The 69,922-nt window shown below is 47.5% G+C and overlaps 3 protein-coding genes and 1 long non-coding RNA gene across 8 annotated transcripts; all 4 read right to left on the reverse strand.

Annotated features, from left to right (window-relative positions):
- Nucleotides 1–19,069: 19,069 nt before the first annotated feature.
- On the reverse strand, nucleotides 19,070–30,167 carry CCNL2 (cyclin L2). 3 transcript variants are annotated; one of them, XM_037881498.2, is made up of 11 exons: nucleotides 29,665–30,167; nucleotides 28,137–28,211; nucleotides 27,742–27,851; nucleotides 27,261–27,381; nucleotides 25,870–25,934; nucleotides 22,953–23,052; nucleotides 22,756–22,860; nucleotides 22,417–22,558; nucleotides 21,717–21,834; nucleotides 21,540–21,632; nucleotides 19,070–20,355 (listed from the first exon to the last, which is right to left on the reverse strand). In XM_037881498.2, exons 1-11 carry the CDS (start codon nucleotides 30,163–30,165, stop codon nucleotides 20,004–20,006), a joined length of 1,782 nt encoding a protein of 593 aa, XP_037737426.2. In that variant the 5' UTR covers nucleotides 30,166–30,167; the 3' UTR covers nucleotides 19,070–20,003. The 3 variants fall into 3 exon arrangements, with proteins under 3 accessions (XP_037737426.2, XP_027688107.2, XP_037737427.1); XM_027832306.3 differs by lacking the exon at nucleotides 29,665–30,167 and having other exon boundaries at nucleotides 27,742–27,916; nucleotides 28,137–28,198; XM_037881499.2 differs by lacking the exons at nucleotides 25,870–25,934; nucleotides 27,261–27,381; nucleotides 27,742–27,851; nucleotides 28,137–28,211; nucleotides 29,665–30,167 and adding an exon at nucleotides 25,030–25,155.
- Nucleotides 30,168–31,800: 1,633 nt separating this feature from the next.
- MRPL20 (mitochondrial ribosomal protein L20) lies at nucleotides 31,801–37,219 on the reverse strand. The gene is made up of 4 exons (XM_037881500.2): nucleotides 37,035–37,219; nucleotides 34,629–34,739; nucleotides 34,220–34,297; nucleotides 31,801–32,302 (listed from the first exon to the last, which is right to left on the reverse strand). The coding sequence occupies exons 1-4, from the start codon at nucleotides 37,119–37,121 to the stop codon at nucleotides 32,129–32,131; spliced, it is 450 nt and encodes a 149-aa protein (XP_037737428.1). The 5' UTR covers nucleotides 37,122–37,219; the 3' UTR covers nucleotides 31,801–32,128.
- LOC122463243 lies at nucleotides 36,393–37,024 on the reverse strand. The gene is made up of 3 exons (XR_006286412.1): nucleotides 36,787–37,024; nucleotides 36,743–36,748; nucleotides 36,393–36,557 (listed from the first exon to the last, which is right to left on the reverse strand). It is a non-coding gene; the product is annotated as an uncharacterized LOC122463243 (long non-coding RNA).
- Nucleotides 37,220–42,028: 4,809 nt separating the features above from the next.
- ANKRD65 (ankyrin repeat domain 65) lies at nucleotides 42,029–47,404 on the reverse strand. 3 transcript variants are annotated; one of them, XM_043531580.1, is made up of 5 exons: nucleotides 47,226–47,403; nucleotides 46,898–47,130; nucleotides 45,747–45,978; nucleotides 45,089–45,638; nucleotides 42,029–43,571 (listed from the first exon to the last, which is right to left on the reverse strand). In XM_043531580.1, exons 2-5 carry the CDS (start codon nucleotides 46,902–46,904, stop codon nucleotides 43,119–43,121), a joined length of 1,242 nt encoding a protein of 413 aa, XP_043387515.1. In that variant the 5' UTR covers nucleotides 46,905–47,130; nucleotides 47,226–47,403; the 3' UTR covers nucleotides 42,029–43,118. The 3 variants fall into 3 exon arrangements, with proteins under 3 accessions (XP_043387515.1, XP_027688187.2, XP_027688186.2); XM_027832386.3 differs by having other exon boundaries at nucleotides 45,747–46,012; nucleotides 46,898–47,404; XM_027832385.3 differs by having other exon boundaries at nucleotides 45,747–46,015; nucleotides 46,898–47,404.
- Nucleotides 47,405–69,922: the final 22,518 nt, after the last annotated feature.

The following is a 69,922-nucleotide window of genomic DNA, read 5'->3' on the forward strand; positions in this document are numbered from 1 at the left end:
CACTTGAGTAGCCCCATTGACTTCCAGGAAAATTAGGGCTTAATTGACACTCATTTAAGCTAATGGCATAACTCCCCTTTACTTCCATGGGGCAAGATCAGGCTCTTACTCCCATGGTTTAAGGTAAGCTCATGTTTAAGTACTTTGCTGAATTGGGGCCAGACTGCTCAGCACCTGGCAGGAGCATGTTTGTACTCCACTTTTCATGTAGACGTCTCCAAGCACTCTGCTAAAACGAGGATCATTGGCCCCCATTTTATAGATGGGGAAACTGATGCCCTGTATTGCTTCCCCTGTACATCACAGCACCCATGGGAAAGGGCGTCTTGGCTCTTGTCTTGTGGAGAGTCAGAGCATTAGGGACCAGAAGCCAATCAGAAAACCAACGCCATTCATCAAGAGCACATTTCACTAGTGAGTCGATACAAAACCCAAACGCAACGTTCACGTGTCACAGAGTCCGAGGCCAGGAAGGACCATTGTGATCGTCTAGTCTCACCTCCTGCAGAGCACAAGCCATAGGACCTCCCTGAATTAATTCCTGTTTGAACCAGAGCAGATCTTTGAGAATAACATCCGCTCTCCATTCAAAATACCAAGCCTGCAAAAGTCAGGAAAGTGAAAAAAATAAAAAGGCAGGTTGCTCCTACCAGGGCTGTCCCTGGGGCGGTGCAGGGCCCTCCCCACTAGTCTCCTCACCATCCACACGGCGCGCCCGCCCTCCCACCCGCCTCCTCACCCCCCTCCTACCTGCCCACCTCTCCCGCGCCTCCCTGTTCACCTCCTCACCTTGCTTGCCTGCCCGCCTCCTCACCTGAATATCGGGACAAATGGCATCCCGATCAGACATCGGTTGGGATGCGGGACAAAGGGCTAAATATCGGGACAGTCCTGATTTTATCAAAGCATGGGGCCCCCCAAAGCAGAGGGCCCAGGGCAGTCGCCCCGATTCGCCCTACCCAAGGGATGGCTCTGGCTCCTACCTTAGCAAGGAGCCACGTTCCACAGACTTGGTGCTGCATCCAAGTTTACATTTAAGCGAAACAAGCGAAACCAGGAACAGAACATCCCACATCCATGCAATGGGACCAAGTTAACATTGTAGGAGCCTGAACTTTTGGAACTTCCTGACTTTTCAGTGCTTGGAATTATTTTAAGTGCAGCCAGCAAAATCAGTGGGGAGCGAGGGGAGGAGCCTTATGTGAGATTTTTCTGGCTTTGTGAAGCAACGAATCCGACAGGAGAGTGGGAGAACAGAAGGGAAGAGAGCAGGAAAAGCTGGAAGCTTGCACATTCCTTCAGCTCTGTGAGCAACTTGATCTGGCCCTGTTCAGCTTATTGAATGTCCAGGTTCAGAGCAGAGGCGTCCTTGATTCTGGGACTATGCAAAAGACTCCCAAACCTGACAGCTCTCTTCTCCATGGGGTTCATAAATACTGCCTGCCCTCAGCTCTGGGACTGTCCTTTGACCAGCATTGCCGTCAACATCTCCCGCACACCCCACTTTCTGTGCTGACCAAGCAAAAGTGGACAACTGGGAAAACTGTGGATGCTGTGATGAGGTGTGTACCCCACTCCAGCCCTGATAGGGTTAACGGGGGCCTGATAGGCCAGTTAATGAACCCTGGCCAGGTAACCTAAGAGTGATAGGTTGGCCCCAAGTTCACCTCATTCCAACCTCCCCTCCTTCCCCTTAACGGGACAGGAGGGATGGAAAAACCTGCATTCCGTCCTCCGGCAGAACAGCCACTGAAGACCACGAGAGCGGCCCCCCCGTGAGCAGGAGATGTCAAGGGAGCTAGTGTCAGCATCTCCTATCTCCCAGGGGCACTGGGACACTAAAAAGGTGAGCACCTTCTGAAGCAAATGCAAATGGGATTCCCCAGCTGCTCAGAAATGTTTCTGAACAGCAAACAACAGCCCATTCCAAGGGCAAAGTCATGGCCTGCAATACCTGTTATCATGAGAACACTGTTAATGGGGCCGAAGTGCCTGCCCCAAATCTCTCCCCTTGTGCCCACAGAAAAGCAGGTGTAGCAAGGCGGGAGGGGAGGGAAGCACATCTTGTTCTAGCCCAGCAGCATGGGATGCAGCAGTGGGGGACCGTACCTGCAGAGGCTGCTGCTTGAACCCCTTACAGGCAAGGACGGGAGCTCATGAGAGATGGGCCCAGGCCACAAAGTATGGATTTCATAAGCACCGGGATCGGGGCTCTGGGCTTTTGGACTGGGCCCAGCCTCTATTCTTTGGATGGATCAAGCAGTGAATCAGTGCCCCTCCCTCCCTGCACCTGCAAGGGCATTTCCTGTCAGAAACCGTTGAGGAGGAACTGACACCATGCAGTCCTTGTTTGTTTGTTTGTCCTGTTTGGTTTGTGGCTAATACTAAGGGAGGGACCCTCATGGCTCAGCAAAACTCGTACAGCTGAGATATGGATCTGTCTAGCCACCTACCACGCCCTCCTCCATCACTGCCATAGTAGCTTTCACACTTTGATCCCCAGCTTGATCCCAATGCAGGGCAGGAGCGAAGGAAGGCCACTGCCGCTTGACACATCTGTAGTGTCCCACACGTCATGGGCTGGAGGGACTCAGCCAATCCCCTAGTCCTCATCATATCACGGGCAGCAGCACGAACCAAGTCCCATTGTTGGGACAGGGACCCAAGACACATTGGGCCAGGGAGACAGTGAACGCCCTTCACAGCCCAGAGCAGGACTCCTGCAGACAGAACTGAAGCCCAAGGGGGAAAGTGCATAGGGCCACTGCCCAGCTCGCTGCCTGCACTCGCTTTGCCAAAGCCCTTCAGAGGAGGACAGGAATACACAAAGGCAAACAAGTGAATTTGTCTGAGCCCAAGCTCCTCTCCCACGGGTCTCCCCACGGCCGGTTGAGCGCTGCACACGGGGGCTGCAGTCTGAGCCTGCCAGGACATACATTCATATGCTGAGCTCAGAGTTCTTTTCTGTGGCATCAGCGCATAGTGTTCCTTTGAAAAGGTTTCAGGTGAAGCTGGTGCTTATGAAAGGTAACAGGCCTTGGCCAGGTCAGGGCTGTACGCAGCTCTGCCAAGGCGCCTCTGTCCCAGACTCCCTACCCCTGCTCTTCCAGGCCTTGGCTCTCCCCAGAAGCTCTGCAGTTCACTTTGCTCCTTGCTATTCCAGACCGAGCTCTCAGGCAACGGCGGCCAAGGCATGGCAAATTAGAGGTTTGTTTGATGGGCAAAATGTAGAGGGGACTCAGTTCACTTCAGAGCCAGCAGGGGTAAAGAGCTAGGGCATCAGTGCAAAGCTAGTTGGGGCAGAGCGGGTCTTTCTGTTCTGTGTTCGTACAGCTCCTAGCACATTGGGGCCCTGGCCCACGAACAGGGCTCCTAGGTGATACAGGAATACCAATAATCAATCATCACAGATTGTCATGTGGCTCCTCTTTTTTGAGGGATACCTAAGGCAGAGGTGAAAGGTCCCACGGAGGGAGCTGGCAGCGGTCCCGTGTGCATGCTTTTATCTGCAGCATACAGCATGCCTGTTGTTACTCTACCCAGGGAAGTGAATGCAGTGGAGGAGGGAGTGGGAATTGGCTTGCATGGCTACAAAACAACCCAGCGTCTTATTGTCAAGTCTTAATATTTTGTGCCAAATAATATGAGAAAGTGACGCAAAAGACCTGGCTTGTTCTTTAAGAAAAAGGGAAACCGTGGTGCCGGTGGGGTGGGCTGGCGATCGCACGTCCGAGGTAGGTCCACAACCTGAGCAGATTAAGTTACATTGTTCTCAGCACCCTGTGGAGGAGGAAGCATGGCCCAGTGGTGAAATCTCTGTTCTGAGCAACTGCCTTGTTCCGTGAGTGATGTGTTGTCATGGAGGCTGGGGCAGGGCTGTGTTTCCTGTGTCACTGGCTCTGAATGGCACCCGGGAACCGACTGCTGATTTCTCTTGCCTGGGTGCTTTGCTTTGGCAGTGACAGACGATCTCTTGGCTGCTCACTTCTACACTCGCTCTGCCTCCTACTTCAATTTCCAGAGGGGCTGAGCACGCACAAACCCCACCGCCGGCCAGGGGAGCTCAGCATCTCTGGGAAGCATTGGCCACTGCCGTGTTTGGACAGCATTTTAAAGATTAAAGGTGAAATCCTGGCCCCATTGAACTCAATGGGAGTTTAGCCGCTGACTTCAATGGGTGGAATTTTTCAAAGCTGGCTACAGGATTTGCCCTCCCGGTAGCCATTCCTTTGGAAAATCCCTCCCTACGAGTGCTAAGCACTAGGAAGTGCCAGGTGTCATTCTGCAAGGTACCTTGTTAAGGAAGGGAGCACTTTATTTGGTAAAGCACATTACAGTGCACAGATGAGGGGCGCTATCTCACTATTAAATATTATTATTCCTAACACACCTTTACTTGAAATAACTCAATCTGCTCTATGTACATTAAATTAAACCTCATAGTTCCCCTAGCAACACCATAAAGTGTCATAAACACCCTAGATCAGCGGTGTCCAATACGTTCGCCACTAGCCACATGTGGCTAATAGGCTATTGAATTGTGGCTAATGCATGTGGCTTTTTTATACTGTGGCTAATAAGAAAAATTCAAAACCACCAGTGTGGCTAGCATCGAATTTCCATTGGCCACCGCTGCCCTAGCTCTTAAAGACGTGAGGAAGCAAATGCGGCTGGGCTCTTTGTGGTGGCTGTGTGTGAGAGCTGGTGGAGTTGTTATCCCAAGGCATGACAATAATCAGGGCTTGGAAGCCCAGCACAACTGCTCTGTGGATCGCAGGACTGCTGTCTGTTTGTACATTGCATAGATTCTGACTTTCCTCTTTCCAATGCACTGATATGACCTCAATGGATAGTTTTGAAAGGGTCTTTCTCTAGCTGGTGCCACACCCAGGGCTGCTGCTGAGGTTGCAAAGGGGGCAGTGGGTGAGGTGGGACCAGGGAGTTAATTTGTTTGTTTTACTATTTAAGCAAACCTGCTCTCTCATCCACAAAGAGGGAGGCAACAGTAACTGGCAAACACACCTACCACCTGTAGTGAGAAACGCTGACACTTTGTTCCTGGTAAAAACCACACTGAACAATACTGATAAACTCTCAGACCAGTAGCTGCTCAGCTTGGGTCATCTGAAGTTGGCAGCGGGGAGGGGAAAGAGGTCAGAGGCATCCTTCATGTTTTGTGATGATCTGAGGCATGGTGCATCTGAAAAGAAGGGTTTTAATGAGCATTAGGGATCGGATAAATTACTCCTGTGATCAAGTCCAGGAAGGCAGACTCCTGCCCCCATTGGGCTCCTACCCCAGGAATCTAATTTTTATTTGCATGACAGTAGTGGCCCACCGTGCTAGGCGCTGCACAAACAGTCTCTGACCCCAAGAGCTCACAACCTGAATTGACAAGGCAGAAGGTGGGAGAGAGAAAGCGACTTACCCAAGGTCACAACTAGTTCAGTAGCAGAGCTAAGATTCGAACCTATGCCTTCTAACTCCCAGCCCACCAGACCATGCTGCCTCAGCCCCCAGCTAACAATACCAAGAGAGGAATTCCCATCAGCAGCAGGGAAAAGTACAAGATGCTGCCGGCTGAGGATCTAGCTCTATTTCTTTACACCCAAAAAGGACCTGCATCCAAAATACATTCTCCAAGGCAAAGCACTGTACAAGCATTACAAAGATAGGAAAAATCTCCTGCTGCCACAGAGAAAAACACACAGTTCTCAGGCCCCGTGGGCAGAAGAGGAGAGCAGAGCAGGACAGGGGCTGGAGAATTGGGCAGATCGTAAATATAAAAGGAAGGGTAACCACCTTTCTGTACACAGTGCTATAAAATCCCTCCTGGCCAGAGGCAAAACTCTTTCACCTGTAAAGGGTTAAGAAGCTAAGATAACCTCGCTGGCACCTGACCCATAATGACCAAGGTGGGGATAAGATACTTTCAGATCTGGAGTGGGGGGAACAAAGGGTTCGGTCTGTCTGTGTGATGCTTTTGCTGGGAACAGATCAGGAATGCAGCCTTACAACTCCTGTTAAGCAAGTAAGTAATCTAGCTAGAAATGCGTTAGATTTCCTTTTGTTTAACGGCTGGTAAAATAAGCTGTGCTGGATGGAATGTATATTCCTCTTTTTGTGTCTTTTTGTAACTTAAGGTTTTGCCCAGAGGGATTCTCTATGTTTTGAATCTGATTACCCTGTAAGGTATTTACCATCCTGATTTTACAGAGGTGATTCTTTTACCTTTTCTTTAATTAAAATTCTTCTTTTAAGAACCTGATTGATTTTTCATTGTTCTTAAGATCTAAGGGTTTGGGTCTGTGTTCACCTGTACAAATTGGTGAGGATTCTTATCAAGCCTTCCCGAGGAAAGGGGGTGTAAGGCTTGGGGGGATATTTTGGGGGAAGACATCTCCAAGTGGGCTCTTTCTCTGTTCTTTGTTTAAAACGCTTGGTGGTGGCAACATACGGTTCAAGGACAAAGCAAAGTTCGTACCTTGGGGAAGCTTTTAACCTAAGCTGGTAAGAAGAAGCTTAGGGGGTCTTTTATGCAGGTCCCAACATCTGTACCCTAGAGTTCAGAGTGGGGAAGGAACCTTGACAGGGCAGCTGGGACCAACAGAAACACCTGGGATGAAGTCTGACTATGGAGAGCAGCATGGCCAGCCTCAGCTGTTCAAAAATCAGCCAGCTCCCACCCTCCAGTTATAAGACTGATGTAAAAAAGTATTTTTTTTCAGGTAAATTTTGGGTTCCTTGCCTCCTGTTTGTTGATCCTTTAGGCTCCACTCAGCTCAGGTTTTTCTACACAGCCATGAGGGCTAGAAACTTTATTTTGAGATTCTCACATCATTTCTTGACTCCTGGAAATGGAATTTTAAGTAAAATACCAAACATCCAAAGAGCTGGCAATGCTTGGAATGTTCCATTGATAAGTCGAAGGAGCTCCAGCCACAATGCAAGCCCCGTTCACACTTATGTTGGGAAAACTATGGCCAGGTGGGAACCCAGCTTCACTTACTCTGGGTGTGCCCAGTAGTCACGTGTACATGAACTAACAAGGCCTGTAGGACATTCCCAACCCCCTAACTTGTGTGCTGAACCCAGTACTGACAAAGTCTAGCAACAACTGGCTGAAATAGCTGAACCTACTCTTCAAATGAGCAGCAAAAGAATGCAGGAGCCCTGAGCTGCCTCCAACAGGACTGACTCTGTTTCCGGTTCTGGTTAGAAAAGCTGAAGGACATTCAAAAACTAAAAGCAAGTCAAACCAGTCTCTGACTCAGAACCAATGCCATTTGTTCATGGACAGTTAACTGCTCAGCCGCTGTTTTTAGCTTAGACTCCATGCCCACTTAGTCAGCAGGGGCTGCCCAGAAGCCTACCAGTTTGGAGGTGGGTTTTTCTGGGAGGCGGGCAAGGGATGGGGCTGAGACCTGAATAAGTCTCTTCCCATGCGAGCCACCAAACATCAATGGTTCGTGATCACTCCTGAGCCGGGCTAGATTCACCCCAGCGACCTGAAGGGGAAGGCTGGTTGTTCTTCTTGTTGAACAAAAAGGGAGCTGTGTTCTTTTCAGTTCTATTTGAAAGACCCGGGGAAAACAATCTGGGCTAGCCAGATGGAAAGAGACAAAAACCAGGCTTGTCAGAGAGTACTAGCAACATGGGGGGAGTCAAGAGAATGCTACTAAATATGACTTAACTCTGTGTTTCCTTTAACAGCTTTTTGAAATCCCTGGGATGATTTCCCCTCATCCCCCCACTGTTGTGCCCAGTCATGTGCACTCAGCAGTCACTGCTGGAACTGTGCTTAGAAAAGATTAAGTGAACAAATGCTAAACGGTGCCAAGAAAAGAGAAGAAAAGAATCTGTGTAAACTCCATTTGTGGAATTCCTGGCTCACCCATCCTCAGCAGTGTTCACTCCCAGAGCCACCTGGGCAACTCCCCTTGTCTGGTTCACATCAAAAGGGCCCTGATGCTCATCCGCTTTGAAATGTTTTCACATCCTGCGAACTGGCACCTGGCCACTTTCCCTTTCTTTTCTGTGTGTCTAGGGCTAATTCTTTGCCAGGGCTCTTTGGATAAGGGAAAGAAAACAGATTTTGCATGAATTTCACAGAAATTGGCATCTCTGGAGATTTTCTGGCAGCTGGTTACAGTTAAAATTAAGGTTAATTTTCTTTTTTTCTTAAATGGGACTTTCACATCCCCAGTCCAGAGTCCATCCCCAGGTGGGTTCAATGCCAGTGGGAGGTGCTGGATTGAGAGTGACCTGGATACCAAAGCCCTCTGTTTATCCACAGGAATACAGCACACTGACTCGGCCAGAGGATGGCACCCCTGGAAGGAAAGTGTCTCCTTTCACACCATGGCGGGGCCTGGCTTCAACAGACTTGATGGAAGAAGAGCCAGGAATACCGCTCCCTAGAATGTCTGCAGGGTCCTGCATGCAGAGAGCGACCTAGTCTGTGAGATCAGAAGGTTTTCGTGTGGGGACTGTGTCCCATTAATGTGGTAGTGGGTCTCTTTGCTGTGTCTGTTGTCCACATATTATTCCCCAGCTTCTTCCAAACAGTCCTTCGTTTCTCCTGTCTGAGATAACAAACCTGAAAGGAGCTTATGGTATGCCCCTTACCATAAGCAGGCCCCGGTGCTGGACTGGCATCTGGTCAATATTCCCCACTTCCAATGACTTGGCATTATAAAGAGCCTGTGTCTTTCTGCTTCAAAGACAAACATAACAGAGTCTCATAAATCACGGCTCTGTAATTCCTAGATATTAACTGTATCTGTTCCCTGTGGGGTTTATTAATCATCTTGCAAGGGAAGAAGACAAGACCTGACTAGCATTGCCATCCCTGCTAGAGAGCAAAACTAAATGTTGGAATTATTAATTATTAATATTAATATGGGAAACCAGCAGACACTAATTTAACCATATGTTCCTTTATTAAGTCGAAAGGACAAATGGTATTTTATACAATGGCTTTAAACATGCCTAACAGCCAAAAACCAAGCAGTCACTACACCCAAACAGTAAGCATTTGCTCAAGTTACTTACAAACGGGCTAAACCCACAGGTGCTTAGACCCATACTGGTCAGCTCCAGTGTGGTCAGGCAGGTATTAGCAATGAACCCTTTAAGAGTTTACTTTTTATACTCTTCAACAAACAAGTGATGTCATTGCCAGTTACTGACTTTTTGAACTACACATCCTTCCCACAGTGCAAGTGATACACACCTTTTTATTCTCACAGCCTTCTTTTACTTGCTGACTGGGGCCTTTTCCTTACTGGCCACAAACCATAAAGCAGACATTGTGTTCTTTACCAAACTTAAGCTAACTTTAATTCTTTTAATTGCATAACTATCCCTACACTACGTGTAACCACTTACTTGGCTACATTTATGGTTCAGTAAAAATATTTAAGAGACCAAATAGCCAAGCGTAATCAGTTTACCAGTCAAAGACAAAGCAATCTCACAGCATTCACCTTATGTCGAAGGACTGGTTCCAAAGTATGTGCTCAGGGCTACCTGTGGTAATTTACAAGCTGAAAGCTAATCGTCACCCAAGATTCAACCCACCAACCTGTCTTGTCTTTCTGTACCTTCTTTATCTTAGTTTTGAATTCCACATTTCAGGTACCTGGAGGCTGTGCAGGTACCAGGACATACAATTCATTTTTCTTATTTTGGACAGATTTTGTATTTGTGCCAAGAGCAGGCTCAACTATAGCATGAGTGAAGAGCATTCTGGGAAAAGCATAATTCAAGCCACGTTTATACAACTTACCATAGACGAAGGTTAGGTAGCAATGCTGTAATGTGCACAGTGTTAAGGTCATGCATGTAATACATATTAGCGTGGAGGGCCATACGCAGAGCAATGCTGGAGACTCAGCTGGTGTCTTCCGGCTACATATTTAGCGAGTAAATGGAATGCCTATTCTCCCTCACCATGTGTACCATGTAGAGCTGGACAAGATGTTTGCTACACACTGAAGTGAGGCCTGAACCAACTCCCTGGCTCAAATACTGCCTGAGACTTCGAGAACATTCGGATCTGGTTCCAAACTTTGTGACTATATCTTGCGGCTATGGATCCTTATTTAGGATTCATAAAGAAACCGAACCAAAGACCCAGATCCAGTTGCCTCAGAACTTTGCAACAGTTCAGATCCAGCGCCGATCTTTGCAATTCAGTTTTAAAAAAGGCAGAAGGACTTGAGCCAGATTCAGAAAAGTGTTCTTGAAATCTTGCAGCGAAGCTGGGCTAAGGTCTGAGAAGCTGGGCTTGGTTTCAAGCTAGCCTGTATTGATTTCAGATAGCAGGTGGAAGGGTTCCAGGCCCATTCCCAAGCACCACGCCCATCTCTATGATGTCATTAAATCGCTCACGTAGGGTTGTCAAAACACCAGTGTTTGTTTCAGGGAAAAGACACCCCTAGAGCCCCAAAAGAGGCTGAGAGTAAAACTGACTGCTGCTGGGTCACCTACCAGCACAGATATGCCCATGGACCCTTTCTGTGGCTGGATCGATCTTCCTGGTGTCACATGAAAACAAAAGGATTTTCAACTACCTGGAACCCATGCAGCAAAAACCTGTCTTTGAAAGGTTTCAGAGTAACAGCCGTGTTAGTCTGTATTCGTAAAAAGAAAAGGAGTACTTGTGGCACCTTAGAGACTAACCAGTTTATTTGAGCATGAACATAAAAGAGAGTAGGTGCTGGTGGATGTTCAGCTCAGGTGGGAAGTTGAGATTGTTTCAGGGCTGAATGGAATATTAGGGAACTCTAAACCCTCAGTGACCTTCAGAAGAACCCCTTACAACCCCTCTTGAGCAAACAGAGGAGGTGGAGTGTCATTGGAATATAGACAGCCTCGACAGCTTGCCATTAAATACAGGTGGGGCGCTTTACTGGGCTCATTAGGAACTGTGGCTTCTCAGATCTCCACCCAGTGGCAGGCTTTAAAATCCTAAGAGTGAAGACTCCAAAGGGATTGTGTTGAGAGACGGGGTTACTGTCATTAACCTGTAGGCCTGGGAAGCCAGAATTGTTCCCATGTTGATGGCTCGTTCACTCTGCTCTGCAGAAGGAGACGTGCTAAAGGAAGACCCCCCGTTCCCACACTGCTTTAGCCGGTGGTCGTCAGCTACACTGTGCAAAGGATGCAGGTAAGTGCCGGGGTGGTGGATGTTAGGCACAGCCAAATCTTGAGCTCTCATCAGTCAAACCAGGAGATTGCCCTTGATTTTGGCACATTTTTCATTTTCAAGGCACTTCATGAGCATGAGCCAATTAATCCTGGCCACCCATCTGTGAGGAGGGGAAGTAAAAATTATTATTCTCAAATTCCAAGATAGAGAAAGCAGGACAAGAGTGAGAAACAGTGACCAACCCAAGACCTGCTTAGGAAGTCATCCCTGCTGGGATTAGACTTGAGAGATCCTGACTCCCACTTCTGTGCTCAGACCACACCTCTTTGTGCTGCAATGTCGTATTGCACCCAGTGATGGCTCCAGGTAGAGCCAGGCATGATGACATTCGGGTAAAATACAAGTGGTGAGGAAAGCACCCTGGAGCTTCTCTTTTTTTAATTGTACAGCATCTGCCGACGAACTTGAAAACCATCCTGAATGGACAAGAGGCAGAGCGCGGAGGGTCGACTGCACAAATTAGAGAGGCCAGCCGGTATCAATAGCCATCTCCAGCTGACTGAGCCATGGGCAGTGCAGGAGCTTGGGAAGGGACTCTGCTGGCCAACACCTGCAGGGATTGTAGCCATGAAGAGCAATGGGTCTAAAGGGGCCGTGAGCAGCCAGAGGTTCACGGCGAAGCTGTTTGGGGTCCTAATGAAGTCCCTCTTCTAGCTGGTGTTTGTTCACTCGGCCTGGGGTCAAAGCCAGGTAAACAGAAAGAAGAAAGAGTTTTGGGTCCCTGAGGTCACCCCTTCCCCCGGGGCAATCAGAACTACAACTACCTACAAGTGGCTCATACTCACTCCGGCCTATGTGAGTTTGCCAGGGAAGCGTCTCCCCTCCTGCACACGTGCTCATTAGGATAACAGGACGAGCTCAACTTCCTGGGGCCTGACAGGAACCTCACTGCCTTCCTTTATCCCATGAACAGAAGTGGGGCAGTAGCTGTGCCTTGCTATCAACCTGTGACAGGTTCCCTGCCCCCCCGGGGTGCCACTTGGAACTCAGGTACCACTGAGCCCACCAGCCTGGACTCCCTTTACACTGTACTTCTGGCTGTGCAGCCTGCCAAGCCCTCCCCCAGGCTTCACACTGCACTTTTACCAGCACACACACAGGTAGGGACACACCCTGCTGCAGAAACACACAGACACTGAAATCAGCTGTGCATGGGACGACTCAGCTAAGGAACTACCCAGTACTCAAGTGCACACCCCCCTCTAGAGGATAAACCCAAAATGATACCGCCTTGCACTGCACAGAGATCTGTACAGCGTAAGCTCACGAAATTCACCCCCTCCCTCCATGTGGAGGAAGAGATGCAACAGCTTTTGCCCCCCAGTAATGTTTATTAACTACAAAAGATGGTTTTCCCTTATAATCACTTAAAATCTAACAGCTCACAGCAGATTACCTAGCAAATAAAATGAACATGCAACCTAAGCTTAATATAGGAAAGAAATTGGATATGTGTAATAAATTCTCATCCTAAATGTTGTTTTAGGCAGATTACAGAGATTCTTGAAGGCAAACTGCACTTGTTTGCAGCTTAAAACTCCAGTGGTGTTCGGATGGGGAGGGAAGGCACAGCCTGGGGGGTGCTATGGGTACTCAGGGGGGGTGGGGCAGGTTCCCTACCCAGCTCCCGGGAAGCAGCGATCTCCAGTTCCTAGCTCGAGGTGCTGTCTCCCCTCCACCCCAAGCCCTGGTTCTGCAGCTCCCATTGGCTGGGAACCACGGCCAATGGGAGCTGCAGGGGCGGTGCCTGCAGGCAGAGGCAGCACGTGGAGCAGAGTTCCTGTGGCCTTTCTGGGGAGCCCTCTCCAGGTAAGCACTGCCCTGCATCCCAACCCTCAGTCCCCCCCCCTCCCCCTCAAACCCCTGCTGCTAGGGGGACCTGAGGCGACTGCCCCAGGGGCAGCGTGAGCTGCTCAGGCAGCTCCCGGGCCATCTGCATGTGCTGCTGTGGAAGTCATGGAGGTCACAGAAAGTCATGGAGTCCATGACCACCGTGACGCACACGGAGCCATAATCATATCATTACAATATCTCTGAAGGCTACGGGTGTGATGCCACGCCACCTTTGCCATAGCTATTGGGTTGACTGGAACAGAATGGAGTGCAACTGACCCACCATGGTTCTCCCCACAAACCCTCACAGCCTGTTACCAGGGACCAGCTGCGCTCCCAGGCATGAAGAAAAGTGTGTGTGTGGGGGGGAAATATCAGGCCTTGTGAATGTTCTAGCACTAGAATTTTGTTTCCATCAGACCAGACCTTTCCCCTCTGATTCGATGATTCACACAGCTGAGCTTGCTCTGGATTTCCCAGTCATTAGTGGAGCAGCCTTTGAGATCAGGCACTGCTGTGATTATTTGATTCAGTTCAGGCCATTTCATAGGTTATGGGTTGGAAAACACCAAGGAACAAACAGCTCAGGAAATCACTTGGGGATTGCAGGAGCAGAAAGCTGCAAAAATCACCTGAGAAAACACATGCAAGGGGCCAGGAGTTCATTTCACTGTCTGAAATATTCTTGGCCATTCAGGTGAGCAAGCTGCCTTTTCAAAGGGCTAGCCGTGTGTCTTTGGTAACTGATTGAATGCTGAATTGCCAAAATGTTATTTCCCATCAGCCACTGCCAATTACAAGCCAGCCCCAGCCCCCACAAACCCATCCACTGGTGCTTTGGGGTTGCACATTCAGCAGAAATCTTCCCTACGGCACTTGTGCAAACCACTTTGGCACCACTCCTGCAATTGGATCAGAACTCAGACCCTTGTGCCCACCTGAAAACAAACAGGCTTGGAAGCAAGGCCCATTGGCATGACTGATTAGAGGTGCGGCCCTTTGGCCCTTGCTCTGGCACAGCTGGGTGGATAATGAGGGGCGGGGGAAGACATATTCTTTGAATAGTTCACTCTCAAACGAAGATCAGATACTGGAGAAAAAACACTCATCTAAAAAGTTATATGAAATTTGTCAAATAAATTAGACAAATATGAATGGGCTCTAGTCTGCGGCTCTTTCAGCAGAGTCAAAGCCTGTTTCCTTCCATGGCAGACCCAGGCCATAGCTTCAGCTGGTAGAAACGGACACGGCTCGCCTGAAGTCAGTGGAGCTATTCTGATTTACAGCAGCTGAGGACCGGACCTCTGAACTTCAGCTGCTTTGTCAATCTTGTACTCTTGGTCCACCTTGCAGCAGATTCTCTCCGTTCTAGGCCGCTGCCAAGACTCTGTTAGTTATCCATGCCGGGGTGGGGGGGTTCTCAGTAAGAACATATTGTTCTCTTCTAGAACAGGATGTCCCTTTTAATCCCAGAACATAATCCCTTTGGTTTGGGGCCCTATACACACATTTTCTCCTAGGCGCTCAGCTATGTTTTATACAGGGGCTGAGGTTCCAAGATATTTCTCTCTCTGGCTTCAAGCATGTCCGAAAGTGGAGTATTACTGTTTATTCAACGCTGTGCATTTGCGCAGCGGTTGATATAAAACAGCTGCTGCCTGTCACGGCAAATGAGGTAATGTATATCTAGAAACCCCTACCCAGACGGGGGCTGCTGACTACTCTGGAGCCCTCTTCCCCAAATGCACTCGGAGGTTTAACTCCGAGCATTCCAGTTAACGGGCTCCCACTTTAACTCGGAGATCGATGGCAAAACGCGTCAGGTGGACGTTTCAACTGCAGAACTTGCTCCCCTTGTGCAGCCGTCACCCTTTACAGCTACTGATTTTCAGAACCCGGTGCACAATCCAGTTCTTTGAAGGATTGCTTTTCTAAGGGATTGGACAGGAGGCCTCTGGGCCCAGATCTTCAAAGGAATTTAGGCACCTAACTCCCATTGATGCCATTGGGAAATAGGCACCTTTGAGGATAGAAGCCCGCATATTTAAAATGACTAACAGAGCTGAGCTGATAATTAAAGGGGGGAATGGCCTCTTCCTTTTAAGACTGGGATGAGCAAAGAGATGCATTTTACTCTGCTAAATGCACCTGGTTGATCCCTTTGCAGCTACATTAGGCAGTAAGGACAGAGCGTACATGCAGACTCTGGGCAGAACAAGATTACTCCACAAAGGGGTCTTGCAAAACTGGGTGACTGGGCAACAAAAATGGCAGATGAAATTCAATGCTGACAAATACAAAGTAATGCACATTGGAAAACAATCTCAACTATACATACAACACGATGGGGTCTAAATTCGTTGTTACCACTAAAGAAAGATCTTGGAATCATCATGGATCCTTTTCTGAAAACATCTGCTCACTGTGCAGCAGCAGCAGCAAACAGAGCAAACAATCTTAGGGTCTGTTCGGAAAGGGCGTATTTTCCTTATCTATCCCATTCGATAAATCCATGGTACGCCCAAACCTTGAATACTGCATGCAGTTCGGGTCTCCTCGTCTCAAAAAAAAAAAAAAGATAGATTAGAATTGGAAAAAATACAGAGAAGGGGTCCAGAGCATCTTTCATACGAGGAGAGATTAAAAAGACAGGGACTGTTCCGCTTGGAAGAGAGACCACTAAGGGGGGCTATGATAGAGGTCTACAAAATCACAAATGGGGTGGAGAAAGTGAATAAGGAAGTGTTCTTTGGCCTCTCACATTACACAGGAACCAAGGGTCACCCAATGAAATGAATTAGGGAACAGGTTTAAAACAAACTTAAGTATTTCTTCACACAGTGCACAGTCAACTCATTGCCATGGGACATTTTGAAGGCCAAAAGTATAAGCGGGTTAAAAAAAGAATAAATTCATGGAGGACAGGTCCATCAGTGGCTATTAGACAAGATGATCAGGGATGCAATCCCATGCTCTGGCTTTCTTTCAAGCTCCGATTACCAGAAGCTGGAAGTGGATGATAAGGGATGGATAACTCGTTAAGTTGCCTTGTTCCATTCAGTCCCTCTGAAGCAACTGGCACTGGCCACTGTCAGCCAACAGGATAGTGGGCTAGATGGACCATTGGTCTGACCGAGTAGAGCCATTCTTCTGTTCTTTCTAATCCAAACAGAGTGTAACACTTTGGACAGGTCAAGATTACTTTGATGTACTGCTTTGAGCTTGTTACTTTAAGACAGTGTATACGAAATAATCCAAATAGCCATTGAAGTGTGAACTTCAGTTTCCCTCCATGTGTGCAAAATATAGACGAAGGCAGGTAGTTTGCTGGCTTTTGAATAGATGAAAGAAGAGACCAGCTTGACTAAAACCAGTTAGCACAACTCCATGCTAGTATCTTTCCCCTCCTCACACTCTCAAGTTATATTCCTTGACACTGCACAATCCTAACTTAAACTCTACAGAGTTTTCCCATGTCTCAGCCTATAGACAACTGCTTCTACTTGGATACTTGAGAAACAGGTGCTGAAGATACCTAAAGACCAAAGTCCCTCAAGTTTGACCAGTAATGTAAAGTAATAGATCATTAGCAAAAAGCGAGTTACATATAAAAGCCACTGTTATGGAACCATATAGCAGCTACATGCAAAGCTAGGTAACTGTGGGACCTTACCTTGTCCTCACTGACTTCAAACTTCTGTCACCCTTTCCACGTCACGTCCAAAATTAGATCATATGCTGTTTGAGGGCTAGCAGCTCTTTCATGTATGTGGGAGGCGACTATAGCCCCCCTCCAACATTCTGAAATGGCATTCAACTGATGGCTGGTCTCCACAGGGAAGATTACTAGCATAGCCAGAGTGGTAGAATTCCCCATATGGACACTTGTATCCCGAAAAAGGAAGGCTCTTTTCTGATTTTTAATTTGCTTTGAAAGCAGTATAAATATCAGAAAACAAGCACTCTTATTCAGGAAGACAAGCGGGCACATGGGAGTTTTACTGGTATAGCTAGACCAGTCATTTTCTCCACATGAACATCACGTCCTTACAGGTTTCAGAGTAACAGCCGTGTTAGTCTGTATTCGCAAAAAGAAAAGGAGTACTTGTAGCACCTTAGAGACTAAACAATTTATTTGAGCATGAGCTTTCGTGAGCTGTAGCTCACGAAAGCTCATGCTCAAATAAATTGGTTAGTCTCTAAGGTGCCACAAGTACTCCTTTTCTTCATGTCCTTACAGAAGATTAAAGTTCCTTATAACAAATGCTTAAGTTTCTTCTGTCCTAGTATTGCTTTTGGAGGGGCTGTGACTTGCTGGATGGAGGAGTAAAGCCTCTTTAGGGGTTTATGTTCAAGTTTAAAAAAAAAAAAACCAGACCAGAGTGAAGTGTAAGCAGCAGCATTGCCAGAACTCTGAACCAATGGAGAAAAACAAACAAACAAGAAAAAAAAAACCTGAAACACTCGAGGAAAAAGTCTAACATGCCAATAAACTTATCCACGGGGCTTAACTGCACCATCACTGTTTAGTCTCTTCCCATTAGTTTACCTCAGCTGTCAGCTCAATTAGTTTCAAGTGATTTTGCTTTAAAAAAAAAGGATTTTTATTATTTTTTTTTTTAGAAACTCACTGAGGTCAGATGGCAGAGCAAGCAACATTTAACCCTTGGTGCAGTGATAGAAGACAGCAACGTACATGATACATTGTGGCACATGCAGGGCAGCATGTGTGATGAGTTACTCTGGGTGCCTCCACTTTTATCCCAAGCTGAGGCACTTTGGGGAGGCCTGATTGTCACAAGCTTGGGGTGCTCAGCACTTCCTAGGTGGTCCACCGGGAACAGCCCTGCTTCAGGTCCTTGTGGTTGCTCTGCTTCCCCTGCTCCAGAGCAGTACGTGGGAAACGGTGGCAACATGAGGAAGCTGCCATGAGATTCATTAGGGCATGGGAAAGGCCAGGGCAAAAACAGCAGGAAGGGGAGACCACTGCTGTTCAGCTCTAGAAACTACAGCATTTTGTTTATTCTCCCCCCCACACCGTGATTCGTGGGGTGGGACCCAGGAGCACCCTTCTTCCAAGGCAAATTTGCAAGTTATACTGCACTGCTTGCACAATTCTGTTCTGGGATATGGGAACAAGGAACTTCAATGCCATACCAATGGCTGACTCACCCCTCATGCTGTGCACACCTGTTGATGGGACACTGAAAATCTTTGTAAATGCTCATGGGATGAGCCTGCCAGCAGATCCCTCGAAGACATATGAGGGCATTTGCCCCACCCTCACTTTAGTATTTAGGCAACTAAAGCTAATCTATGCTGTATCAGGCTATGTCTATACAGCCCTTGGCTGCGAGCCTCCAAGCCTGGGTCAACAGATTCAGGCTCTCACTACTGCACTAAAAATAATGCTGTGGACTTCAGAGCCCAAGCCATGATGTCTACACAGCTATTTTTAGTGCTGCAGCATGTGAACCGGTCAACCCAGGCTCAGGAGCTCGCTGCTGCGGGCTGTGTCGACATACCCTCAGTGGCTTGAAATTCACAGGAACCACTGTCAACCTATCAGCAGCCACCATTACTTTCTTTCCAAGGGTAGGAAAACACACCACTTCAGGCAGCTAACCCTCTATTACACCTGCACTGAGGAAAACTCTTATGGACCTAGGTTGCACAGCGTTTAACTCCCTCCCGTGGGAAAGGAAGAGACCTGTTTTACCATTACTCGCATCCCCTGTAACCATGTGCTACAAAATTACTCTGAAACAGTATTTATATTTGCAATGGCATACGCCAGTTTAAAAATAAAGACCTTATAACCTATTCATTTACCCCTATTTAAAGTCAGGTTGTTTGTCCCCTTTTTGATTAGCATGGCAGTACAACTTAGAAGTCTCTGAACTACAATAGACAGTAACATCATAGAGTTTAAATACAAAATCAAATACTTTAATGAAATTAGGGAGCACAGGAACAGCTCAGATATACCACTAAAACGGATACCCCTGAGCTGTGTACTTGGGCTGTTTTTTTACACCTTCTGTTTTTAAACAAGCAAGCAGACTGACAAACTACCAATTCTTCAGAGTGTCAAAGATCCTGAGTATAGAGTTATTCAAAACACATAAAAATGTATATATATGAAACTTCTCTATGAGCTGGTGGCCTGCACACAGCATTGCACGGATAAAAATATACTACTTTCAATACACAGAGCTAAATACTTTCACATTTATCAGAATTCTCTACACAAATCTTAAATTGATAGAATTCAAGTTTTGACTTTTCAGTATATAGCTTTCACTTGTATTAAACAAATGCTTATTTACACGGTGAAGAAAGTATAAGGGCTAATAAGGCCATATTCCCATATTGTATTGTTAAACACTGCAAAATATATACACAAGTGTAACCTAATATAGGCATCAGTTCTAGAAATATCACCTTACATTTGTACAACATAATTGAGTCAGTATGAAACGACAGCTTTGTTAGCACCAAGCCACTAATGGTGTTCATGAAACATTTGAGCTTTCTTCTAGTTCCACCAGGAAGGGCTGGTTCAGCAGAATTCTCTAATTGCTGAGCAAGGAAATTGGTGCTCTCAGTACTCCAAGTCCAGAAATATACTAACACCATTGCACTACAGTATGCAAATATACCTATTACCAAAGAGCAGGCATAGGAGCAGCCACTACAACAGAGAGGCTCTTCAGTGTTTCCTAAGAGACACTCCAGCAGCAGAACAACCAAGCCATCTACCAGATCAAGTCTTCCACATCATCATGTCTGTTCAGTGTCTTTGTATTTGGATTCATGCTAACAAGCACAGGGTTAGAAAAGATTACTGATGCTAAGTGGTTTAGACTCAGGCTAACCCTATGCTACAAGGGCAAAATGGGGGAAGCCGGGCTCCACTCTGAATCCCCAAGGACAGGAGAAGCTTTTGTAGCGCTCATCTCCTGTGCCTGCTGTGGCCAGGGTGTTCTCGGTCGTAACGATGACCCGCACGCTCATAGGAGCGGGAACGCTCGTGTCTCTCTCTGTAGTAGTGACTTTTTTTCTTGTACTTCCCAGAATGATCAGAACGCTCCCGCGAGTGGCTTCGGGAACGTGAGGAGCTCCTGCTGCGGGACTTCCTCGGCTTGTGTGTCGAATATTTGTAGTCCTTTGACTTTTTGTAACTCCTCATTTTAGAACCTTTGTAACTAGCACTATGGTTGAACTGTCTTGGGGGAGAATCACTGCGACTCCTGGAGCGGCTGTGGGATTTGGAACCACTCGATGTCGAGTAGCTTTCACTTTTTCTAAGACAGGGAAGCAGGAGGAGACGAGAACAAACAATGAGTGCTTTAAAAATCAATGCCCGATTACTTTACAGCATTAAAAGCAAGACAGATTATAGTAATCTTAGGTGCTACTTGGAACACAAGGAAAAAGGTTTCAGAAGAAAATGATTTGACACTGTCCTTTAAAATGCCACCCCCTTACTTACTTGTCAGCTACAACTGAGGTTGAAAACTGCCCTCAAAACAGATCTTACAAGCAAAAGCCGCTTCTCCAAACACAGAGAGCTACTAATTTGATTAGTTGAACCAGCAAACCTTAGAACCTATTTCAACAACAGATTTTAGCTTTCTGTCTGTGTCACCTGCCTTCAAACAGAATACTTCCCCAGCTCACACCCCATAACGAATTAAAACACAGTGTAAGTAATTTCCTGTAGGACTAAAATAATAGGTAACATTTGTAATCATTATATCTGTTGTTGGATGGGTAAAAAACTGAGATCCTTTGAAATACTGAACAGAATCTTTCACAACACACTTTATTAACAATCCAAAACCTTTTGCTGTAATTATGAAGCTGATTTCTTTCTGTAAGAATTTTAGAAGATGTATGGATTTGGGGGGTTCCATGATTACCTCTCATGGATAGCTATATACTTGTAAATTGAGCCAATTTACCATAGATTTTTCTTCTCTCTAATTTCCTAGCCTGAGCATCACCACCAGTAAGAGGCTTTGCAGCCCAAATTTGGACCTCAGTTCTGCTAGTGCAACCCCAGTGTTTGGTACAGGTGGCACAAGGCGTAATGGAGGGAGAATCCATTTCCCTATCCCCCAAGCTTTGTTGTGTCTATGGCGAGGATAGTAAGAAGCAGCATAAACTTATTGTTGTCATTTAAGTCAGCAGAAAGGACTATGGGCACAACAAGCAGATTTGCTGAGTAAGACGCTGCCATTCATATTCAGTTATTCCTCAAACCGTAAACTTCACTTTAACTTACACTGGCCACCATGTTGCACCTCCATACACTAGTCTCACTTCCAGAGCTCAAACAGGGTTTAAAGTTTTATACAAATCGCTGTAGTTGTTGCTTCAACAGAGCCCACTGACTACCAAAGCACCATTCTCTGGGATGGTAGTTTGCCATTAGCATAGCAGGTTACGAATGGGACTCGGAACTTCCACCCATTTCAGTACATACCTGCGCTTAGGAGATGCTGATCTAGATGGTGATCTTGAATAACTCTGCTCTCGACTTCTGCTTCCACTCCTGCTCTCCCTTCCTTTCTGAATGCTATGAAGGACAGAATCCAAGTAAGATTTAGATTTAAGTGCTAGGAAAAAAAGAGGTAAAAATCTATATAATGTGGAATCTTACCCATTCACTGGGCTGTTGGAATTCATTCTTTTTGTTCCGTCCATTTTTCGTTTAGCATTCTTCATCGCCTGCACAGCAAGTGGGGAAGGTTTATTTCCTTTACCTTCTTTTGGAGACTCTAAAAGAAAAATGTAAAAGTTTACACTTCATCCCCCCCCACATGCATATCAAAGAGATGCCAATCTTTAGCAGGCAACCCAATTGTAAGGAGTGGCAAGCAGTGGTTGAATGGGTCACCTGCCCTGACTAATGAGGGCAAGAATCGACTAAATTACCACATCCCTCTAGATACCCTTTGCAGTACATACAGATAAAGGGTGAAACTTGAACACCTTTAGGTAAGTCACGAGTTATTCAAATCTAAAGTAAATTTCTGAGGCTGTAAACTTAGTACATAAATAGTTTCGTGACATGTCCCAATGCTGCCTTTCTTCTAGCACACATATGAACATGAGGCTAAGAAAAAGAATGGGGAAAAAATTTCATGAGTAGTTTGACTCCTCCTTTCTACAGAGTGATTACGCTGCAAAACAGCAGCATTTGCATCATTTGGAATATAGACAGCTTAACATATGAATCCCTGCAATCTAAAATAGCCCGAGACAGGATTCTTACTCAAGTCAAGCCACTGTAATACCCTCAAAATATGGGTGAAAAGCAATGCAGTCCAAATATGCAAACTAGGTACATTGATACCAACCATTTTTCGGAACAGGAGAAAAGCCTGACGTGTTCTCCAAATTGGGAGTCCTGTCAGGTATCAGACCTTTAGCTAGTGCTTTTGCCTCTTCAATGGCTAGTTTTTTCTTTTCTACTTTGCTTTCCAGATAAGACAAGTCAACCTGCAAATGCACATAAAAAAATTAGTTCTCTGTACTGTTTCAATTGACCATCCATGCTTAGAAGGGATATGACTCACAAGGTCTGGATCCTGCTCCCAGAGAAGTGGGAGCTTTGCAACTGGCTTCAATGGGAGTAAGATGTTTTGCCTTATGTTCTAAGAAATACCGAATACCCATTGTATAAAACAATAGCGAACCTTTTTCCGAGTATATAGCTGCAGGATTTTTATACAAATCCCTTGAATTTCCTCCTCTGTTGCTCCAAACAGTAGAAACCAGTGAGGACGATTAGGAAGTGGGATCTACAATTGAGAAATTCATACATTCAATTTTCTACTTCTACATGAAAACCTTAATGGAAACGGAAACGACAACATATAAATAGATGTTTCACCTCCAGTGTTCTAGCTGCAAGGTAGATACAGGCACAGGCAATACTTTCTGGCTGGAATCTTACGAAGACATCTGTTCGCAGACTGTCATTCATGTAATTCCTGAAAGACACAATAAGGGGACAATTGCAACCCCCTGCACCATGCCTCTCTGTTCTATTCTCTTCCATTCTACAGTAACTACTTCCCTCTGCATTCTATTACTAAGCTCAAATGCTAGACTCCTGTAAATCTGAAGAGAAGTTAGAAAAAATTTCTTCAAGAGGATGGATATGTGGTTGGGAATAAGTTTCTGACTGGCTGTCAGACAAATCAGTTATGAAAGAGAACCAATTTTAACTTTACTTTTCCCTCTAGATCTACTGGCCTGCTCTCATGCAAAAACAAAATGTTTTTGTAGAGACAACATATAATCTGTAAAGAACTCAGTAACAGAAATCTAGGCTCAATCCCGGAGTGCAGAGAAGCATGCAAACTCAAAGCTAGTGTTCAAAGTTGCCGATCCTGCTGGAGTTCTCCGGAGAAATGCAATCCACTTCAGCATGTACCCATTTTCCACTGGAAAGTTTTTGGAACCTGTCCATTTTCCATTAGTGAGACAGCATCCAAGACAGAATCCATTTGTGATGCAAAAGCTAGTCGTGGAAGAAATCCAGATATTTGGGAACATCAGTGCAGAGGACGGTTCAGTATTCAAACAGATCTCCTCTTCTCTGGCATATGACAGTATCGTTTCCAAATGTCCCATTTCAACAAGGTTTCTTAAAATGAATATTCACAGAATGAGACAACTGTAAAATACTGCACATATTCCACAACAGTCAGTACATATTTTAAAAGATTTTGATTTTAAATCCTCAAGGAAGTTTGTATTTTCAAAGTACTTGCATCTGAATTTATCAACAAATAAAATGCTTAAAGGTATAACTTTTAAAGTAATATTTCTTTCAAGCAGCGTGTCAGGTGGGCAAGAGAGAAAACACCACCCAAAACAAAGACCACCATATAGTTATACAAGCTATCTAAGAAGAGAGTTTGAAATTGATCATGCGGGTAATGCAGTACACAAGGATTCACTAACTCAAGGAGGCCCAAACCAGAGCCCACAGCCCATTTAAAACCAGTTACAGAAAGAGGAGGTGCTCATGAATCACATTCCCATCTATGTGCTTTAGTCCTTTACTATACATTTCAGTTCTAACACATGGGGAGCGACTGACCACTGGGAAAAAAGTGGCAAGTTAAAGGCTTAGTCTTGACTCTCCTTCACCTTGCCCATGAGGAAAGCTTAAACTAAGTCATGATCACCTGTTTTGCTATGGAGAAGACACTTTGAAGGAGATCAGAGAAAGCCTTTGTGAAATTAAGTGCAGCGAGAAGTAGTATTCATACCTTGTGAAGGATGAATGGGCTTCCTTTTCCAAACCTCTAAACAAAAACTAACTGGCTAACTGTGCAGCTGGCCTTTGGGTTCGGAGTTTAGGGGGCATGTAGAATTAAACATTTGTCACATTACTTCAGCTTTAAGTTGTTCTCTAAAACCACTGCACTTCAAACATCAGTTATACTGTTGAACCTTCCAGGGACTGGAAGCAATGAATGGTTAGGGTATTGCTCTAATAGTTATTTCTCTGCATCCCAAACAAAAAAGGGAAATTGGTGCCTAATAGTCTTACTTCACATGTGAATTCTGAATGCAATGGTACTGAGTAATCTGAAGTAGGGAAAATGTCCAGTGTCATTGCTGTACTTAATTCCAAACAGCAGACCTTCTACTGAAGTATCTTCAGTGTTGGATTAAATAACATCCACAGATATGATCAAAACTGAAGTCTACCAGTTAGTTAATTTACCCATAAGACTTAAATCCCACCTTAAAATAGTTTTTTTTTTTTTTTTTTTGGCTTTTTAAAAACGTACAGCATCTTTAACATAGTTAAAACATATTAACAATAACAGTTTTCAAAATGTAAACAATCAAGTTCTAAAATATACAATAGAGTCAACGGCACAACAAAAATCAAAAGTATAAGCACAAGAAGCAGTTGGCCAGTTACTATACTATCGTATTTATACCACCTGTCTAGAGTCAGCCTTCTCTTTGTAGAGCCTGCTTTGGTTTGACTGAAGACGGCAGTTATCCCTGCACCATAGCGCTTGGGCAGCAGAGGAGAAGTCTTAGTCACTTACCCTCAGAGGCTACCCTTTGATTAAAAGAGTACAGAAAAGAAAAGTCAAAATAGGTTCTCCACCAAACAGATCACAGTACCAGAGAGTTCAGTCAGCAGAAATATGACCTTTAGATTCATTATTCCAATTTTTAAATTATGTCATTATTTCATGAGTTACAAGTTTGTTACAATCAAGATCTGGAATTTTAACTTCGATACCCATCCCCAAATGAGTCTCTTCACTACAGTGAAGCAACAAGACAGGCAGAAGATGTTTCATGGCAAATGCAAAAACACTGAGTTATCCAGTCTTAGTAGCTGACATCTTGGATTATCCATGTGGATAAAAAGGATTTATGTCGAGGGTTCCTGATGCCCTTGTTGCAAGCAGCTCAAGTGTTGGGAAAGTCTGTCTCCCAGCATCAGCGACGGACAAGAACTGCACGTATGATTTACCCAAAGAAACAACCACTTAACATTTTCACTTTAGAGGGAGGGCAAAGGGTAGGAGAAAAGGGAAGAAAGAGCAAGGGTTGAGGGGTTTAAAAGCTATCTTACCATTTAAGACAGTGCCTGAAACTTAGAGGCCGATCAACATTTGGGTAGTAGGTTGGGGCACTCCAGGAAACACTGGAACTGTCTATTCCATGAACATAGTTGTGGGCTACACCAATGTTGCCCAGAGTGCCTCAAATGACATATTTCTGCCACTGCCCTGCTGGTCTCATAACAAGCAAGATCAACTTACCATGAAGTCTGGACCAGGTGTTGGTTACGTTCACATTCTAATACCTGAAGGTACATAACGATTATCTGGAAGATATGGGTTATTGAGTTATTACCAAGAATCTCTAGAGCCAAATATTTAATTCAGAAGGGATGTCCATGTGGCATCTGATATTCTGTTCTAGATTTTAACATTCTCAAATATCCACAGAAAGAGTGCTTGTAAGATGCCAAGTGTTTACCAGGGTAGTTTCTGCCTTCAATTACAAAGGGGGAAAGAACAGGCTCCAAAAATTTATGTGCACAGCCAAATCTGACCTCCCTCATACTGCTCTTTCTGAGCTCAGTCATCCTATTCATCTAAAAGTCTTGCCTTCCACTCAGTTTTCAAAATAGATATGCTTTTCCTATAGAACTCAACATTCCTCTTCTAGCTGCCACAGGGTAGGAAACACTGCCAACTGGAAAAAGTGGCACCAATCCACCACAAAACATCTCCACTGGGAGGGACTAAACCTAGCCAACATTTCTTCCCTCTTTTGCAAAGTTTAAAAGGTTCACAGCAACATACAAAACAAAGTTTTTGTGAACCACAAAAAAAAAGTGGATAAAACAAAATGATTACATGAAATTCACAAGGATTAGTGGGTGAAGGAGTATGCTCATTCCTGTGATCAGTACCCCAGTAAATAAGGAGGCTCAGAAAGAATTGCAGTGCGCAGAGAAAATCTGAACAGAGCAAGGTACCTACACATTTTTAATCAGAGGGCACTTGATCTCAAATTTAAAGAGCATTTACACTACAGCGAGCTGAAAAGGTCTGAAGTAGTAGCCCATTGCTGCAAGACAGAGAGCAGATACCTGCAGTGCAAGGAAAAGGAGAGCCCTTACACTACTTTAACCTTCTATTAGATTCAAACAGCAGTGCTGACTAGCTCATATGGGGAGCAGAGTCCAGCACACTTTGGGGAAGACCATTCCTCGGACTGAGAATTTCACACATCTCATCAGTAATGACGAATATTATAATCAGAGCTAGATTCTACAAAAGGGATATTCGAGAGCCTTAGTCAAAGAGGAGTTATTCATAATGCTTCAGAATTTAACACCAAAATTACCTGCTCATTCAACAATAAGTTTTCATGCTATGACAAAGTGAAGTATCCAAGTACAGTTAAGTCTAACGAGTTCTTAACATCTGCATCCACCTTCAGTCTTCACTGACCAATGAGATACAAGACCAACTATTAAGACTCTCTTGAATGAGAAACAAGATAGCAAGATCACTGTAAACTAGCTTCACTGGGTTCAGTATTGTGGAACAAGAAGCTTTTATCCAGTTTTACCCAGAACAGGCAGAGTGTAAGAAACACACACCCACTGTTTTATAGGTTAGCTGAACATCGTACAAACCTTATGAGGGTGCTTTACATGAACACAGAACCCCAGCTCCTTTAAAACTCTTCTCTCTGCCTTTATGATTTGGTTCTTCAAATTAACATAATCTTGATCCAGTAGTAGAGGTACAGGTTTTCTGTAAGACATTATTTCAGATTCCATCAAGTAAGAGTGAAATGCCAATATTAAAAGACACCCAACCACCCTACTTGGACACATATGCAGGTTACTATATTTTGATGCAAACTAGTTAGTATTTACAACAGTACAAGCATTCTTCTAGTTAAGAAAATAACCAGATTAATGTTTTGGTTTTCATTCCCCAAACAAGGTTTTACCCCATGTTCCTTGAGTCATGATGCAGCTGAACTCCCCCATAGGCAAAGCAACAACTATGGCTAGCTAGGGTACTAACTCAGGCTCTCATGTTCAGTAGTCCCCACATTTAAACAACTGGCCGTGAAGAAAGCGAACACTTTTCCGATTCTAAACTTACTTTTTCTCTCTTAGATGCCGAAGGCGATGGAATACGTTAATTACATCTCTTATGCGCCTCGGTGCTTCTTCAATTTTGGATGCCAGATGAACACAGGCCATTGACACATGCTGAAATATAAGTATTGCAACATACTGATGTTTTGCTCAAATCTGGAACTGATCGCCTCCAAGAGCTTTAGGAGGGATAACAAGAGAAAGTGGTGGTAAAAACAAGAAATATTCAAAATTTTAAGATAAGTATTTGTTATAATGTAGATGTGTAAAACTGTGTTTAACTAAACAACATATCTATGGCTCGAAAGTTTCCTGTACACATAGTTCAACAGGGCATAAACATGCTCTCAAACATGAGAGAAATCAAATGCATAGTGCATTTTTTAAAAGAATCCTTACCTCCATGGAATGCTTCACAAAAGATTTGGTATAAAAGAAACGTTGAAACAGCACCTGCCCTGTAGCCATTGCCACCTAGAGAGAAAGGAAAAAATGGTGATCCAATATTAACATCCTCATACAGGATTCTAGAGCAAGATGAATTACACTACAACAAATCTGAGTCCCATAAAACCCATTAGAAATGCCTGACTCAGCAACAATCAGCTAAAAAAAGCTACACCACCATAAAGGATTTGTTTTCAACACCTAGAACTATAATGTGCAATCTTAAAACAGATGAGATACTAGAAAAGTACCAAACAAAATATTTTATGGGGACGCTCAAAAGTAATTATGAGGGTGGACACTACAGTCCAAACGGCCCCCAGTGCTTTGCCATCTATGCAAATACTCCTACTTGTTTATTTTTGGTTCTGTGTTCGTTGAGCAATATTAAAAGGCAACCACCAACTCAAAGTGGAATCATTTTAACCATGAGTCAGCACTAAATGTCAAGTAAATCTGCCCCCAAGCTCCCCAGCCAGTCTTTGTGGTTTTACAGTCACATATCCATATTTAAAAAGACTCCCTTGTGCCGTACTAAACACACTCAGATGCAAGAAAAGATGGCTAGAGAAATTAAAACAGCTAAAATAAAGATTACTGGTAGCAGCATTAGGCAAAAAAAATTTTTACTTATTTTTTTTAACTGAAGGTCTCATTAACCTTGTTTCAATCATAGCAGCATTTCTGAACCCCTCCAAGCATCATGGTAACATCTGACTCTGCCCCATTTTCTTTACTGGCAGCGTAAAGGAGGAATTGAAGCTCGCCAGGAAAGTCGACTGGCGACATGTCATACGAGAAAGAATGTAAGAAACCTCATCTGAAGGGCATTGCGAAATCGTGCGCGTTACCAGCCGCAGCAGAGCAAAGGCCTGAGCGGCGGCGGGGGATGGGATCCCCCCCCTTAGAAACGAGCGAGGCTTGGCCGAGCTACCAGGAAGGACCCCGGAGGGCTGAGCCAACCGCGGCCCTGGGCTCACAGGAAGAGATGGTTACATCAGCCGCTTCCGGTCCCAGCGGAGCCGGCCGGGACAAGGGGCGGGACGCTGCCCGTAAAGGACACAACAGGGCCAGTTTCACACGGTGGTTCCTTGGGAAACAAAAGGCCGGGGGGCGCCTCCTGATCCCGAGTCCACCCTCCCCATTGCACACGCGGGTGCGGGGCCCGGGGAGCTGCCCGCCTCCCCCGATTGCTGCCGGGTCGGGTTTTACCTGGTTTCTGGGAGTACGGGGGGGTGGGTGTCGCAGCGGCCCCTGGGCACCAGCAGAGACGGCGGGGCCCTGCCCAGACGGGCGGGGAGAACAAAGCCTCCCCCCCCCCAGCGCGACACTCCCAGGCAACAAAGGCCCAGCGCCCCCGGCGGCCGTGGGCCCCGAGCCGCCCCCGCCGGGGCCTGCCTCCCCGGCCCCGTTCGCCCCCTGAGACCGGAAGCTGCCCCTCCCCCGCCGCCGCGGGGCTGCCCCCCCCCGCCCCGCTCACCTGCGGGAGCCGCAGCAGGATGCCGGCCGCCTGGATGAGCTCGCAGCCGGTGACGCGCAGCTGGGTCTCGGTATCGGGGTCCAGGCCGCTGCCCATGGAGGGGGTGAAGCGCAGCGCGTCGTCGGGCAGCAGGCAGTTCTCCAGCGTGATCAGCACCCCCGAGTACAGCCGGTCCCCGATCAGCACCGCGCCGGGGCCCGGGGCGCCGCCCCCCGCCGGGGCCGGGCCCCCCGCTACCACGGCCGCCGCGCTGCCCGTCCCCGCCGCCATCTTGGGCCGCCGCCTCACCGCTCTCTCGCCTTCCCCTTCCCCAGCGCCGGGCGGCGTCCCGCCCGTTCCCCCGACGCCCGCCTCCCATTGGCGGGTGGCAGCGAGGCGCCGCTCTCGGATTGGCCGGCCTGCCCCCGGCGTGACGCGGCTCCTGCGGCCTCCTGCAAGCGGCGTGACGCAGCGGTTGGGAATTCGAAACAGGGTGGAGTGGGCGGACCGTCCGGCGTGCATCGCGCGCCCCCTCCCCCACCCAGACAAAGCCTAGGTCGCCACCAGCGGCTAGGCCCGAGCCCGCCCTTCTCCCCAGCACACGGCAGGGGAGCCGCCCCCCGCTGGGGGGGATTTGAAAAACGTATTGAAACAGATGCTGGGGGAATTGAGAGGGCCTGGGAGAGAAATCTGGAGCCCTCCTTCTTCATGTTCACTGGGGTCCCCCCTTCCACTTACAGACAGTTGGGGGCCTGGGTACAATTGCCCTCGCACCCCACATACTCATTTGCTTTCTGACAGGAGCCCTAAGGGCCACTCCACTCCCCTGTTCAAGCTTTTCTCTGTCATGTAGGAGGGCAAGAGTTTTAAAAGTTTGTTTCCTAAATAACCCCTTGACTCCAGCAGCTGGGGCTTTAAGTAAAACAAGTCTCCCAAGGCTTCCCCCCCAAATTTTAAATTGGCAACACTGACCAACCTTCCCACAACCGTAGTTTTATCTTGCACGACTATGCCTCATAAGAGCTCAAGCAGGACCTCTCTTCCACAGCAGCAGCACCAGCATCTGCCTTGAACAGACTCCAGCACACAGATTTCACTGGAAGATATATCTGAGTGTAAGCTTCCATTTGCTTCAGCTTTAGCTAGGTCATTTATAGTATGGTGGTGCTCCCCTGAAGACCAGTGCCTTGGAGGGTTCAGGGTTTTAAAGCCTTTACACAGCCAGAGGTCCCAATCGCACTACAGCTTTTAACTGCAAGGCCTGCTCTACACTAAAAAATGATATCAAGCTAGGTATATCACTCAGGGCTGTGAAAAAATTCACACCTTGAGCAATTTACTTAGGTCCACCTAACCTCAAGTGTAGATTACAGCAGGGTTGATGGAAGAATTCCTCCATCCACCTAGTTACCACTCCTGAAGAATGGAATAACTACATAGATGGGGAAAAAACCCTCCCATCAATGTAGGAAGGGTCTATGCTACAGTAGCACAGTTGTAGCGTAGATATGGGCTTAATCTCAGGTTCCCCTGACTCCGATACAAGTGTCGTATAGATTGAACCAGTGAGAAATTAGCAACTCTGTGGATAGGTTTTAGGCAACACATCACATGTAAGCTTTCCTTACTAGACTGGCCTGTTTAATTTTTAAACTAATTTGAAAGACTGACCGCTACACTTGAATATACTTTAGCTGTGCTGCACTCTTTTACATATTCTAGTTTAAAGAAAAGCTAGATACTCCACATTTTGTGGCATGAAGCTAGATGGCACAATACTTGAGAAGGCATGGTTTATACTCGTAACAACTTCTGAATTTCTGGTGATTTCACTAGCTTTTTTTTTTTTTTTATAAAGATGCCTTCACATGCTTATCTCATGGACTGACTACTTATTTTAGTAGAACTCCACTAGCTGAAGCACACGCCTTACGAAGCCTTTAAGATTTTCCTTTTTTCTGCTTTTTGGCAGGTACTTCCAAAGTCATCTTATGCGTCATATATTTAAGCCATAGCTTTGCAATATAACCTAATTAACACTGAGTGCCACATAGATGCAAGTAGAAAAACATCAATGTGGGATAGTTGTCAACATTTCAGGAAGCATTTAAAAATGTATGTTATTGTACTGTGACACCAGAAGTGACTATTCAGATATTTTCATAATACATAAAAAAACCTTTATTAGATTGTTACAGAACAAAAATGTTTACACAACATTTTGACATAGAGTGACTTCTGCACAGTAGGGTTTATCCCTGTTAAGCTTAGATTGCAACTTTAACCAAAACCACTAAGGAAAAAGAACCGTCCTCATGAGTTTACAAGCTAGTTGTCTAAGTCTTCCTTCTCTCTTGCTAGATTGATTTTAGAGGATTTTGTTTCATAGATATGACCTTTTTTGTTCTCTGGGGTGCAAACTTACTTTGAAATACAAGTCTCTGCTTAGAATAGGCAGCTACAATTGCAGATTATGCCTGTCACTTCAATAATGGTGTACAATTCGTGAAAATATTCCTTCTGGTTCTTTTCCATCTCCAAGGGCATCAAGGAAGCCTTCTTGTCTCCTCCTTTGGGCTAAGGCAGCTAGGGACTTGAATGTCTTTGGCTCATAAATAGCCAGATCAGCAAGCATTTTCCTGTTCAGCTCCACCTGGCACTAAATGCAAGAAGGATGGTCAATGAAGAGCATAGTAATTATCCTTTTACAAATGTTCATTGTTAAGTTCTTAAGTGCATTATTATATACATGTTTCATTAAAATGCTACTATTTAATGGATATTTTAGGCAAACGAACATCTGATTTTACTACCTGCGAAAACCTCACAAGATACACATCTAATTTTTGTGAATATCCCAAGGGGAAAGTGTCATACAATTCAACAACAGCAATATGATACAAAACAGATAACCATGGGTTTTCTAAAACCCCTTTTGAACAAATTCCAGAAGCTACAGTGGGGAGTCTCTTCCTTTATGGAAGTCTACATAGTAAGTGCCTGATCTTGGATGCTCTAGGTTTCAAATTCCAGAAAACAAGGTAAATATGTTCCAAAGGGATGTGAATTCTTATTGAAATAATGTTTTGCACTTTTATAGTGACTTCCATCCAAGTTTCTCAGTGCTCCTTTGTAATGTAGTCTATCCATTCTAGAGGTGAGGAAATGGATACACAGAAATTGACTTGGCCAGAGTCACACAAGTAGTCCGTTTCAGAGGTGGCAACAGAACTTGGCTCTCAGTTCCTAGTCCTGTTCCTTAACCATCCCTACACAGTACTTCAGATTATGCAATAACATCCAGAAATATTCTCAGCCCATCCATTTATTTTCACCTTTAAATAAAAAGCCAAGTTTGAGTTTCAGGGCCCAATCCCATGAAGTGCTGCACATCAACAATTCCCATCGACTTCCACAGGAGTGGTGGATGCTGAACTCAGGATCCGGCCCTTAAAAGGGTCTCAAAATGGAAGGACCTCAGGATCGGTCCCTTTATAGACTACATAGGGCAATGACTGGATGATCTAAAATGTCAAAAGATTATAAAAACCAGGTCTGCTTCTTTTGGAAAATGAAACTAAGGACCTCCCTGATGGACAATTCTAAGATGCAAGGGACACTGACTTTCTCTGAAATACCTGTTCCTTTGTCTGAGTTTGATGGACCTTCTGTGCAGAGTACTTTATTCCATTAGTTACCAAGAGTTACAATAGAAAACAATAGAAGCACTTTAACAGTTTGATAACTTTAGAATAAATCTGATTTAATTAATTAGTTGATCAAATAAGCTACTGGTTTAATTTTCCATCCAGCTGTTCTACAGCCTTAATTTGGGGTGGGGGGACGACGGACGGACGACTAACAGTGTTTAAAGCACACTGCCATCTTAAATTTTGCTCAGGTTAAAAGTCTGGAGAAACGAGCTAAATCTAAGACCAACAAATTTTTCCAATTCTAATGTGAAGCTTTGAAACAAATCCCCCTGTATGTTTTAAGAGCACCGAAGTGCTAAGAATGTAGCAGCGAAACTGACTGCATTTATTTTTGTTGTCCAAACTGACTGAAATGCACCAGTTTAATTAGTGAAAAGTAATTTGGATGTTTAAACTCACTTTTAATAATTCAAGGTTTTATTTGTTTTGTATTTTTAAAATATCTTGATATCTAAAAAGGCAGCTATTACTCTGAGGACCTGACAGTAGCATAGGTAACAACATTTACAATAAACAATGTAAATTGACACTGTCCCTTTAAAGAATAAATGAAAACAAGTTCTTCTGATCACATAAATCTATAGTGAAGAGGTAGGAATGTGTTACGAGTCTTATGTTGAGCTCTTATGCTGCCAAGATAAAAGAAGGTCACTTGTAGCACAAATAGATACAAGTATAAAACAGGACTACATTATTGCAGTAAGCAAGAAAAACCATAGACAAGAAATTTCATATTTATCACTCATCAGCAAAGCTGGAAGGTTTTCTGGGTGTTTTATGGAATGACTGATTGAAAGACCAATGAGAATTTTGGACAACATGTCACCATTTCAGTGCAATTCTTCTTCAAGCAACACACCTACCTTAAGCAGATTGCCTATGAAAGCTGGATATTTCAAACCATGTTCAAGAGAAGCTGCTTCAATCCTCGTAATCCAGAGCTTAAAAAACACAACGATTTAAATATAAAAATACAAATATTCTAGTTGATGCTTTCTTTTGGTAAAGAATTAGACATATGGATGTGCTCAGATTCAATAAATACAATGTGTCCTGACCAACATTTCTTCAATGCTAAAATTCTGATGCAACATGAGCTACTACAAAGCCAACAGGAGCTATTGCACTTGCCTTGAACTTGGAAAACTACTCTTTCAACAGCAGTTTGTAAAGCATTTTGGGATACCCCGAGTAGGAAAATAGCTATATAAAAATGACTCTAGTCTCTTCCAATTTCACTGTTTACATCTATCATTTTGGTTTGTTTTTTACCGCTCTCATGAATTTCTTCTTTTCTCTTCTGGCCTTTGTAGACTTCACAAAAGCTCTCCGAACACTTCGTACAGCCAATTTATAGCAGCGGTTCTTCCTTCCACGAAAATGCTAAGGCAAAAAAAGATGTTCCAGTTCAGTTATTAACTTTATAAGGCTGTAAAGCCTTTCAATAATATGAATATAGAAGATATCACTTTGCATTTCTATAGAGCCTTTCATTAAGAGGATCTCAAAGCACTTTACAAACATTAGTTAAGCCTCAGCCAATTATCTCATTTTACAAATGGGGAAATAGTAACTGAAAGATTAAGCAACCTGAGAAAGACTACAGTTTCTCACTGGCTGGACAGAGCACAGAATCAGTTTTAGTTTTCAATCCCAGATTTTAACAGTGGGCCAAACTCACACTAACTTTCTAACTCTTAAAAAACAGAAGGGGCTGCCTGTATGCAAAAAGTGGGAAATCAATTGGGAATCCCTATCCTTAGTAACGTCTCATAGCTTGAGCCACTTCGTGTACCACTGATGATCATATAGTATCTGTGGAAACCACCACAGTTGCACATATGGAAAATTAACACTGGGCAAGTGCACCATGCAATTAGTCTGCTCTCCAACAAGTGTCCCCACTTGATATATGGCTAGACTGGGACCCAAAAGTGTAGGATATGCCCATTTAATTGTAGGCAATGCCCTGCTCAATGCTATAGCAGCTGATTAGATCACCAAAGCTGCTGACAATATGCCCTTACAGAAAATTCCTTTTTAACCCTATATGCAATAGCTTAAGGGAGACTGTCCACTTAAGTCATATTGTAAAGAAGTATCTTCAGCTGTTCTAAGAACACCTGAAGATCTACAAATATACCTTTACTTGTCACTGTGAATGCTCTTTACTTTTTGCATTTTGATCAGTTCAAATTAAGTCAATTCAGCCAGTTTCATTGTTTATACTCAAGGGTCATTTTCAGATTGAAACCCAGACTCTGCAGCAGGAGCAAACACTGAGGGAATGTTTGGTTAAGGCTTTATCAAAACTTGTTTCTACAGTATTTATATTTCTGGGGACCAAATTTAAGTTCACGCTGTCCCTTTAACCTTATATGTGCAAGCAAGGCTCAGGTAACCATCTAATCCCATTTATATGGCAACCATGGACAGCCAATAAGTCAGCTATTTTCTTTTACGCCAGAACATCGTGCCTCTCGTTTGTATAAAAAAAACAAAGGGTGTGAACTTCTGGCTCTATTATGGAGAAGAGCACAGCCTCTGGGGGAGACCAGAGTGAAAGCTTTATCTGTGCTCTCTGCCATTCCCCCCACCATGCACTGGGCAACTCAGAGAGGAACACGAGTGTCACCTTCAGGCCCAGACAAAGGACAAGACTGTAAGTGGATGGGGTGTGGGAGGAAGCAACTAACAAAAAGAAATGGATAGCCCCCCCCTTCTGCTCCTTGGGGGGCACGACACCCCCCCACACACACCCCTTCTGCTCCTTGGGGGACACGACACCCCCCCACACACACACACCCCTTCTGCTCCTTGGGGGAGACGACACCCCCCCCCACACACACACCCCTTCTGCTCCTTGGGGGAGACGACACCCCCTCCCTCCCCCCCCACACCCCTTCTGCTCCTTGGGGGACACGACACCCCCCCCACACACACACACACACCCCTTCTGCTCCTTGGGGGACACGACACCCCCCCACACACACCCCCCTTCTGCTCCTTGGGGGACACAACACCCCCTCCCTCCCCCCGCCCACCCCTTCTGCTCCTTGGGGGACACGACACCCCCCCCGCCCGCGCACACACACACACCCCTTCTGCTCCTTGGGGGACACGACACCCCCCCCCCACACACACCCCTTCTGCTCCTTGGGGGACACGACACCCCCCCCGCCCGCGCACACACACACACCCCTTCTGCTCCTTGGGGGACACGACACCCCCCCCCACACACACATCCCTTCTGCTCCTTGGGGGACACGACACCCCCCCCCACACACACACACACCCCTTCTGCTCCTTGGGGGACACGACACCCCCCCCCCACACACACACACCCCTTCTGCTCCTTGGGGGACACGACACCCCCCCGCACACACACACCCCTTCTGCTCCTTGGGGGACACGACACCCCCCCGCACACACACACCCCTTCTGCTCCTTGGGGGACACCCCCACCCCCTGCGGGTTCGCGGCCGGGCTGGGAGCGGCGGGCTCTGGGTGCGAGGCGGGGACAGGGCAGGAGAAAGCGCCTGGCTCCCGGCAGATGCGCAAAAGGCGGCGAGGCCAGGCCAGGCCAGGCAGGCGCCGAAGCCGCGAGCGGGGCTGGGAGGAAAGAGGCCCGGGCCGGAGGCCTGGCCGGGGCCGGGAACCGGGGCTGGACTCACTCACTCGCGCATGCTTGAGCACCGCCTGCACCCTCCAGAAGCGGTCGGTCAGGCGGCTCCGCAGCCAGCAGGGCGCGCTCAGGAAAACCATCGCCCCTGCGCCCGGCCGGCCAGCAGCGCCCCAGCGAGCAGCGAGCGAGCGGCGGGGCCCGGGGCACGTGCGCAGGGCCGCGGAGCGCCGGGGCGGGCGGGGCCGCGGCGCCGCTGCGGGGGGTGATTGGGACGCGGCGCTGCTGGGCGAAGGGGGCGGGGCCAGCCCCAGCTATAGAAGGGGGGGGGGACTCAGCGGCTCGAGCTGGGCTGGGATTCCCATGCACTGAGTTTTGGGGGGGAAGGGGCATAGATGCTACCCCTGGGGGTGCTGCAGCACCCTTGTCTTGAAGTGGTTTCTATCGTACGTACAGGCTTCATAGTTTGGTTCAATTGCTCTCAGCTCCTCCCCCCCCCCCCGGGGCAGGAGGTCACAGCTGCCCAGATATTTTTTGGAGGGGAAGAGCAACAGTTGCAGAGATTGGGGAGAAACGTGTATCTGGGCACATCAGACTCCCCCCCCACACCGGAAAGCCAGTTATTTGCACTGTCTGAACAGCTGTGCAGATGGCCTGCGGGCTAGACAGACCTAGCAACCAGTGGGGCTGGGAGGGCTGCCTGTTATGGGTACCCAGCCCATCTCACACTGAGACTTTCAGTGTTTATAACTTTGCCAAACTTTAGCTGGTGGAACTGACGCTTTCCCTGCCAGGTGTCTCCTCAAGATGAATTTAAAAAAAAAAAAAAAAAAAAATTGAGCGGAAAGAGTTCAGCCGTTTGTGAGAAGGAGGAAAAAACTTTCCCACAAACTTTTCTTTTGGACGCTCCAGTGTCCTCGTGCTCTGGAGCCGGAACTTGAAATAAGGCCTCTGAGCCAATAATGAGCCATTTGCTGTTCCCCGAATCCGCTCTCCCAGCTGCAGCTGAAATCAATGGGAGCTGTGCTTTGAACACATAAAGTACTGCATAATGCTAAGTATTCTGGAATATCAGGTCCCAGGTGTCTCAAATAGCCAGGCACCCAAAATTAGTAGATACTTTGGACCTTAATCTCTTTGTGCCTTAGTTCTCCATCTGTAAAATGAAGATAACAGCATGCCCTCATCTCACAGGGGTGTTGTGGAAATAAATGTTTGTAAAGCACTCAGATGCTATGGTGATGCTATTGTATTAATTTAGAGGGACTAAATGGACCCAAAGAGTTGAAGGTGTTAAGATGACCCAATCGCTATCCGATGTTAAACAGTCTTAAACAAGGTTTCAGAGTAGCAGCCGTGTTAGTCTGTATTCGCAAAAAGAAAAGGAGTACTTGTGGCACCTTAGAGACTAACCAATGTATCCGATGAAGTGAGCTGTAGCTCACGAAAGCTTATGCTCAAATAAATTGGTTAGTCTCTAAGGTGCCACAAGTCCTCCTTTTCTTTTTAGTCTTAAACAAGATTCAGGGGCACTGGTACTCAGATATCTTTTGCACCTTTTCCCATCAACATTTGTTTTTATAAGTTATTGTGACACTTTCTGAACTTTCATTCACTTCTCACAGTTGAGCTCACAATTAGGGTAAAGTTGTATGCCCAGTTATCACAACAGTACCATAGAAAAGCCCATGAGGAAATTAATAATTCTGCTTCAGGGCAGGGTTTGAGTAGTGTGCAGTAAAGGCCTGGAGTCACCCACTGTAAAATGTGGAGAAAACAAAATATTAAATAGCTGCTCACTAAGTGAGCACCATCCATTCTGTGCACTGAATGAGGCAGTGGTCTTGTGGAAAAAACAGTAAGTGGTAGTGTAATTGAAGACCATAATGCATATGCACAAGGGGGCTGAATTAAGGTTACACCGGCAGCCTTAATTCTGGCATTTCCTAACTTTTGACTGTACAACCTTAATATTATTCTTTTAACTTAGTATTTTTGGGTGATATATGTAGATATAGTTTAATATTATGTATATCTAACCTATATTGATATACAGTATACCATAGATATAAATTGCAGATAAGATGTTTGGTAATATTAAAATAGGGGCTACATCAGATGAGACTTTTGCCCTGGTGTCAGCCAAAATTTCTCCACCTGTCTGCACATACATACACAGTTGTGTAGCGTGTTGTGTGCCATTTCTGCAGTCATTACCCCAAGCGTGGCTGCATTTCAGTGGTGAAGTTATTCCAATTCTGTCATTTGTTCGGATTTCATACGTAGTTGTGCCCCTAAGGGCTCTTTTATGCCAACTGGCAAAGGGTGCACTGTTATGTAACCATAAATCCCAGCAGATCTGACAAACTCACTACGCCCAACACGCTCTTGTCAGAATATTTAGCCAAACAGTTCTTGTGAGGTATCATGAAAAATGGTGACAGGCTGGTCGTGAATATCATTGTGTGATGTGGGTATGGGTTGCGTATAAACAGTTATGTATGTGTGCTGGAAATGTGTTCTTAAAAGATGTTGTGGAGGCAGTTGATAAACAAAGGAACGTGGGTTATGTCTCTGCATGGATCAGGCTAACGGGCAGATGAGAAAATGGCCTGGTTACAAGAAAAGGACAATAAAAGTCCATGTACATCTAAGGTAAACAAAGTGATCAAGGCAAATGAGAAAGCGAATTGACCAGAGGAGGAAGAAGGGGCTTGGCGCCTGCAACCAGAGAAAACACAGGCGCCGACTTTTCAAAGTGCTCCGCCCCAGGCCCCACCCCCACTCCACCCCTTCCCCCAACACCCCACCCTGCCTCTTCCCACTCTACCTCCACCCTTCCCGCCCAGTTCCGCCCCCTCCTCCGAGCGCGCCGCATCCTCGCTCCTTCCCCTTCCCCCCAGCTTCCTGCACGCCGCGAAACAGCTATTCGCGGAAGGCGGAGGCTCTGGTCCATGGGACCCGCCGGCGGGTGGGAGGCACTGGAGGGGGGCTGCTGGTGGGTGCTCAGCACCCAACATTTTTCCCCAGTGGGTACTCCAGCCCCGGAGCACCCACGGAGTCAGCACCTATGAGCAGGGGAGAAGAATTTTGCCTGGGTTTATTTTTCAAAGAATACATTTCAAAGGTTTTCTGACTGTAAAAGGGAGTCAAAGGGACTTCTCGGTTATCTATCACTTAAGGCACAAAAGGGGCCAGCACTCTTGGAATCCGTGAAAGATGGTTCCCCAACCAGGTGGGTTGAGGATGCTGAGAACTGATTGTAGGTGAGAAATTCCCTGAGACTGTTAAGTTTAAGACTCTAGAAAGCGTGTTTTCTTTTGTTTTATTTGTAGCCACTTTCTGTTTCTATTATCTCTGCTCAGTATCACTTAAATCTCTGCTCTTTATTAATAAACTAATTTTAGTTTTACCGTAAAGTCATCTCAGTGCTGTTTTATTAAAGTGTGGCGTGCAGTCTCGGATGAGCCAACAGGCTGGGATGTATTCTGTTTCTTTCAAAACAGTGGACTTGGTATTTCTGTGGGCATCTGGTGACAGGAGGTGAATGCTGCAGAGAAACGGTCTTCCAGGGAGTTCGGGAACTGGGGTTGACTAAATGTTACTTGCAAGGCAAGGTGAAGACTGGCAGAGTCTCGAGGAGTTTGCTGGTGAGGCAGACAGACCGGTGTGGCTGGGAGCTAACACACAGTTTAAGCTCCAGCAAAACTCTCCCTTGCTGAGGCAGATGAGTAACACAGTGGCTTATGATTCTGGGCACAGCGAGACAGTGTCACAGTGGTGAATAAGGTACAAGCAAATGAATGAAAAATCAATCTGGGAGGCACAAATTTTTCATAGCTGAAACCTTTCATGACTGTGCAGACTTCCTACCTGATCATTGGCCAGCAGGGGTTATCGCCAGTTTAGCGTCCCTCTCTCCCTGCAGAGGGGAAGATAATGAGGCAGTATTGGATTCTGTAAATCAGGCGTGTTGCATAGAAGGAAGGCAGGAATCCCTACTCCATGCTTGGGAAGCTACCTTGTCGCAACCCCCAGTCACCTACAGTGCTGACTGTAGTCGCCCAGACTGGGGGACATGCCTCTGTTTGGTTTCTGGCAATGTAAGACCAAGCTCTCTTTGCTGAGATTATTACACTAGAAGAGCCTGTAGGAAGGACGTAGGTGACCCGACAGAATTTTGTTGTGATTGCTGCACCCTGCTAGTTTACACCTTCTAAAGGTGTTCACATGCCAGCAATCTCTCCTCATCTGAACTGTTGGTCCATGCTTTGTCATGTCTATTCTAGGCCCTACAAACTGTGCATGGGACCCCTGCACCAGTGCAGAATCCCACTGACTTTTGGGGGTCCTGCGTGGGTGCAGGGATCTGCCCGTGTGAATCCAGCTAAAGGGACAGAGCCTAAGACTATATACAATCTAATGCTAGGGAATATGTCTTAGTCTGTGCTTGGAAAGAGCTACGTAAATGAATAATAGTAAAAATAACAAAGTGCTTTGAGACCATTGGTTAGAAGGAGCCATAGAAGTGCAAATTATTATTGTAACATGAGTTAATGTCCACAGAGGGGTTTATAGACTGAAAAGAGAGCTGTTCAAATACTGAATAATACGATTCATCAAGTAAAATATTGGCCGGATCATGTATTATTCATCAAATATTGCACTCAACCAGCTGTAAAGTTGAGTAATGCAAAACACGGAATCATGAATAGTGCTATTACTTGACAAATATTATCCATCCAGCTCTAACCAAGATCAAATTCTAATTTTCATTTAACTTCTGTTGACATAGTTTTATTACATGTCTTCAACCGTCCTTCAAAATGTACATGTTTGATTTTGGCTGCAGGCATGGAAGTGACTACTTGGGAGCATTTTGCAGGTTGGAGCTATTTTTCCACTTGGAAACAAATTATACCCTGTATGCATTTGGAATCCTGCCCTATATGGAGGCAGCAGGTGCAGTTATTGCCTAGATGACAGCTTTGCTGATTCAGTGCTTCCTATGCCACAAGAGCTGGTAATTTATCAGTTGATTCAGTGGTTCTTTATCAGCATACAGGTTTATTAAATGTCCACTGGCGGAATATAAGAAGACATCAGCATTGGATTATTCTAATGTTCACAGGTGTATTCTAGAGATAGGATGATTGTAAATAGCACAGATCTGGCCATTTTGCCCTTCTTCTACATCCCAAGCCAGTGCCGCCCAGAGGATTCAGGGGGCCTGGGGCAAAGCAATTTCGGGGGCCCCTTCCATAAAAAAAAAGTTAGTTTTGCCACCCCAAGTGGCGAAGAAAAAAAAAAGAAAAACCCAAGTCATGCTGCCAAAGAAAGAAGAGGACAGGAGGACCCGCCAGCGAATTGCCGCAGAAGACTGAAACAGAGCGACTGAGCTGCCGCCGAAGTGCCACTGACGAGGAAGAGAGGGACTGAAAGACCCGCCGCCGAAATTGCCCCCACCCTGTCTGCGGGGCCTGGGGCAAATTGCCCCACTTGACCACCCCTCGGGCAGCCCTGTCCCAAGCTAAATCGTAAGTGAATTTCAGGCACTTCAAATGGCTACCACCACGTGATGACGGCGGCCATTTTAAGTGTGGTCTTGCTTCTTCTCGCCGCCTGGCCTATCTTCTGCCAATCTCCTTTACCTTGTCCTCTGCTGCTTCATTGCTCCGACCACCCTTTCCAGGGCCCCATCTTCCGCTTTGGGCACCTCCCACCCCACCTCCCTGAGGCTTTAGGATTCACCTAGTATCCATTGGTTACATTTTCTGGTATCTAATGAATCCCCAAAGATGGTTTAATCACATCCCTAGTAAATACGTATTACAGCAGCACACCGCTAAAGACAGAACCTTTTAAATAGTGAGAGCCCTATTCTTATTTATACTAAGGCCCTATGACACCACTCTTGCGGTATAAAGGGGCCTTACAATGGGTATACAATGGGTATTTATACCCCCTTTAAGGTTCCGTTACTCTGCAAGAACAATGTAAATGGGAATCAGGCCCTTTATCGGTTAATACTGGAATGATGAGAAGTCTGATCCTTCTTCACAAGGTGGCAGCAGAGTAAACGGAAGGACAAAGTTGTTCTCATGCCTCTCAGGTCCAGTTGACTGTTCTTGAGTTGGGATCTAGTTCAGGTCGGGATTGCAGCTTGTCATCTTCTCCTGGGAAGTGGACGGAGTGCCCCCAGGAAGGAGCCTGCCTGACGCTAGATCCTGTACCGTTTCATGCCAGCGAGTTCTGAGGGACAGACTTGCCCCCTTCCCCAGCAGCAGCTCCATTAAAAGGAAGTGATTTTTTTCCACAGCCAGGTGTAGTGGGGTTTTGTTTAGCCAGCCGGCTGCATTGATCTCAGCTCCATGGTCCAGAAGGTAACTGGCTACCTCGCTGTGCCCACAACAGGCAGCTCTGTGAAGCGGAGTCAGATTCAGACAGTCTCTAATGTTGGTGACAGCTCCTTTCTCAACCAGCAGGTGGACGAGGGCCAAGTGTCCCGCAGCTGCTGCCTTGTGGAGTGCCGTGCAGCCGTAGCGGTCCTTCATGTTCACGTCAGCTTTGCTTTCCAGCAACAGTCCTGTAATCTGGGAAAAGCAAAAGGGAGTTCAGTTGCGTGGCCCCATGCACACGAATGGGCATGCGTTCCACCTTCTTGCAATGCGTAGGAATATTGGTCCCAAACCTGCAAAACCATGAGCACCTCTTGTGATCAGCTATTTTCATTTCCAAGTCAGCAGGAGTTGAGGGCACTCAGCACCTCTTAGGAGTGGGTCGGCATCTTGTAGGAGTGGGCCCACACTGCGCAATCTACAGCAATTTCAGTGGCCATTTGCAGTCTCAGAGACCCATGTGCCAATACAGAGCTCACTGCAGGACCAAGGCCTTAAAATGAGTATTACTTTTTGCTCTTCAAGTCTTGGCATGGGACAAGAAACTGGAAACTCCTTCTGAGGACTTCGGTAGGGCCAGGATTTCAGTTTTAGTGAATACGTGTTTTTAGCAGTAAATGCAGCTTCTTGCTTCTTTTTAAAGTATTCTCAGCGAGGCATAGTCTAGTGGATTTATTTTTCTTGGTGAATATAAATGTCATAGATTTATAGATCCCATGGCCAGAAGGAACCATTGTGATCATCTAGGCTGACCTCCTGTATAACACAGGCCACAGAACTCCCCCAAAATAATTCCTCGAGCGTGCCATGACATTCTGGTTTTGGTTTACAAGTTTCATTTGCATTTTATCTTTGCATTTGCCTTTTAATTCTTCCATTTCATCCTCCTATTTTAAAGTCACTCATTGAATTCTCCCCCGTGTTCTGATAGCTGGGGGTGGGGGAGGGCAGGGGGAATTCCCAGCTGATTTACTGTCCCTCCTTAGGAAAGGCTACTGTGCAGTGAGTGTACCTGTACAAACTACAAATGGCACCCAAGATATCGAATCCCATCACCAGAATATGATCTGTCTTCAGCCAAGGTGCTGTTAGGAAGTCGAGTCCTTTACGTTTCTCTGATGTATCTTTTCCCTAAACATGCACAGAGAAGCCCAGCCCATTGTGCTGTTGTGTCAGCGGTCACATAGGTCAATAGGAGCAACCAGTCAATGGAGCTAGCTGCAGCTACTCAGGCACATCTTTCCACTTTGTGGCACTTTGGAACCCCAGAGGACAATCAAGAGAGAAAGCTGGGTGTGTTGATAACCCAGACATAACATTCACGGCCAAACGGCTGGGTCTGAGTCAGCATCTTTGGTCATCTCGGATTGTCCCAAGTGAGCACTGGACAGGGACTCAGGAGACCTGTCTTCTATTCCCAGCTCTGCCACTGACCTATGGGGAGACCCTGGGCAGGTCACTTTCCCCTGCTGTGCCTCAGTTTCCCCATCTGTAAAATGGGGATAATGATACAGACCTCTTTGTAATGTGTTTTGAAATCTATGGATGAAAAGTGCTATGTAAGAGCTAAATATTCATATTCATATTATTATTGATAGACTTCAGTGGCCATCTCTCCCACCTTGCTGACCCTAATCAACTGATAATGAACCACTGCCATGAGCATATTGCAGAATTCCATGCATTAAGAAGAATGGATATTAGGGGCCTACCTCTCGATTGCCATTATCGGATGCAATGGCAAGTGCTGTTCTCCCCAGCCCATCTTGAGCATTGATGTTGGCACTCTTGGCTAGCAAGAATCTTAGAGCGTCACTTCTTCCCGTCTCTGCCGCGATGTGCAGTGCTGTGATGCCTCCGTTACTGCCCAGATCCGGGGAGAGACCCTGGCAAAGCAGCAAGTCCATGATATGCAGCTGGCTGTTCACAGTCGCCCAGTGCAGTGCTGTCCACCGGTTGTTGTCCCCGCTGGCAGGATCTGTGCCTTGCTGTAGGAGCAACTGCACGATGAGGGTGTGGCCGCTGGCTGCTGCACAGTGAAGTGGGGTGAGGCCCCCTTTAGTCACGGCTGATGCTGGGGATCCCCGAGCCAGGAGAAACTCAGCCACTTGGGTATGGCCGCTCCAAGAGGCATGGTGCAGCGGGGTGTAGTGTGCTCTGTCTGTGGCATGGACCACGGCTCCACGCTGCACCAGGAACTTCACCAGCATGATGGACCCCTTCAGCGTGGCGCTGTGTAAGGGCGTCCATCCATTCTCGTCCCTGTGTGGGCACAAAAATGAAACCTCAGGGTGTTTCTTTCAGGACGGAGAGCGAATGAGCGAGACAGAGCTGGGGTAGAGTGGGAGCAGCCGGCTCAAGGGGGCTCACCTGCTCTCTATCACTGCCCCCTGCCGCAGTAGCTGCTTCATCACGTGGGTGTTGCCGTCCCAAGCTGCCAGGTGAAGCTCTCTCCAGCCCCGGTGCACAGGGCCAGACAGTGAGTTATTCTCCATGAGCTGAATGCCAGATTCAGAGCTGTTCCCCATCGACTCTCCTTCCAGGGTCATCTCCTCACTCAGCTCCATCCACCTCCTCAGGAGCTCGGCCTCTGCTCTCATTCCTCATTTTGTTTTTTTCAACAAGCAACAAACAATCTGCTGAATATTAGTTCCATTAACTACACCCCCCACCATCACTGCAGGGGGGACTATGGCAAATAAAACGAGGCTGTGGGCCCTCTACGCCATAGCTTTCAATCTAATAGTAACCCAAAGCCCATGCTGTCTGTTGGCTTCTGTTGCTCTCCGTGGGTATGTCTACACTGCAAAAAACCCCATAGCAGTGAGTCTCAGAGCCTGGGTCAACTGACTGGGGCTACATGGCTAAAAACAGCAGAGTAGATGTTCTCACTCAGGCCGGAGCGTGGGCCCTGAGACCCTTCCCCCCTCACAAGGTTTCAGATCCCAGGCTCCAGCCCGAGCGAGAGCATCAACACTGCTATTTTTAGCCCTGTAGCTTGAGCCCCACCAGCTCCAGTCAGTTGACCCAGGCTCTGAAATTCACTGTGGCCACGATGCTGTCGGTTTCCACTGTCCCCGTGCAAAGGGTTAATGTTTCATGAACCTGTATCTAATCATGTTAGGGGGTTGAAGGAGTATAGCCATTTCACCACTTAGTTCCACTGCCCATTAATAATAAACAAATGGGAGGGTATTCAGATGCATGGCCAGCCAAGCTCAGGTGTACAAAACAGCATTTTGAGAGCTCAACTTGCCCTGACTCAAAATGAGGCTGATCAAATAACGAGCCCCTTGTTCCTCTGTGGGGCTCAGCTCTCTGCTTTTGGAGGGGGGGCTCTTCCATACAGAGATTCAAGAGACGTACATGGAGAATTTCTGGAGTTTCACAGCAACCACATCCTCAAAACCACACAGACACCGTTGCGATAGTTCCCATCATGAAAAATAAACAAATAAAGCTAGTTCTTGTCTCTCAGAGCCAACCCCTTTTTAGACGGAAAGGACAGCAATTTTCCTTACCAATCATTGTCCTGCCACGGACACGTGTGTAAGGTGGCTCCGGCGGGCGCGGCTGCACACACAGCTTGTTATGGCAGGGTTGTTGCACAGTGTGAGACTTCACACGCTGGTTTGTTATTGCAGGGTCGCTTCTGGCGTGGCAGCCTTTGCAAGCTTTGGTTATCGCTGGGTTGTTCCTCGGTGCCGGCCCACTGGCGTTAATTCAAAAAGCAAAATTCGACCAAGTAGCGAAGCTGTTGGGGGAAAATAAAGCCCCTGCATATAAGGTATCACACAGACCAGTGTGAGATAAAAATCAATGCAAGTGAAACGTGTCAGTCCCTCTGACCCTGAGAGTGTCCCGTTAATGTCCAGTGAAGCATGTAGGGTCTGAAAAGCGCATTGTCCTCCTGGCTTTCTGCATCTAGTACTGTGCTCCGTGCTGTTTACTCAGTGACTAAATGGATGTGGGAGGAGGACCTAGTTGCTAATGGTTAATAGGATAATGTCTGTTTCCCTGCACGCCTGTAACTTCTTTCAGCACTGCTGCCAACATTCCACTAGACAATGAGAGACACCGGGTCAGCAGCGTCACACAGCACCACTCCCTCGCCTCCTCCAGTCTTTAGTAAGACACTCTCCAGGCAAAGACAACTACAGATCCAGTCCATCAGCTAGCTGGGGGTCAGCTGCTCAGAGCTTTGGAAAGTGATTGTGGCTGTTGTGGACTGGAGTGACATTCACTAGAGCTTCAGGTCTGCCCAGAACAGTTAAACAAAGTAAATTCTGTGCTACTCTTACTAAAGTGCAGACCTTCTGACAAGCACCAACATGTTCCTGCTCTCTGAGGCGCCTTGTGTTACAGGATAACCTGCTTTTACTAGGCATTGGCACAGCTTTTGATCTTCCAGGCAGGGTCAGGGTGCGAGTGCTTCGCTCCGTGAAGTGCTCTCCTGAAGCATTAACTCTTGCTTCTATGGGGCACAAGAAGAATGAGAGGATATCTTGCCTTTCAGGCGCCGTTGGTTCTGAAGGATCCTGGACAAAATATCCTATAAACTATGGGTCTGATTTTCAGGTACACCTGTATCTCCCACCTGGAATTGTGGGTACCTAGCACCTTGGAAAATCAGGCCCTGTTTTCATTCATCACTTTGCCCACCACTGAAATAAGCCAGAGCTGGGGTGGAAAATGGCGATTGTTTAGCAGCTCACAGCAATTCTACTACAAATGTTTGCCTCGAGCACAGGAAGAAGAATCCTGTATCCGGGTAACTGCAGGGGGAGCCCAGGTCAGCAGAGTGCAAGCCGAGAGGTTCTGATGAGCATCCATTTATTTGGGGTGATTGTACAAACAAAGCTTTTGAGGTCCATCCACCACTAGAAAGACTTTAGTGTAATAAATGATCACTTGCTAATTCTCCCCAGATGGTAGGTGGCACATAAAAGATGGGGTTGGTCCTCTGTGTCCAGCCTTCCTTCGTATTATTTGCGGTAAGGCCCCTTCCACTGTTCTGGTTGTGTAAAGGGACCTTTCAGTGGGTGTGCATGTAGTTGACTCTCTCAGAGGTATGTAAAGGGGCCTTTGTGTCCATGATAAGCCATCCCCATGTTTTCAATGGTTGGGGGAGTTTGGGAATGTTGGTCACATCCCCCAGAACGTCTCACTGGCAGGGAGAGAAGTGTGTGAATAAACCAAAACCAAAGGCAGGAGCTGTAAGAACCCACAAGGTGGTGCTGTAGCTATAAAGACATTTGAAAAGGAGTACTTGTGGCACCTTAGAGACTAACCAATTTATTTGAGCATGAGCTTTCGTGAGCTACAGAAGTGAGCTGTAGCTCACGAAAGCTCATGCTCAAATAAATTGGTTAGTCTCTAAGGTGCCACAAGTACTCCTTTTCTTTTTGCGAATACAGACTAACACGGCTGTTACTCTGAAAAAGACATTTGAGAAATTGTCCTCCCACCAGTAGTGCTCTGGGTGGCTCTGGGGTCGGTGAGAGAAGTTCATGTTTACTGCACCAGCTACAGCATCTCATATCTCCTGGCAGGAGAATCTTCCACAGGTAGTACTTAGCAAGACTTCTCTCCCACTTACTAAGAGGTTCTTACCAGGGCTGGGGAAAGCTAGAGGAATTGGAGGTGCTGTGAACCTCTCATGCTGTTTTTTGGGGTTTGCAAAGCTATTTTGATGTCTAGATGATTCATTTGAACCCATATTGTTTTCCAAGCCGAATTCAATTTGAAAAATACAATCTGCTCCCAGCTGCCTATGGGCTCAATTCTGCTTTCATTTACATTGAGGGAAATCTGGAATAACTCCACTGGATGCACTGAAGTTGCTCTGGATTTATGCTCATGTAACTGAGATCACAGGTTGAGCCGATATGCTTTCTAGAGCCAAAGAAGACTGTGCTATGCATTAGAAAGCGAAGAGCTCCCAATAAACAAGGCCAGCACATGCGGGTGCCCAATATTATAGGTGTGGCTGGTAAGCGGGCTTAATTTATGGGATTCAATTTCACTGATTTGCTGGGACATATTGGACTGGTTATTACACTCTGTTCAATACTGTGATACTTGCAAAAAGTGTTATGTCCATTATTAAATACTAATCACAGTTATAGTGTGTTCTCATTACTGGCAACCTCTTCCTGGCAGCAGAGAATCTGACCCTAAATGTCCTCTTGCATTTTTAGGAAACCAAACACTACAACCTCATTATTAATATTGTTTATCAATTGTAGGGCAACAGAACCCAGGGTCCATGCAGGCTCCAAGCTCCCCTGGGGTAGGGGCCACACAAACACAGAGAAAGACACCGGACCTTTCCCAGACTTGTTGGTGACACTGGGCATCATACTAGGTAACTTGGGAGGGTGGAAGGCCACGAGTGCTGAGGAAGCCCCCCTGCGCTAGGCCCAGACAAACCAAAGCCTCCCCATTCCGTGAACTTTCTGTAATCCTGCCAGACTATGAGGAAGCTAGTATAAAAACAAAGACAGAAAGCTGCAAAAACAGTTTAGAGCAGACAGCCTGCTCTCAGAGACAGCCTTCAGACAGCTCCGGCCAGGGTAAGCATATAGATAAGAAAGGAATGTTTTGCACTAGCTTTCTGCAACACAGGAACGGATACAACCAAATAAGGCAGGGCTTACATAATGCTAATGAGGAAACATCTAATTGGCCGCTTTGGCTGTATTATTGTACAGAGCAATAGGTAATTGGTTGTACATGCTTCTGTAGCTAAGTTGGGAAAAAAGGTATAAATTGTATGATGTAATCTGCAATCGGGGCTGCAGGATTTGAGACAGCTGTGTCTCCCTGGGCCTGTTTGCAGCTGCAAATAAACTCTCTGCTTCTCCACCCCATTGTGATTATTGGGTGACGCACACCGGGCAACGAACCCCTACTGTTGCTTGCCTTGGGCACTCTGTGCTGGCAACAGACGGACTAGCAACAAAAGTGAAACTGACCAGTCAGTCTTCGGAGTCAGGTACTTCAAATGTGAACATACTTCAGTACAGGGGTTTGTGCACATGCACTGGAGTTCGTCGCTGCTCCAGTTCATCATGTGCAAAATCTGACCCTAATCCCCCAAGGTGAATGAGATGAAAAAAGCGAACAACCAGCATAAATGGTGAAACCTCCATGAGATTTTAAAAAATCCGCTTTTATAACTGCAGGTATTCTTAGTAACAGGCAAGGACTGCAATTTTAAAGCAGATGACATTTCTCTTGACAGCATCCTTCTAGTTATCATCATAATAAAAAGAGCATTAAGAGCATGAATGTCAGCTGACTGTTGTGAAATAAACCTTCCTGTCACAATCGATCAAGCAAGAAATGTTCAGTCTCTCTTTTCTTTGCTATTTGCAGTCGCTGGATGCAGGTGCGCTGGGTTTGTTTATTTATTTATTTACTTAATGGTGGTGGAATTACATATTAGAATTATACTACCTTGGCCAAGGTCAAAGCCGCCTATCTACATTAAAATATCCTAAGAATGCTAATAAGTTAGATGGAATCTATCAGTCTTCGAATGTGTTTCCATTAATTTATTCTGGGACAGTTTATCTACATCAATGATTGCCCTTGTCAGCTAGGAAACCTGAAACCTTTAGGAAACACAAATGCAATTCACCAGGACTTATTTGAAATGCTAACCGATAGTTAGCTGGGAACATAGTTCAATAATGTGTCTACCTTTGAAACAAAATCAATGTTACTCAGAAGGGTATTAATGTGGGCTGTTTTTTAATGCTGCATTTTTAATATATAAAATGTATTTGCAATGCCAGTTTCATTGGATCCCAAAGGACAGATTTGAAGCTGTGTAAACCAGATGCCACTGAAGTGGAGCTATGTTGATTTACACCTGCTGAGGATCTGGCCCACAGTGCCCATCTGAGAGCAAAGCAGTCGCTGCAGTTGGATGAAATCTACAAGAAAAATAAACTCACTTTTTGTCCTGTTTTTCCTACTCCCGACAGTTCACCAAGTTTAGGGGCTCCTGGGACAGATAAAATAAAAGCCAGCAGAAAGGCGGAAAAGGGGAAGCCCTAAACTCTGCTGTTTTGGGACTGCAAATGTTGTAGAAGCCAAAATAAAAACAGACAGATTGACTGGCACGCTCCTACAGTTTACAGGATCAGGGCCCTAGCTGGCAGCGGTGTAAAGGCATTGCCGTTTGACCCAGGTGTCTGATATGAATAGTGGAAATGGCTGAGAAATAAAATGAGAACATTGCCCAAAACTCAAACTGAGGCGTTATGTTCACCTTGTTTTCTCCCACACATTTGTACTTCCTGGTTCCATCTGGGACAAGAAGTATCACAGCACAGGCTGACCTAGTATTTCAGTCTTGCCAACCACAAGCATTTGAAAATCATGAGTCAGGGCCCCAATTAATCATGAGATTGAATTAACAATCTGAGATTTGGGGTTCTTCTCCTTAGCTTTCCAGTTCTTGAGCCTTAAATTGCACTTTGGGCCACGTTTTCAAGCTTTGTTCTCCATCACGCGGGGCTAGAAATTTACTTTTTTAAAATGAAAGCTGAGATTCTCATGAAATCACTTGACTCCAGGAGCTGGCAATTGAAGAAAAATATCAAGTATCATGAGATTTGCAATAAAATCGTGAGAGTTGTCAACACTGATTTGTGGTCCAGCTTTGCAGACCCACGCTATTTTAATGGTTCTGAGATGTGTCCAGTCATTCAGGTGCTTCTTCAATCCAAATTTCCAGGGATTTGAAAATCACATTCCAGCAGCCCTGACCAAGCAACCTCCATAGGGCTGGGGAGCACGTGATCAACACAATGATGCTGGTGGAAACTGAGCCAAAGTGTGGGTTTATGTTTGCATACCAGCAGCGGGCCTGCCTGTTCTACGTTCCACCACATGCTGTGAATTACTGCGGTTGGCTCAGCGCAGGGATGCCAATTGCTGAAATTCAGCCAATGTACACTTTCTTCTTCGTTCGCTGCAGCTTAGAGCCTATCATGCATCTTCCCTAGCCTCTCACAATGGGCCCCTTTGCTGTCACTGACACCTGTGCAAAGGGAGTACAAGGAAGAAATCAGACTTCTCCACTCGCACCCAGGGCAGGAGTATACACCCACTTTGCACAACTGGGAATGAAAACAGAAAGGGGCGTGGAGTCTCAGGTCCCGTAACATGACAGGATCTTTGTAGGGGCCAGTCCTGCAGTCCTCTCTCAGATGAAACTCTCATTGGCTTGACTGAGTGCAAGAACTGAGGAAGGGCTGCAGGACTGAATCCTTGGCTATTAGCAGTGGCAAAGACCTATTAGGCCATTTACCTTTCAGATGAACCATAAAGTCAAGGTCCTGACTGCTCCTGGTGACCAAGGATCCAGTCGTTTTACTCCAGAGAGTGGGGACTAGCTCCTGTGCCCTGGCATATCCCCGTAGGATAATTACGTTCTGCCTGCTTGCAGTCCTTGGCAGTTTCAGCTGAATCCAATGGGCTAAATCCATAGTCAGCATGTCCCAGTGACACCACCCTGATGTGCACAGACCGAGGATGTAGCCATCTCTTCACTTCCTGCCCTGAGCTGTTGAGAAGTGTTGCCCTGCGCTGACAAGCAGCTGCTGTGTTGTGCCCGAGAGGTGGCTGCATTCCAGAACTGGGTGGAAGCGATCCCAGTGCATGCTTTGCACGATCAGTGTATTATGGGGTTAGGCCCCATCTCCGTACAAACACCCAATCATCACCATCATCGCTCGGCGTCATTATCCCGAAACTTCACTCCTCTGGGGTTGAAACAGATGTGCAGCTTGGAGGTATACATCACACTTGCTGCTAGGGAACTTTCCCTTGGCATTCAGTCCTGAAGCTCCCTTTGCTCAGTTCAGGCCCATGACTACTTTGAGCTTCTTTTGCCCTTTCTTCCCAACGGATTGTCGCCTTGCGGTGCCTTTGCCTTGCTGATGACTTGGGCACTTTGCTCTGAAGATATTCAGACACAGCGTGCCTTTCTGTCGGGCAGAGAGGACTCCAGACACACAGCGAAAGCTTTTTGACCGGTAAAAACAGGAACTGAAACCTACACACATTAATCTCATTGCAACGGCCCGCTGCAGCCGCCATCCTGATGTGTGGACTCTGTGTCTCCATGAATATTTATTTCCCTTTATTATTCTTTAAATGTATTTATTGATGGAAGGAACTGGGATGAACTTTCACCGAGTGTCACTGGTGTATTTCATCAGGGCTGGAGACAAGGTGAGGCGCTTGGAGTGAAGATTGGTAGCATGCATGGGAATCCCATAGTGAAGTACTGGAGGGCCGGGAGAATGAGCAGCTCCAGTGGGGCTGGGGGAGACAAGCAAATGCTTCAAGTTGCACTGATGAGTTGTTGATAAGTTTACTCCAATTCATCCACAGGAGGGAGAAGGAAGGAGCCAGGGAATGGAATAGAAGGCACAGACAGGCCCCAATTCCCCTTTTGCTTATCTCACTGTAACTCCATGGACTTCAGTGGAGTTGCTCCTGATTTACACCAGAGCGGGAGGAGTGGGCCCAGTGTTTTGTAAACCTGGTGCATTGACAACAGTGGCCATGGTCGGCCCTGAGGGTGTGACGGAGAGGAGCAGGTTTAGTTCTGTTTTCAACTGAGTATCCTGGCAACCAGAAATATATTTCCACCCTGTATGTTTGCAAAGTCAATGGGGCAAAGCCAGGGCCCTAACTAGACGTGGTCTAAGGATGGGCAGAATGCCCCCTCCCCCATGTTTGGGTTTTGCAGGGGGGTGATAAAGCACTGGTAAGGGGAATCGCGCATGGCCCCTGGGCCGGAAGTATTTTGATAACCCTGTGAAACTGGGTTCATTAGAAAGACAAACCAAACAGCGAGTCGTTGGTAGCCTGGAGTAGCTTGATTCAGATGGATCCGTGGTGATCTTCTCCAAGAATCAAAGGGAGAGAGGCCAACACTGCCGCTCCTATAGAGCAGATCTGCATAAATGTCCATTAATACCTCCTCAGCAGCTGCTGTGCATCACAGCCCAGCTGTGGCTGCTTGGCTGGGGTGAGTGAGGAAATTCCCATCTATAGAGCGCTCTGGGTTCCAGCTGGATACAAGGAGCTCTTTAAATCACCCTGCTGAACATGCCGAGCTCTCTTTTGGCATGTCGCCTCCGCAAGGCGCTTCTTGGGGCAGGGACTAGCTGCCTTTTCATTGGGAGTCTGTGCCTTACCTAGCACAGTCGGGCCCTCCCTGGAGTCCTGAGCCCCTACCACAGTATAAATAACAGTAGCTTGCCAGGGGCCCTGCAAGCATCAGAGCTGGGGTTAGAGAAATCCTGGCTCACAGTCCCATACTCCGACTTTTGGGATAACTCAGCTCTCATGTGTCTCTCCTTTGCTTCACTCTGCTGTGCATGAGAATCTCAGGCACGTTTGATTTTCCTTTGCAGAAAGCCGGAGATAATGAAGGGAACTGGGTTAGAAGCTGACAGCTGTTTTACAGAGTTAGCCTCCTGGAGCACTCGAGCAAAGAGGCCAGATGGGTCTGCCACGGCCCAGGCAGGGGAAGAAATGAATCCATGGAAAGGGCAGCCACAGGAGGGGCTGGCTATCTGTAATGAGCAATGAGGGTGGATGTGCTTTGAGACTGGTCTCTCTCTTGGATGGGTAAGATGCTCCATGGTGCTTCATTGCTAATTGTTCGCAGGCAAGCGTCCAGCTTTTAATCTCACCGTCCTCATCTGTTTTCTCTTCCCAAAGCTACTGATCCCGGAAAGGATGCGTCTTGATGATGCGTGGCACCCTTAACCAGCTCAGTGGCGAGTGGGCTCGTGCCCTCCTTGTGCGCCACTCAGCTGTACTGCCTAGATGTGCTATGGGACTTAACCAGCGGGCTGGCCCCTTGCAGGGGGGGCGAGTTTCGTTTGGAGGTGACTTTGCATTTGTGTGCTCTTTCCTCTCGCTAATTGTGTTTCGACGCTGCCCACCAGTGGTCACACGCAGGAGCTTCAGGGTGACGATTGCCCCTCCCAACTTTCACATCTTTTAGCTCGTTCAGCTCCTCAGAATTTCTAAGAAAGGGGCTTGGTCTTCAGCTTAAAGCAATCAGACATTTGCAAAAGCCTGATCCCCCAAGAGGCACCCGGCTAGCAGCTGTCTTGCTTCAACAGCCTTTCTCCTCCTCTTTAGAGCCTTGTTGTCCTCCTCTCTTTTGCACTTCTTTCCCGTCCCCCTAATATTCCGGTTTCAAGACCGGAGACGGGATGCCTTCTCTGTCAGTGACTGATGGAACTATTATTTCCAGTGCACACTGTGCCCGCCCTTATCTCATTAGGATTTGTGGCTAAACGATCATCGTCATCTTAGAGCAGGCAGTATGATCCAGTGGTGAGAGCACTGGGGTGGGAGATCTGGGGGTCTGCCATTAACTGGCTCTGAGACCCTATGTAAGTCTCTGTCCTCTGTCTCCTTTTCCCACATCTCCACAACGGGGATAAGGATCACTGGATGAAAAGTACTACGTAAGGGCGAAGTATAAGTGGAGCAGGCCTGTGTCACTTTGGTCTACATGCGGTTTTGGCCCCATTTGAGTTGTGTTGGTTTAGAAGCGGTGCAACCCCAGAGTGTGGGGGCAGCTGTACTAGGATCAAAGTGCTTATAACAGGATTGCTTGTTTCTGTATGGGGTAGGCGTTGGGGTGGGTTCAGTGGGGTTAGGGGTGAGGCTGGTAGGTGGTCTGTGGTAGGGTTAGGGGTGGTATCAGCCGGCGACCCCAGGTTAGGGTTAGGGTCAGAGCCAATTGGTTCTCCGGGCTTCGGGTTAGATTTGGTTGGTGTTACTGGCCCAGGGCTAGGGTTGGGGCTAGTTAGTGGCTCTGACCTTAGGCTCAGGTTGGGCAGGGTTGGTTGCACTGGTCCTGGTATCTGGGCCACCCGCTCTTGATCCTTTCACAAGGCCATTGAACTCTGGAAGCTAGCCGACTCGGCTCGCCCGTCAGTCATTATTCCACTTTGCACCATGTCCCCACCAGAGGGCTGATCACGCGAGGTTTAAGGAGGAATTTGGGGGCAGATAATCCCTGTGCCGGTGCAGAGACAGAGGGAGCCTTCCCTATTCAGGGGATGTGGGGCCTGTGCCATCCATTAGGGCACCCCTGAGGACTTCCCTAAAGTGCATTACTGCTTCAAAGGCCCTTCTGGGGCTTTGCAGGGGCACAGAATAGCTGGACCCTGAGAGCATCCCAACCACGCTTCGCCCTCTGGTCTGCACCCACACACTGCATCCACTCTGTCCTCAGGTCTCTTTTGCCTAAAGTGCCAGTGGTGCAGGGTTAGCCCAGCTGCTGGAGGCCTCTGTGTCGGGGTGGTTTCGGGGGGAGCCCATACACCAGGGCTCACCCAACTCTGAGCAGGGGTGTAGTGCTACCATAGCGGTCCCGAGTGTCACTCAGACACCTGAAATCCAGGACGGAGCTCTGCACCCGCCCTTCGAAAAAGCTACCCTCCGGCAGCTCCGCCTTGCCATTTTCTGAGGCGCGGGCCAGAGGGTCCACGCCGCCCTGACCTCTCGGGGCTGCCTGGCCGCAGGAGGACCCGCCGGCACGCAGCAGCCGCACACACGTTAGCGCCCCAGCTGCAGAACGCAGCGTGGGCCGTTGGTGCTGGGAAATCAACCGTGCACGGTGAGGGGGAAGGGTTGGGCCCTCACCCACAGCTGCTCCGAGGGCCAGGGGGAGGTAGCGGGCAGGCGGGGGTGCTGCGCTGGGTCCAACGTGCCGTGCTGCCTCCGACCCCCGCGTGTGCGGGGTGAGGAGGAGGCTCCATGGCGCCCCCCAGGAGAGGGGAGCTGCGCCCAGCGGAGAAGGAGCTGCTGGCGGCGATTGCCCAAGGTGAGGCATGCGCGTGCCCAGCGCCGCCGGTGAAGCCCTGTGTCTGGGGGCACCAGGGCTAGGGAGAGGCTGTGGCGTCGGGGGAGACCCTGAACTGGGACCATCTGTCATTGCCCGTCCTCCCAAACGTCGGGGCCCTCCCGGATTTCCACTCCTAGCTACGCCACTGCGGTACGCTGCTCTGTGGCTGCCTCGCCGGCACAAAGGGGCCGGGACGCCATGCCTGTAAAGTCGAGTCCGCACAGTATCACTGGTGTGGCCTTGCTGAGTGAAACCCTCCTGCCTCACCCCCATGACACCCGGGGGACAGCCTCTCTGCCCCTACCCCTGCACAGAGGCTCTAGGCGGCGCTCCCTCTGAGCTGAGCGACGGATCAGATCATGACATGACCGGGCCAGCTGTAATAAGGACTGTAATATCTCAGCTGCCATTTGGCCAGCTCTGTAATTTGCTAATGGGATTCCTGAAAGCATGGGCTATGTTTCCGAAGCACAGTTTGAAAGGGACATTCTCTTGTCACAAAACTCATATTAAACATGAATGCACAAATCTGTTTCTAATAACAGCTTAGAATAACCAGGCTGAAACAGGCTTAGGAATCGAATGAATTTTTCACCGTCTGTGTTATTCTAAAAAAAATTCTACATTTCACTCAGCTTGGATGTGGTAACTAGAGTGATCTGTTTAACACTGAACTCACAGTCAGTTTCACTGTCTGGGTCTATTGCAGAAGCAGCATTGGTATGTGTGTCTTCGCAACATTGGGCAGATCTATTATAATTAAGAAGTGCGGGGGCGGGGAGAAAGAAAAGAAGGGAAAAGTTTGTTTGTTTAAATGATTAAAATATTTAGAGGCTTTTAACCTTTCATTTCCCCCTAAACACACTCACCCTTTTATATTTTCAAAATCTAAATTTCAGCCCTAAATCTGGCTGCAAGTGTCTACGTAAATATAAACCCCCAGCGTCAAAAATAAAATAAAATTAGACTCAAGCACCAACACCTTTCAGAACAACATTTGTTAGCATCAAACCTTTCACCAGTGGGCGATGTGAAAGGAATACTAATAGAGAGCGATTTCTAGGGGTTTGTGGATGCTGGCAGATCTGGGATTGTTAGAGAAGCTATAAATAATCCTTAACTTTTCTCTAGCACTTTTTATCTTTTGATCTCACAGTGGTGCACAAAAAAGGGAAAGTATCATTATCCTCGTTCTACAGGGGGAAGCCTGAGGCTTGGAGAGTCGTACAGCTGGTCAAGATGGTTTTTAAAATGGAAAATGGCTTTTTGGACAAAATGGAAACTTCTGCAAAAAACGTCTGCTTCTCACAAAATCTATGGTTTTCTGACGAAACTTGAAACATTTCATTTTCTCAAATATTTGCTTTGAGAAGTCCTTCCTTTTCAGTGACATTTTATGGGAAAGGCAGGCAGGGTCTGGGGGAAGAGACATTGCCTGGCCTTCTCTGGGTCATTTCTAGATTAGCTCCTTTCTAGAAGGGAAAGCAGCCCGGTTTTTTTGGAAGCGGAAGGAGAAACAAAGTGTGTCTGGGGCTGTCATATGCATGGTGCTGCTTCCAGTGCCAGCATCCCAGCTGCACTGTGTTCACGATAGAAGTGATCCCAGCAATATTTAGCAGGCATTTTGCATGTTTGATCAATTGCACAGAGCTTGAAAGGGCAACTCTGACCTGCAATAAAAACCCCATGGCTCCAAGTCTGGGTCAACTGACCTGGGCTCGCAGGGCTTGGGCTGCAGGGCTAAGAACAGCAGTGTAGATGTTCACATTTGGGCTGGAGCCCCTGGCCTCTTTGCAGAGGAGGAAAGTGCGGCTATGCAGCCCCCCCGGGACACCCAAGCCACAGCTGTTTGCATTTGAAGGCAACCACTTTCTAAATGAAGTGAACCTGGTGTCCCAGGATCCAGCTACTTAACAGGAAAAAAATGGATGAAAAATGAATGAAAACAGCCAAAAAAGAAAAAAAAAAGTGGGGGATAGGGAATGGTCCAAAAAACTCTTCCCCAGAAAGGACCTTGGCCAGGCCCTCTGAGCCTGCTCCAGCCTCTTCGCTCTGCTCCCTGACAGGGCAACCCGGAATTCCTCTGCATAGTGCTGGCTCTATGGCACCTGCTCCCAAAACCCCAGTGTAGGGGCAGTATTGGGAATGGGGGGCATGACTGTAATGCCTTGTGTTCGAGATCCTAGCTGGGGAAAGTCCTTGTTATAAGCTTACATATGCTAGAGCAGCCATGAGACTGCTCTAACTTACCCAGAGTTCTGAACTGGCCTCTAGGTGCTTCTGGGATCAGGTGAGTGAAAAGACAGCTTTTAGCCACTTTTGTTCTCCATCTGTCCATATCCCGCTCGCTTCAGGTTTTGTGCTGAGCACAGCTCAGCTGGAATGAAGAATCTTCCATTGAGTACTTCAGAGAGTCCATAGAATATAATCAGGGACAAAGTTCCAGAGATGGGCTCTGAACAGAGAGCTGGACCATGGTGAGCCTCAGGTTAAGGGCAAGAATGAGGAGCAGCTATGCCATGTGGCCTTAAGTGGAATGCTTCAGGGAGTCTCCATGCCATTCCTAAAAGACAGGGATCTGTGTCACCAAAGACATCCTCCAAATGGGCACTGCTTGTTCCCCTGGCTGGCAGTCAGAGGAGAGGCCCGGGGGTGGATGGGCTTGGATATTGAATTCCCCTTCCCAGCACAGCAAGCTGCTTCCAGGTGTAAGCTGAGGCACGTTGGTGTGCCGGGAAAGACAAATGGAGAGGCACAATGGATACTCGTATCATCCCTTAACCCTTTGCCTGTGTTAATTTCTCACTGGGCAGGCGCAGTGCTAGGATGTGACTCCTGGCTGATTTGCCAGTCAGTGTTGCCGGCGGTCTCAGCATGTGCTGGGGAAGGATAATGCTGCAGATTCCGCCCAGATCTGGCATGTCCGATGGCAGATAAAATAAATGCACTCAGGAGAAAGCAGGAGTCTTCTGCTGCCCAGATCAATTCCCAGGGAACAGAAGGAGTAGGAGGGATGTAAATCGCTTCATGCCCTCACCTGACCATGGCTGTCATTGAGGGCAAAGCATCAAGAGCTCCTGCTTGCACTGAATTAACAGGTGCAGGGAAGAGAGGAGAAAAGCACCTTCACTATTTTGAAATCCCAGGACAATGTAGGGTTTTAATAAGACCCTCATAAAACTGATCTATTGCTCTCCCAGCCCTGTCGGGGGGTGGGGGTGGGGGGTGGGGAGGTGTAATCCTTCCAACAGTTCATATACTTCGAGTGTGAGCGTTTCATTTCCATAAAGCAATCATTAAAACACACTATTTTATGGTGTCCTTAGAGAGGAAAAATAAGTGTTTTATCGCAAGTCAAGGGCTCGTACATTATTCATGGCCCCAGTGCTATTATAGACAGATTGAAGGTAGATTTAGAGCCCTGCTGCTGTCCTGGGGTATGTGACAAAGTTGCAGATTGCGGGCAGGCTCATAAAGCAACAACTGACAGCTACAAACCAAGACTGGGCTGCGTTCACAGCTCGAGCTGGGTCTCGGCAAACACGTGGCCAGCTGGAGATTACTGATTTTAAACACCTTCACTTACGGCCCCTCAGTCCAGCCTGGCCAGCTGGACGGCAGTGCCAGCGGTCAGCCAACAGAAGCAGATAGTCTCCGTGTGTTGGAAAGGAAGGAATGCAACAAATCTTTCCCTGGCCGTTGCTGCGTTCCTACAGGATCTGGGAAGGCAGCTGAACTGACCGTGATCCCCGGTGCCGCATGTCTGTGCTAAATGGGTCTGTTCACTGAGCAGTCAGTTGCTCCTGCCCTCTTTGCGCCGTGACCACAGGAGCAGAAATGGCCATCGCGATGTGTCTGATGCGCTGGGCAATGCATGCATTTCCTTTCACCAGCACTAGAGCTGCTGACTTTCAGGTTCACAGGTCGTCTCCTTGGGTTTTGTGTTATGGGAAACCAAACAGGGCTGGAAAACTGGGCCGGAAATCTGACAAGAGCTTCCTGTGCCAGGTCAGGTCAGAACGGTCAACCCTGCAGGCCTCCCGATGGGATGGTACTGCTTCTGCCTCGGTGCCTGCAGGAGTCAGTACGTGCCGAGACAGCTGAAAATCAGAACCAGAGGGACAATTCCTGGCCCCTGATCAACACGTCTATGCACCGCTCTAGTGGCCATAAAGCTACCCTAACTGCACATGCTGCCGAAGGGAATCCTTAGGTGGTATACAGCGGGTATAGCCAGCTATATGCCATTCCTTTCTAGGCCCCCCAGATTTGGGATGTCAAGGGCATGGTCAGGGGAAGGCAGCATGACCTGAGCACTACCATGCCCTGGCCCCTTAAGGCTGCTCTGTGTTGTGCTGGGGGGGATCACCCTCCAGAGAGCACGGAAGCATAAAAGAGGTGCACAGTGACCTTCGCCCCCCACCTCAGCACAGCTCTGCCAGACTCAAGGGTTGGAGACCTCAGAGCACCGATTCAGTGAGAATTTGGGAAAGAGGTTCAGGGGATCCTCGCTTTAGCCAAACCTGCCCACCTGGGCCTGGCTGTCTTGTCTGGGGATGGTGTCTGAGGTCAACATGTGAGATTCAAGGGGGTGGTTTTGTTCTCTTTGAATCCTTTCCAGGCATTGCATTTCTCTGCCTTCGGGAGCTCCTGGGCCGCATTGTAAACACAAATAAAGTCACACTTGAACTCATCCATTACAATTGTAATTGAATTCAATACAACTAAATGCAGTTCTCGCTCCACAGAGCACTCTCATATTTTGTATATTAACCAGTCCTCTCATCTATCGTGGGCCATTAAATCTCCCTGACTTTAATTACCAGCCAATTGTCAAAGTCGTTGGAATTGTCTTTGAAACAGAGGATCCTATTGGCTTTGAGTTTGAAGATGTCCACAGTTAGTACCTGCATATTTGGCATAAACGGGGCTGAAAACTGCTGTAAATTCGGACCAGCTTGATTGGCTTCAGCAGAGTTACTCAGGATTTTCACCAGTGTGCTTGAGAGCAGAAAGTGGCCCAATAAATGCAAATTTCTCCTTCCTCATGAGCCCGGGGGATCTGTGCTCCATATTCTGCTCTGCTGGTTGTGTGGCATTCTCACTAATGACAGTGGAATTGCTTTAGCCGACCATTGCATGATACAGTGTGCAAGAGAGAGTTGGAGTGGGGCTATCTGTCTATCTATCTATCTATCTATCCTCTCATGATCCCCACCATCTGATCTCTCTTCCCTCCATTTCTACCCTCCTTAGTCTTCTCTACTTCCTCGCTTTGACCCTCTCCTTCCGTCCATTTCTTTCCAACCACTCTGTCATCCCCTTCCGGTTAAGGCTGGGATATGGGATGAGTGTGCTTGGGAGGATGATTAATTTATGGCTGTCACCCTCCACATGTGGGTGATTTGTCATCCCACATCCCAGCTGTTCTAAGGGACTGACAGAGAGCTTGGGGGGGCGGGGGGGGAGGCACCAGATTAAGATAAGGGAGGAGCCTGCAGGGGCAGGGTAGACAAGGAGGTGGAGGACCTGCCTGCCTGATGGAACGCAAATGATCTCCCAGGGGCTCCCAAGGGAAGGTGAGCTAGGGAGAGACATTGCGTTTTATTTTGTATGATCTGTGCTCTCCTGGGCTTTACATGAATAAGGATAAAAGAGCATAAAGATGTCAGACTGGGCAAAATGTGTGTGTGTGTGTGTGTTGTCTGCTTCACAACTGCTGTGTGCCCCTGAGAGAGCTGAACTGTACACCAGACGCTTCACGCCATTGGGGTGGAGTTCTGGGAGAGGGTTGTGTTCAAGTATGGGAGAGTCAGAAGGGTCAGCGCTGCGCGCAGAGGCCCAGAGGCAGCTGGACAGTGGGTTCCAGAGAGAAGGTCTGTGCCCTGAGAACGTGCCTAGGGAGCCTGAGATTGGGGCGGTGGCTGGACTTTGTTCTGGCTCCTGAAGCTTGAAACACCCCAGGGATCCACAGCACAGAAGATTCCCCTCGCAGCAGTGCTAGCGGGTGGCCAAGTAAGGGTTAGGATCTGGGACAGAACAGTGGATTCCAGTTCATCCTCAAAAGCCGATGTTACTCATGTTGTCCTGATCTTCGTAGCCACCTAAATCACCCCAAAGGGAGATTTTGTAATGAGCTTGCACAAGCATCTGGCAGAATCGGATGGAAACAAAGGCTCCTCTTTCCTGGGGCTCCCTGGCTGACAGCTGGTCAATAAATCAACCCAGGAGTCTTGATTTTGTTGTTGTTTTTCCTTCCTTCCCCAGCCAGCTGCCAGGGGAGCTGACTGCATCACAGTCCGCATGCAGAGAGCTCAGTGGAAGCTTTATACGCATTGTACGGGCTATCCCAGCAGCAGTGCCATGTGGATTTGGCAGAGTACTGCTAAGATAGTCTCTCTTTTTTAAATTGAAGCCAGTGGTGTGATGAGGTGACAGATCTAGGACTGATGCCCTCTGTGTATGTACAGAGCAGGTTCAATCCTAGCAATGGCAAGGCCTCCTTTTCCCTCACCATTTCACACCCCTCGCACCTGCCAAAGTGCCACCCTCAGCCCTGCCCTGGAGTGCCCCCACTCCCAGTTAAAGGTGAGAACCTAATTAGTCTCCAGGACTTCTTCAATCCTCTCTGCTGAGACTACCAGCAAGGATGCCAACTAGTGGCAACCACAGTAATTGATTTTTTATGCAGAACCCTGTTCCAGTCTGCGGAACTCATTGCCACAAGGTGTTGTTGAAGCCAAGTGCTTAGCAGGCTTTAGACCGGGTTCAGACACTGATATGACTCACAAGAATAACCCATTAGAATAATACAGATGAAAAACCAGCCAACCAAGACACAAGTTGTGGAAGGGATTTAGGCCCAGAACTAAATGGTGTTTCAGACCCTAACTCCCATTGATGTCAATACCTTTGAGGAATTGCACCTTAAACCCTCATGCTTCAGGGCTTCAGCCAACCTGTAATCTTTGGGGTTGAGGAAGAAATTGTGTCTGTGGGCAGGTTATCCCAGAGCAGCCAACCCAAGGTTTCTTATACCAGGCTATGAATCATCTGATACCGGTCACAGGATGCTGGGCTAGGTGAACCATGGGTCTGAGCCCATCTGGCAGTGCCTAGGACGGGGAAGGATGCTGAAGGAGGGCAGCTCTCCGGAGCTCCTAGGCAGATGGGCTGCGTGAGAGCCCTGCATGGAGTAGGGGTAAGTCTCATTTGAGGGCTGTGCAGACAGCGGTGAGAAGCTCCAAGGGGTGGAGGGGGCTGCAAAGGACTGTGATCCGGAGGGAGGGCTATACACAACGGTAAGCCCCACTACACTGGACTGTGGCTCTACAATACCATGGCACAGCAGAGGTGATATATAGACACAGTCGGGGCCACTGCGCTCTGCCTTTCCAGCTTTTCTTTGATTTAAGCCTGAGCCTTCACTGTTATCCCGTAGTTTTTGCCAGTGTGCTTACGAGCCTTTTCCACTAAACAGTTGTCCTTGCCATGGTTAGAGGTCACAACTCAGCCCCAAACAATATTACACGCTTAAATCACGGGGGGGCTGTTACACAGGCACAATAAACGCTCGGCCTAGGCAGTTCATCACGTTTATTGCCCCCAGCACCGTCTCGTTTTATGCTCTGATTCGGGGCCATATTAACGCTGTGCATGGCCGGTGCAGTGACTCCGAGCAGGATGTCTCGGATAGTCATTTCCCCCTGGAGGGCTGGATTGATCCGGGGACATATTTTAGAGACTTGTGGGCGAGAGATCGTGCAGCTGCGTTGCGCAAGTTTATGCTTCTCTCCATCCACCCGTTCTGCAGGGCTGGGGGGTGAAGGGGGAGAGGGGAGCTGATTGCATTGCAAGTGAACACACCTCTGTCCCTGCTTTAAAAGCTTCCTTCTCTCCAGTCTTTATAGTCCTGAGCCAAAGCCCCTGGAAGTCAGAGGGAGGCTTTCCATCGACTTCGAGGGGCTTCGAACCAGGCCCGGGAGAAGGAAGTGTATGACCCTTGTGGCTTGGAGATTGGTGCTCAGACCTTTCCCGATTGAGGGCCGCATCACGGCATGCTGCATGGAACAGAGTACAGCCGAGCCCGCCTTTAATATGAAGGGGTTCCCACCAAAGGCACCTGCATGCAGTGCTCCATGCGTTGGGAGCCGCAGGCTTTGCGGGCTGCTGCGCCGTACGTGGGCTGGATTGCAGAATGTCATGGGCAGCGCTGGGGGGGGGCCGGGTGCGCTTGATTAACTCCCACCGCCCTCTCCCTCTCTGTGGCACTCCTGCCCCGTGGAGAGATGCCTGAGGCAGCTCAGGTAGGTTGCAGTCAGTGCTCTGTTTCGATGCCCGATGCCCAGATAAGGCTGGAAAACAGCTGCCTTTCCCTGGACTCATCTTTTCTGTAACCAGCTCTGTCTCCTCCCGGCAGGGCACACCGGAGGATGGCCCGCCACTGGGCTCGGGTCACCTGAGGGGACTCTAGCTCTGGCTCTGACTCAGTCCTGGGTGAGCTGGCCAAGAAAGTGCAGCAGGCACGGGGTTAACTCCCAGCTCCCATCACTCACAGGGCTCGGGAGGATGGCCCAGTCCATCCCTCGATGGGACAGAACCCCACGGTGTGGGGGTTACACAGGCTGCTGGCTGAGTGTGGGGGGGGCGTGTTAGAGCCACTGCTTATGTAAAAATGCTGCTTATTTCGTTATACCCCCTGCACACCGTGTGGGGTTGGGAATCTGTGGGAGAATTCTGGCTCGGCCACAGTTCCTCCTGGGTCCTGGGGGGGTGCGCCGGGTTGGAGCATGATCCGGCCCCCCTTTAGGGAGGTTCCCAGTAGCAGCAAGTGGGTGTCGTGTCTCTCTTGCCCAAGAGGATTGTGTCCAGCCCACTGGCTCCCCTTGTGCGTGTGGACAGGGCTGGGCAAGACCCAGGTCCCTGAGGGCTCAGGAATAAAGCCTTGGCATAAATCTGGCTGGGTGAGAGACCTGTCTGAGCTGGAAGCCTGAATAGCCTCCCTCCGAGCGCAGAGGTTGTCTGGTTCCAGAGCGACTCTCTTCACTTCCGCGCTCACTCCAGCCAGATGGGCTGGATACATGCTGGTTGTGCAGCTCTTTACAGCTCTGCTTAATTAACCTGTAAAGCTAAAGGGCCTTGGGGAGTTCAGCTGTAGATGTTCTTTGACGCTGTCAGTCAGCTGCCGTGACCGAGAAGAGCTGATTCAATTAAGGCACCAAACCTTCCGGGGCAGACCCAGTGGCTGAACCCAGGCTGGAGCACTCCCCATGGCAGGGTGGCAATGAGACCTGGGGTGCTGTGAGGTCTGTGTGCGTGGGACAGGGACAGGCGTGCTGGGACGGGGGTCCCAGTTAGAGCTGTGCAATCCGCAGTAATACAGGTGGGGTTCCACTTGCCAGAAGTTTCCCTGTAAGTTTCAGGTTCAGAAAACCAGGGCAACTGGCCAACTCCCCGTCCCCTACGGTTTGACTCCTAGAAAGAAACATGCCTCCTGGAGCCAGTGGAGAGGGAGATGGCCCATGGCTGCCAACTTCAGCAACTCATGGGTTGGGGCTTCAAGTTTTGCCTAGTTTCCAGACCTGGTAGGAAAGTTTCACCCAGCTCTAGGCGTCAGTGGCTTTGCAAAGGGCTCCAAGTCATTCCCCCGCTGTGTGCTGCATTACAGGGGTTCCTCTGCCTTCCGCCCCCCCCCCCCGCCCCTCCCCCGCCCTGTGTGCCCAACTCAGCCCTGCCCTGAAGCATTATGGAAGCACTTCTACTCTCCCCTTCTCCCGCTGAGCCCTTCCTCCAAGTGGGGCGGGCGGTATCATTTCTGTTAGTATTTCACCTCTCATTTTCTGTTGACCAGTTCCTGCTGATTCTATTGGCAGCCTGGCTGGATAAAAGTTATTAACACATGGAGATTTCCCTGCAAGTGTCACTCTACCCAGGAGCCTGTCCTAAAGACAAAGAGGATGAACTGAGAATTAACCAGCACCCTGAATTACGGCAATTAGGAGTACTTGACATATAATAGCAGGATTGTTCTGAATCATTTCTCTCTCCAAACCTTGAATTACTCCTCACTGCCAAGAGATGTGAAATTTTGTTTCAAAATGAATTCCCTGCTAAAGAAACCGACTACCCACCCCTACACTCTATGTGTTTAATAGATTTATGCCTCCGGCACTTTGGCAAAGACTATTAGGGAAATGATTTCTTAGGTCAGCCAGTGCAGTTGAGTCCGCTGCTCACTTAGGAGCCAGCGGTTACCAGGGCTTTGTGCAATTTTCTCTCCGTCTCCTGGTAAATTGACTGGCTAAGCCGAGCTGTTCCAAGGTTCGCAGTTAGATTAAAACAGAAATGGGTCTTCCAGCTGAGCTGCTGGTTTGAATCCATTGAAAGTGCTTGGGCTGGTTCTGGCTGAAACGTTTCAATATTTCAATGTTAAATATGATAACTGGGAAACAGGCTGATGGCATTTGGGGGACATTTTTCCTTTGATTTTCAACCAACAAGGCAGAGCTGGGCTTAAGTTTTAAAAAGATTCCAGGGTTGGGTTGTTGTTTTTTTTTAAATGTTTCATTTTGAAAAATATGGCAAGCCATTTCAAAAAGATGGTGAAATGTTCTCCTGGGGTTTTGACCAGTGCTAGCGAGGTCTTGGTTGGACGGTGTGAGGAAAGGGGTCCGTGTGACAGACCCACACACTTTCCCGCACACTTGGTCGGCCCCATCAGTGTGGCTCGGCCTGGGAGATCCCACCGATGGAAGATGGAAGGAGTTCAGTCTCTATGGCCCACCCAATCCTTGGCCTCCCAGCGGAGACTCCTAACAGCTAGCAGCCAATTGTAACAGTTGTTTTTGTGATGTCACTGAACATGCTGACTCATCTATGGAGGCCACCAAACGGCCGTTGGATGCTGGTATTTTTGGTCACTACTCCCTCTCTCTCTTTCACTCTGTCTCCAGGCCTGTCCCTGCCTATCTATCTGCCACTGTTCAGGTCCAAGGATGCACTCGTATCATGCTCAGCGTGTCATCTGAAAGCCTAGGTTTAAACTCGAGACCCTGATGTCAATTCCTCTTGCTTTGCATTTGAATACCCATCAACCGCTCAAGCACATAGCCTCGCACAGGGTAATCCTTCACTCTCCAGATGTCAGACAGTCCTGATGGACGTCTCCTGTTCCCTCAGCTGTGTGCACGGCAAAGGCTTCCGTGTGCCTATTTCATTCAACGCGGGGCAGATCTCTGTCTCTGGAAATAAAAAGCACGCTGGCTCCAGCACAGGGAGGAATGCTAGCCTGGAAATGGCACAAGAGAACATGGGCTCAGCAGGAAAATGACAAGTTAGTGAAAATGCAAATACGACATGTTCAGCGTTGGCAACATACTATCACAGCCAAACACAGTGATTTCTAACTTGCTTCACCTGACTTCTGTCAAGGAGGCTCAGAAGCTGGTCAGATCTCACAGAGGTGCACCTTAGAGAATTAAGCTTCGTATCATCCCCATGAGGCATTGCGGACTTTACAAAGGGAAAAGACCTTTTAGGGCTCCTAGCCCATCTCTGCTGCACAGTATTGTTCCCTGTTGCACTTTTACACTTCTTGTACCTCTACAGGCAGCTAAATACTTCACATCCATTTTGCAGATGAGTAACTAAGCACTTTGGGGCAGGGCCCATCTTTTTGTTTTGTGTTTGTACAGCACCGAGTAGAGGGGGACAATAAGCTCTTTGGGGGGACAGTAGTTTTGGCCTGTGTCTGTACAGAGCCGAGTAGAGGGGGGACCTGGTCCATGACTGGTGCTCCTAGGCACTACTGCAATACAAATAATAAATGATACTCACTAGGGAGCTTTGACTAAGGACACAAAAGCCAGGAGTGGAACGCAGGAGGCCTGGCTCACAGGCTTGGGCACCCGCCAGGAAGTGCTCTAAGTAACATGAGCAGAGCTGCTTGTTTTATTGTTATGTCTTTAACATTTACAGAATTTATTGACTTATAAAAATCTATCTGCGTTTTTTGCAGAACAGTCAATCTAAGCTGTTAAAGCAGAGCTGCTCTTGTCATGGGGTACTGGGCTACAGCTGAGGAGATCTGGGTTTAGTTGATGAGATACCACAGCCCTTGAGCTAAGAGAGGAAGGTCTTTTCGCTCAGGAAGTAGAGGCTTATGCTTTTAGACCGACAGATCCTGAGTCTGATCCCAGCAGCTGATGTTTATCTGTGTTAGGTCCTTGTATGGTCTCTGTAGTATCTGAACTCCTCACAGTCTTTACTGTATTTATCCTCACAAGAGCCCGATGAGGCAGGACAAGGCTGTTGTCCCCATTGTCCAGAGGGGGATCTGAGGCACAGGGAGTCTAAGCGACTTGCCCAAGGGCCACCCAGGAAGTCAGTTGTGGAGCAGAGAATTGAATCTGGATCGCCAGTTTGTGCCCTACCGCTGAAAATTCTCTCCTCAGGCAGGGGCATTGCGTTACGGTTGCTGTTCAAATAAACACTTTCTTAATTCCCTTTTATTTTCACTCTCCCTTTCCTCTCCGGACAGCTGGGCACTGTCCAGACTGATAGTTCGGCATGTGTGGAGGGCTGGCTTAATCCACTGCTGGCGATGCATGTTTTATCTTATTCGCCATTAGACTCCGGCTGGAAC

Source organism: Chelonia mydas, chromosome 18 (assembly GCF_015237465.2).
Source record: "Chelonia mydas isolate rCheMyd1 chromosome 18, rCheMyd1.pri.v2, whole genome shotgun sequence".
Taxonomy (NCBI): domain Eukaryota; kingdom Metazoa; phylum Chordata; order Testudines; family Cheloniidae; genus Chelonia; species Chelonia mydas.

Bases quoted from the DNA above. Each gene is read 5' to 3' on its own strand.
- CCNL2 (XM_037881498.2), bottom strand. From the start codon at position 30,165: ATGCACGCCGGACGGTCCGCCCACTCCACCCTGTTTCGAATTCCCAAC. The intron at 27,382-27,741 runs GTAAGTTTAGAA...AATGTCTTACAG, and splicing joins CGGCATCTAAGAGAGAAAAA to AAAACCTGTACCTCTACTAC. The intron at 22,559-22,755 runs GTTCGCTATTGT...GTGCATTTGCAG, and splicing joins AGCTATATACTCGGAAAAAG to GTTGACTTGTCTTATCTGGA.
- MRPL20 (XM_037881500.2), bottom strand. From the start codon at position 37,121: ATGGTTTTCCTGAGCGCGCCCTGCTGGCTGCGGAGCCGCCTGACCGAC. The intron at 34,298-34,628 runs GTAAAAAACAAA...GTGTTTTTTAAG, and splicing joins AGAAGAAATTCATGAGAGCG to CTCTGGATTACGAGGATTGA. The intron at 32,303-34,219 runs GTAGGTGTGTTG...TCTTGCATTTAG, and splicing joins TCATAGGCAATCTGCTTAAG to TGCCAGGTGGAGCTGAACAG.
- ANKRD65 (XM_043531580.1), bottom strand. The intron at 45,639-45,746 runs GTGAGCCCCCTT...GTGCCCACACAG, and splicing joins GGGGCAGTGATAGAGAGCAG to GGACGAGAATGGATGGACGC. The intron at 43,572-45,088 runs GTAGGCCCCTAA...TGCTTTTCCCAG, and splicing joins CCGATAATGGCAATCGAGAG to ATTACAGGACTGTTGCTGGA.